Below are 72,089 nucleotides of genomic sequence, written 5' to 3' on the forward strand. Positions count from 1 at the left end.
ACAATACACTTGGGTTTCCTGCCAGCCTGGCTTCTGGGTTCCAAGAATATACCAGGAGAGCACGGCAGGAGTGCATGACATTTTGAAGGCCCAGCTTGGGAAGTCACATAAAAGCAATCTTTTAGACAATCACTACATTTTACTCATTTAAGGAAAAGGGACAGAGTGTCGATACCATGCTGTAAGATGTGCTTATGGAATGAGATATACTGTGTTGGCCTTCACAATTTATACAGTTTATAAAAGCTTCCCTCACAGCTCAGTTGGTAAAGAATCTGCCTGCAATGCAGAGGACCTGGGTTTGATTCCTGGGTTGGGAAGATCCCCTGGAGAAGGAAATGGCAACCCACCCCAGTATTCTTGCCTGGAGAATCCCATGGACAGAGGAGCCTGGCAGGCTATAGTCCATGGGGTCTCAAAGAGTCAGACACGACTTAGTGACTAAACCACCACCACCACCACAAGAGTTGAGGAAGAGTTGAGAAGGATATCAACGGCTAGTTTGAACGGAAAACGTTAAGGACTGCTTAGTCACTTATTCTTTGTAAAATTTGTTCTTCCCTGGATATAGAGAACTCTTGTGAAACAAAAAACAAAGCACTGAACACCAAAGGACTCAGCTTTTAAGATATGGAGCTTCTCAGATGTCCCCTAACTCCCATGCTCCCAATAAGCCAAAATACTACAAGAGAGGTACAGTTATCATTGCCCTGTGACAAGTAAGAAAATGAAGCCCAGTACGGCTGAGTCACTTGCTCAGGGTCCCATAGTAGAATTTGTGTTCTGAATCCCAGGCTAACTGCAAAACCTGCATCTCACCTATCTTGTAAGAAGTCACATGAAAGATCTGATGAAAGATGTCTGATGAAAGATCATCCTGAGGGCTGCCCTGAATAGTTCAACCCATGCGCTGCAGAACAGCATGCTACTTTTTATTTACTCTCCAAGATTTAAAAATCAGGAGAATATCGATGAAAGCAAAATGTAACTTTGAAAAACTCGGAGATCTGGCAATAATTATGCCACCTGCCTGGTCTCTTTGAACATTTGAACACGTAACTTACATTACAAAATACTGCTTTTCATCATACTTCATTATTTCAATTTTGCAGTAAAAAACATTCACCAATTTGCTACTATAAACTATAAAATATATTGATTTGAACAATTTCTCACTGTCTCAGTTCACCTTTTATAGTGAAAATGTTAAAAAGGAAAAAAATGAGCAAAAATGCCCAGAAGGGGTAATTTATTAGGTAATATATAGTTATATATAGTGTTTTTTTAAAAAGCAAAATGACCATCAATAAACAAGCTAAATATATTAATTCCATTTTTGAAAAGAAAATCTTACACAGTAGATGACTGCTGAGCTGTAAGTCCTTTTTTAAAAAAAGTGTTTTATTGGGCAGGATTTTAGGTATGAATTGATAGAAATATGATGGAACAATATTCAACATAATTCATTTTAAGCAAGTGTATGTTATCTTTTTATTAAATATGAACATACTGTTCCACTTAAATTATTTTTATGCTCTTTAAATAATTTTACGTGTTGTTTTTGCTGGTGAATTTATATCAATCCCAGGGAACAAAACTAGTTAATCCTGTTTAATGTGTTGACAAGAAAGTAAAATCCATTTTACAAAGGAAGGAAAGCCAAATGTTTATGTGGGGAAGAGTGTATTATCAAATTAGTATGCTAATTTTGGAGATATGAGTCATTGCATGCTGATATGACTTATGGATATATTTTGAAAGATTTTCTTTAGAAGATAAGGATAGAAGAATATGTGTGTCATATAGAAAATTTGAGATAAAAATCCAAACCTTTTTATTAGGAGTAAAAATTACTGGGAGTTTTTTAAACTATGATTTCATGGAGAGATACGCATCTGTGTGAAACTAGTTCTTCACAAAACCAGAGACGGAAAACGAGCGGGAACACACCCTGCGACCCTGATGTTAGGGCATGTTAGGGCATCTAAGCACAGGTACTTATGTCAGCTACAAAGGGGAAGGTGAAGTGAAGTCACTCAGTCGTGTCCGACTCTTTGTGACCCCATGGACTGTAACCTACCGGGCTCCTCCGTCCGTGGGATTTTCCATGTAAGAATACTGGAGTGGGTTGTCATTTCCTTCTCCAGGGGAACTTCCCGACCCAGGGATTGAACCCGGGTCTCCAACATTGCAGGCGGACGCTTTACCCTCTGAGCCACCAGGGAAGCCCCAACAAAGGGCAAAGCTGGAGCTATATTTAGCATGTTTGCAATAAATCTGGAGATTATTATAATAAATCTTTAATAAATTAATATAATAAATTATTATAATAAATCCATAACAAATAGACTAAAAGAGTTCTTGAGGTTATCACAGTTAGGGACAACAGGACAAATTGGTTTATCCATCTCTGGATAAAGATTAGCTGTATAGAGATTAGCTCTATGAGTAGGCAAAGAAATGTAATTTGAGGGGCTCCAAACAATTCTCCTAGTCAAAATATTTCTTCATCTCCATAGCAACGACATATTCCACCATTAGAATGTTGAGACAAACATGGTGAATAGATTTTATCTTTCCTGACAAGTGAGCAAGTAAGAGCATGACTGAACGATTAGGGATGCTGTTCAGGGATTCAAAAATGAAATGTGTTATTCTCCCCCAGTTTAGAGGCAGCCCATGTTCCACATGACTTCCATGAAAGTAGGGGTGCAGACTGCATTCCCAGGGCTTACCACAATGCCTAGCACCAGCTGAGGTGCTCAAACACTATATGAAGAAAGGCAGGAAGGAAGGGAGAAAGACAAGAAGCAAAAAATTAGGATTACATTCTTGAAAGTCCAGGTGTTAAAATGGAAATAACTTCCTCAGAAAGTGTGACTCATTTTCTCAGTAGCGTAAAGTCAATTCAATCTCTATTTTACCAGCTATTCAGCAGGAAACAGCCCAGATGGAGAAATGAGGCACAATTCTAGGAAGTGATCACTCACACACCAAGGCAAGACCATGCCCTAAGTATGATTCCTGGAAGACTGGGACAGCCTGAGGATGCCAGGCTGCACAGGAAGGATCAGAGCTGGATTTGGCAGGGAGCAGGACCCTGAATGCAGTTATCTTAGTTCTGTGCTGGCTGAACACAGAATGTGACTACCCAAAGAGTGCATCACCTGGGCACTCTCTTAAGAATCTCAGGTTGTCACAAGAAAAAACATAAGGCTGAAATTTATCACGACAAGAAGTCTTGCAGGGCCAAGTTATGAGCACCAACGAGATGATGTTTTTTGCATAATTTCCTCAGCAACCTGAGGGCTGTTACACTCTCCACTGTCTCCTCTTTATCCCTTCCTGTAAAGTGTATCATCTCTCTTCCTGTCATCATCAGGAAGGTAAGTACTGAGTTTAACATTCTCTTGGTATGGGAAATTATATAGTGACACACAGTGAAAAGAAATACACAGGCACGATCTCGGCTCCTCACAAATTTATCTAATGAAGGACATTAAAATGGAGAGGGAAATGGCAACTCACTCCAGTATTCTTGCCTGGAGAATCCCATGGACAGAGGAGCCTGGTAGGCTACAGACCTTGGGGTCGCAAGAGTCCGACACAACTTAGCAACTAAGCCAGACAGGACATTAAAAAAGGAAAGAAAATCGTATAAGCTATTTACAGTATATAAATTGAATAATACGAAATAAAATTAACTAATGTGCCCGAGTTGTTTCAGTCGTGTCCCACCCTGCGCAACCCCATGGAGTGTAGCCTGCCAGGCTTCTCTATTCATGGGATTCTCCAGACAAGAATACTGGAGTGGGTTGCCATGCCCTCCTCCAGGGGAATCTTCCCAACCCAGGCATTGAACCCCATCTCTCTCATGTCTCCTGCATTGACAGGTGGGGTATTTACCACTAGTGCCACCTAGGAAGCCCATAATTAACTCATTTAATTGGCTAATGTAATTGACTAATATTAAACTAAACAGTTTAATAATAGACATTCTAAATAGACTTTCCTGGTGGTTCAGACGGTAAAGTGTCTGCCTACAATGTGGGAAACCCAGGTTCGATCCCTGGGTAGGGAAGATCCTCTGGAGAAAGAAATGGCAACCCACTTCAGTACTACTGCCTGGAAAATCCCCTGGACCAAGGAGCCCAGTAGGCTACAGTCCATGGGGTTGCAGAGTCGGACACGACTGAGCGATTTCACTTCAAACTAAATAGGACTTCATACTTCATAATACTTTTCCCTCTTAATTTTTTCTTCTATTTAACTAAACATATTTAAATATGTAGCCCCTACTTAGAGGGAACTAATTTTTGAAATAGATTTATTACTCTCTTCCTGAGGAAATACACACTAAGAAAATAAGTCTTATCTGAGGACTGATGACAGGAAACGAATCTCAAAATTTAATAATTATGTATGCTTCCATGTACTCACATCTGAAAAAATGAGTATTGTGGTTAACCAGACTTACAAGGTTAGTTCATATATTTCAAGAAAGATAAGACATTTATTGATTTATGCATCATTCAATAAATATTTAAGCATTTTATTATATACTAGACACAGTGCCAAGCACCGTGTACTATGAGTTAAGTCAAACAAGACTTTTGCTCTCTTAGATTTTAAGTAATCCAAGGAAGGAAAATGTTAAAAAAAAAAATTATTACTGTTTAATAATGCTTCAGTTCAGTTCAGTTCAGTTCAGTTCAGTTGCTCAGTTGTGTCCGACTCTTTGCGACCCCATGAATCGCAGCACGCCAGGCCTCCCTGTCCATCACCAACTCCTGGAGTTCACTCAGACTCGCGTCCATCAAGTCAGTGATGCCATCCAGCCATCTCATCCTCGGTCGTCCCCTTCTTCTCCTGCCCCCAATCCCTCCCAGCATCAAAGTCTTTTCCAATGAGTCAACTCTTCACATGAGGTGGCCAAGGTACTGGAGTTTCAGCTTTAGCATCATTCCTTCCAAAGAAATCCCAGGGCTGATCTCCTTCAGAATGGACTGGTTGGATCTCCTTGCAGTCCAAGGGACTCTCAAGAGTCTTCTCCAACACCACAGTTCAAAAGCATCAGTTCTTCGGCGCTCAGCCTTCTTCACAGTCCAACTCTCACATGCATACATGACTACTGGAAAAACCATAGCCTTGACTAGATGGACCTTAGTCAGCAAAGTAATGCCTCTGCTTTTGAATATGCTATCTAGGTTGCTCATAACTTTTCTTCCAAGGAGAAAGCGTCTTTTAATCTCACAGCTGCAATCACCATGTACAGTGATTTTGGAGCCCAAAAAAATAAAGTCTGACACTGTTTCCACTGTTTCCCCATCTATTTCCCATGAAGTGATGGGACCGGATGCCATGATCTTCATTTTCTGAATGTTGAGCTTTAAGCCAACTTTTTCACTCTCCTATTTCACTTTCATCAAGAGGCTTTTGAGTTCCTCTTCACTTTCTGCCATAAGGGTGGTGTCATCTGCATATCTGAGGTTATTGATATTTCTCCCGGCAATCTTGATTCCAGCTTGTGTTTCTTCCAGTCCAGCATTTCTCATGATGTACTCTGCATATAAGTTAAATAAGCAGAGTGACAATATACAGCCTTGACGTACTCCTTTTCCTATTGGAACCAGTCTGTTGTTCCATGTCCAGTTCTAACTGTTACTTCCTGACCTGCATACAGATTTCTCAAGAGGCAGGTTAGGTGGTCTGGTATTCCCATCTCTCTCAGAATTTTTCCACAGGGATTTAAATGTAATGTATTCTATTCCTTTAGTCTCGTTTTATCAGAAGCTCCATGTTCCCTATTGAGATGTTAGACCCCTGAGCAGGATCTGCAGGGGGAGGTCTAAAAACAGATCTTGTAGTATTTAGTTCATCAGTCCCCTCAGAGATCTATAAGTGCCTTGGGGAGTCATCAGAGTATGGAGAAATAGGAAAAAGACATCTCTGGGGAGCTAAGCTGAAGGCTCTGGGCTTTCCCCCATCCCACCCACTGTGGTGAGAAGAGGCTTGCCTCCCCCTCGCTCTGCTTAGTCACTTGAGAAGGGACACAGGCACCCTGGAGCTTGAGGAACCTATGAAAGAATGTCTGACCTACCTTTGAAAAGTTAAAAGCTGTAAGGGCTTGGCTAGATGAGGCTGAGGCAGCGAAGCAGCAAGAAGTCAGGTTGAGTTGGGAGAGACCTGCATTTCCACTGTCCAGGTATCCACTAGCCGTTCCTGTTACCTGAGGACTGAATGTCTTTCCCCACAGACGGAGCTGACCTGTGGTCCCAATAAAAGAGAACTCCTAAACAACCTGAGAGCACCAGGACCCCAACAGGGAGGAACCAGCCTACCAGGAAGCCAGGCACTGAAGGGACAGCGGCGGACAGACAGCTGAAGGAGAGACACTGACTTCTCATGCTAAAGGAGCTGCTCTAGAAAAGTCTGTGGAGGGCGGTGTCTGAGAAACTCCCCACAGCGGCCCTTAAAAGAGAAAGAGCAGCATTGTGTGTGGGCCTCCATAGCCCCAAGGTCAGAGGACAACTGAGGCAGCCACACAAAACTGTTCTTATTCCTAGACTACTCTTCCCATGGTTTGACCACAGAGGAGTGACTGTCTGAGGAGGAAAAGTGACTGAGGGCAGAGAGAAGAGGCCGGTCAAGTCTCCTCCCGGCCAGAGGCTAGCCTAAACAAAGCAGAGCATGGAGTTTCAACGCTGAATGGTGTTTTAGTTTTAATATGTCACTGACTAGACTGATTATCAGACTGGACTGAACTTTTTTGGGTTGCTGTCAAAAAGAACTACTTCATTAATTATTTGTATGTGCTCGGGTGCTTAATCGCGTCCGACTCTTTGCGGCCCCATGGACTGCTGCAGCCCACCAGGCTCCTCTGTCCATTGGATTCTCCAGGCAAGAATACTGGAGTGGGTTACCATTTTCTGCTCCAAGGGATCTTCCTGACCTGACTGAGGGATCGAACCCATGTCTCTTGCGTCTCCCACATTGGCAGGCGGATTCTTTACCACTAGTGTCATCTGGTAACCCAAAAACCTACCCTAGACTTTATTGACGAGCGGGAAGAATGGATCAGTGGAGCTTAAACAGAGCGATGATAGAGTCACTCTCAAACTTGGAGTTTACTACCTCCCACATTGAAGAAATTCAGAGCGCTGTGAAAACAAAAGGGAGGATTATCCTTTGATAGATGGTCGGGAAAAACTTTGCTGAATAAATAAATATTAAGTAAATTTTTATTAGAAAAACAAATAGGAATTCTTCTAACCAAGGCAGCAAAAAATTTTAAACATTTTCTAGTATAGCACTTCCCATGAAATGTGCAAAAATCACAAAAGCCTAAGTGATTAAGTTGACAAAAAAAAACTGCACCCTCTTCCTCTGTTAGCTCAGGGGGGGAAATCTCAAAGTTACCTTGAAGGATTCCTTACAGAGCTTTCTCTCCAAAGTATTGAACTTGAGCTCTTATCTATCAGTTCAGTTTCTTGCATAGATAATCTAATTTCATGTATACACTGTAAAGTAAGGTTTTCTAATAATTTCAAGGGTTATCCAATCAAAACCTTCCCTCTTGCTTTCTGAGGGATTGCTCTTTGCAAGGCTATGTGGGAGATTTGGGGAGATGCAAAGATTAAGTAGGCAATAAAATCAGGAGAAAAGATACTATGTATAGTAATCAATGTTAAACAAGGTAGAAAGTGACAGAAGCTACAGAAGGGGGCTGCTCAGAGTGATATAAATGTTCAAAAGAATAATACATTTGAGGTGAACTTTATTCTATTTTGCAAATAAATGGTCATGATTTTTGAAATGACATAACTTCAGCAAGATTTGCATAAGTGGAGAATATTATTCCAGAAATACAACATAACAAGAAGCACGGATCTAAGAAATTGCAAACTGGGTGGAGTTAACAGCGAGTCTGATTAAAGTAAAGGAATGAAACAGAAAATGTTTCAAAGATGGAAGTAGCTAATTCTAGAGTTTGGAGGTGAGACTAAAACTAGACAACACCAGATTGCTTCTATAATCATTGCTTTATAAGCAATGAGGAGTCACTTAATGTTTTTAGTAAAAGGTTGATGTGATCAAGTCTATGCTTTTGCAAATCAGACTAGCAGAATGTGTAAAATGGATTACAGAAGAGAGAGCTGGCAGGAAGGCTACTGTCACCATCCAGCAGCCTGAACCAGAGGAGGCCAGCAGGCTTCCAGTGAGACAGATGTTATGTAGAATCAGAAAGCTTTGGTTAAGGCAAGGGAACAGGAAGAATCAAAGATGGTGTCACTACCGAAAGTCCAGCAGATGGGGAAAACATGAAGAAAATGGGAACTGGAGAAATGATGAGAAGAAAGATGAGCTCCAATCTGGATATGCTAAGTTTTAGAGAGCATGAAAATATTCAAATGGAGCTACTTTGAAGATACTTAGAAATTTAGACCTAAGGCACAGAAGGCAAGACTGAGAATCTGAAATCATCTGCTGGTTAATTATATTGTTGTTGTTCAATCGCACAGTTGTGTCCAACTCTGTGAGCTCATGGACTGCAGCACACCAGGATTCCCTGTCCTTCACTATCTCCTGGAGTTCACTCAAAGTGATGTCCAGCAAGTCGATGATGCCATCCAACCATCTCATCCTCTGGCATCCCCTTCTCCTCTTGCCCTGAATCTTTCCCGGCATCAGGGTTTTTCCAATGAGTCGGCTCTTCACATTAGGTAGCCAAAGTATTAGAGCTTCTGTTTCAACATCAGTCCTTCCAATGAATATTCAGAACTGATTTCCTTTAGGATTGACTGGTTTGATCTCTTTGCAGTCCAAGGGATTCTCAAGAGTCTTCTCCAACACCACAGTTCAAAAGCATCAATTCTTTGGTGCTCAACCTTCTTTATGGTCCAACTCTCATATCTGTACATGACTACTGGAAAAACCACACCTCTGAGTATACAGACCTTTGTTGACAAAGTGTTGTCTCTGGTTTTTAATAAGATGTCTCTGGTTTTGTCTAGGTTTGTCATAGCTTTTCTTCCAAGGAGCAAGTGTCTTTTGGTTTCGTGGTTGCAGTCACCATCCATAGTTAAGAATGGTTACCATTTACTGAAAGTTTCAGATGTGCTAAACACCATGCAGAGTGCTTTACATGTGTTATCTTACTTAAGCCTCAAAACAAACATGAAAAGTGAACCCACTGAGACCTAAGAAGTGCTATAACTTTCCCAAATCTCTCAAGCAGTAAAAAGAAGAACTGGGGTTATGAGCAAATGTCTAAATCCAAAACACATGATTTAGATGTGAAAGTCATGAGTTAACTAGAGAGTAGCTCTGCTAGGGGCTTCCCTGGTGGCTCAGAAGTAAAAAATCTGCCTGCAGTGCAGGAGACTCAGGTTTCATCCCTGGGTCTGGAAGATCTCCTGGAAAGAAAATGGCATCCCATTCCAGTATTCTTGCCTGGGAAATCCCAGGGACAGAGGAGCCTGGTAGGCTACAGTACATGGGGTCACAAAAGAGTCCAACACAACTTAGCAACTAAACAACAAGCTCTGCTTGTTTATCTAGAAGGCTGTCCGGTACCTGGGGTGGGGAATTCCTACCCACCTTCTGTGGTGGAAGGAGAGAGAGACCACAGCACCTTCTACTCAAAGACTCAAGGCCTCTCCCTCCCCTTCCTGCTTCCAGTCATCTTCTTACTGCAAATGGGATAGTTATGATAATAAAATTGGATTCTGCTGCCCCTAAACTGATCCTGAAAGAAGTATTAATCCCACGTGTTTGAACCCTTTCTAGTTATTTTTTAGATAATTTCCTATCGTTTGTATCTTTGAATATGCCTTTAAGTCTTGAGCAAGAAAAATGCCACTCCTCAACTTATTGTAAGTGTTCATGAAAAACACCCATGAATTGCCCTATGGTGTGTATCCCTGAAATCCACTGCCACCCTCAGTACTTAAAATGAACCGTCCAAACCAAACTGTATTGCATGTGGTAGCAGTTCATTTCAGGAACCCGAGGACAAGCCACAGGAACCCAAGTTCCTCCTGTTCTCTCAAAGGACCTGGATCCACGTTAAATGAGATAAAGTCAGATTTTTTTGAGGCAGCTAACCTTAAACCGAGTTTCCCTGGTGGCTCAGAGGTTAAAGCGTCTGCCTCCAACGTGGGAGATTCGGGTTCAATCCCTGGGTTGGGAAGATCCCCTGGAGAAGGAAATGGCAATCTACTCCAGTACTCTTGCCTGGAGAATCTTAAACCACCAACTGATGTTTAGTAAAATCACTGAAAGACAAAAAAAAAAAAAAAAAAAAAACCCTCATTGGTGCAGACTTATTTAGGAAAAAGCATAAAAACACAACTTTTTAGAACTTCTTCCATTTTGAGATGCAAGAATGGTTAAAGAGCCTGTCTATAATGAAGTGCTGTATTTTGAAATGAGCCTTAACTGGAAACCAGACTTGCCCTGATAATGTAGCCCTGGCCCTCATCCCTGCTGGCATGCAGCCACAGGACAAGCCATGACAGCTCCAGCTCCTGCCCAGACTGGAGCCTGACCCCACAGGCTGAGCAGCAGCTGCCTCCTCCCCATGGGCGGCCTTGTTTCCATACAAAACCCCATAGTTTCTGAGCTCTTATGCTTTGGGAGCTATGTACCTTCTTATTAACATTTAACCTGCACAACTGTCTATTCTCATCTTTCATCCTCAAGCATTTCTGGTTTGTGTAGGGGTTAATGTCCGTCACTCATATCTCTGTACTTTCTGGTTCTAATCAAAAGAGAAGGAATGCAGTGAACTGACAAGCAGACAAGGATCAAAGTATTCACTTTCTCTATGGAGACCTAAGCACCCTATGGGCCTCCCAGGTAACTCAGCTGGTAAAGAATCTGCCTGCAATGCGGGAGACACTGGTTTCTTGGGTCCAGAAGATCCCCTGGAGAAGGGATAGGCCATGAAATTAAAAGACGCTTACTCCTTGGAAGAAAAGTGATGACCAACCTAGATAGTATATTCAAAAGCAGAGACATTACTTTGCCGACTAAGGTCCGCCTAGTCAAGGCTGTGGTTTTTCCAGTGGTCATGTATGGATGTGAGAGTTGGACTGTGAAGAAGGCTGAGTGCCGAAGAATTGATGCTTTTGAACTGTGGTGTTGGAGAAGACTCTTGAGAGTCCCTTGGACTGCAAGGAGATCCAACCAGTCCATTCTGAAGGAGGTCGGCCCTGGGATTTCTTTGGAAGGAATGATGCTAAAGCTGAAACTCCAGTACTTTGGCCACCCCATGAGAAGAGTTGACTCATTGGAAAAGACTCTGATGCTGGGAGGGATTGGGGGCAGGAGGAGAAGGGGACGACCGAGGATGAGATGGCTGGATGGCATCACGGACTCAATGGACGTGAGTCTGAGTGAACTCCGGGAGATAGTGATGGACAGGAGGCCTGGTGTGCTGCAGTTCATGGGGTCGCAAAGAGTCGGACACGACTGAGCAACTGAACTGAACTGAACCCACTCCAGTATTCATGGGCTTCCCTGGTGGCTCAGACGATAAGGAATCCACCTGCAATGCAGGAGACCTTGGTTCTATCCCTGGGGTGGACGATCCCCTGGAGGACATGGCAACCCACTTAAGTATTCTTGCCTGGGGTATCCCCATGGACAGAGGAGCCTGGCAGGCTACAGTCCATGGGATCGCAAACTGTTGGACACGACTGAGCGACTTAGTGCAGGACAGCACGATCACGCTACACTACTCCTACTGGGGGTGGGGGTGGGGTGTGGGGGTAGGGTGGAGGGTTGTAGGTGGGGGTGGTTAAAGTACTGAATTAAAGAAACTAATTTAGGATGAAGCCAAAAGACATGAGGCTACTTGTTACCTCCAGCCAAATCTGAACCTTAGGACCTGGACTGGAGTGTCTTGGCCAGCAGGCAAACTCTTCGTACATTCTTAGGCAGCAGTGGTATGATGGATGGGGGCCCATCTCAAAGAACCCAGTTATCAGCAGAAGAGAGTGCCTGAAAGCACAGGAAAGAAATAGCTTCTAGAAGGCAGGCACCATGCCAGGTCTGTTTACTCTGCAGAGCCCACTGTCTCCTTTCAACAATCTGCCGAGAAGAGAATCTTATATCTTACTTTTAAATATGGCTTTCAAACACAGTTTTCAAACATAGCTACTCACTGGAATCACTTGGTATGGTTTAAAAAAATCATAGTGACCTGGCCACATCCCAGATCAACTGAATCAGAACCTCTAGAGAACAAATCTCTAAAGCTCTCCAGGCAATTCCAACATGCAGCCTAGGCTGAGAACCACTCGCTGGGGTGGCCAGGTCATTATTGGCAAACCCATCCACTCAATGCAGCCAGTCGTAAGCACTTTTGAGTGACTTATTTATGCTGAGAAATTTACATAATCCTCATTGCAACTCTAGGAGGTAAGTATGATAATCATAGCATTTCACAGATGGGACAAGTGGGACTTGGAAAGGCTAAGTGAAAGACCGGGGATGACATTTTAGTATACTGAATCCTGAGCTGGATAGGATTCCCTCAGCAGTAAAGAATCCACCTGCAAGGCAGGAGATCCAGGTTCGAACCCTGGGTCGGGAAGATCCCTGGGAGAAAGAAATGTCAACCCACTCTAGTTTTCTTGCCTGAGGAATCCCAGGGACAGAGGAGCCTGGAGGGCTATAGCCCACAGGGTCTCAACAGTCAGACTTAGTGCCTAAACCACCAGCACTCCTAAACTGGATATTTAAACATCATATACTTTGTTGCGTGCCATGGGAGATTATGCAAAGGAGACTCAACACTGCTTGTGTATATCACAATACAAGCTGAGCAGAGATAAAAAAAAACCAAAGACTGGGTGAGCCTGTTACACTGTAGAACTGAGATAGAGTTCACATCTGAGACACTGAGTCTGAGGATGGAAGGTGATACATCACCACATAACTCAAATATTTTAAAAGGTGAAGACAAAAGAGAATTCTCTCTCCTTAGTTCATATTTTTAAAATGCTGCAAAGATAGAAAACAATATAAATTGGATCTTACAAGTTTGCTGAAAGTGTACAAACGTTAATATGTCAATGTTTTAATTTTGCTAACATAAATTTTAGCACTAAAGAGGATTTGAATGACTCTTCTTAAAGAGAGCAAATAATTATTCTAATTCTTTATGCAATTTAGAATTTTCACATAATCTGAACCAAGGGAAAAATAAATCTCATTACAATAGTGTGTTGGAATACCTGATGAGCAAAAAAAAAAAATTTCTATACATAAATGTGTTATTTGTCTTTTCAAAGTATGAATCATCACTCCTTTATGAGAAGAGGGCTGAAAGGAGGACAAGAGACTCCACCTGTGTGTGCCAGGACAGAGGTGGGCGGAGTTTGTGAAATAATTTTCATCTTCAGAACGGTACCCATTACCTACTCCTTTAGCTGTTGGGAAACTTTTCAAAGTGTTGCAGGCAAAATCAGCTTAAAACAACAGCTGCTTTCATTTCTGGTGAAAGCTTGCTGTTCCGTCACTCAGTTGTCCGACTCTTCATGACCCGGGGGACTGTAGCCTGCCAGGGTCCTCTGTTCAACGAATTTTCCAGACAAGAATACCAGATTGGGTTGCCATTTCCTTCTCCAGGGGATCTTCCCGACCCAGGGACTGAACCCATGTCTGTTACACTGGCAGGCAGATTCTTTACCACTGAGCCACCAGAGAAGCCCTTTCATGAGGGTTAAACTTTAAAATGCCCTCACATTATTTTACAGTAATTGAAAATGATTGGATCTACATTATATATGTCTCAACAGTGCTAGTCTGCAATTTAGCAATATCTCTGGGATAAAGAAAAACAAACTCTATTTATTTGTTGTATAATCATCTCATTCTCACTGGGGTCACCAATCAGTTCACCTGTGACTTAACTCCATCCATCCTCCCTGTGCAACCCCCAGCCACACACACACACACAGACACACACAGACACACACAGACACACACAGACACACAGACACACACACACACACACACACTATTTAGGTCTGGTAAAACTTGAACACATTACAGTTAAATGCTCGAGAACTTAATGTATCATGACCTAGACAGTAGGCACACAATGTTAATTGAACAAATAACTTCCGCCCTTTTTATTGCATCAACTTTTAACTGTGTTTATGTCTATCCTTAAGAAATTTTCTAAAATGATTTTTTGCTGAAAAGGATATAGAAGACATTTATTCATATCATGAAATGAGGTTAGGAACCATAAAATTAAGATCTTAAAACACATTTCTTAATTCTTAAGTTGCCATAAAACTCACATTTTGAAAAATCTGACAATTATTTTGCTTGGGGGTTGCTTTCAAAGATTAGGTGAAGAGAGATTAATAGAACATTCTTTGCCACAGATTTTGTGTATTAGTTTAATCAAAAATGGTTACATATCAGTAATTTCATATGGTTCCACCTGATTAGAATCATTAGATAGCTGCTGCTGCTGCGGCTGCTAAGTCACTTCAGTCGTGTCCGACCCTGTGTGACCCCATAGACGGCAGCCCACCAGGCTCCTCTGTCCCTGGGATTCTCCAGGCAAGAATACTGGAGTGGGTTACTATTTCCTTCTCCAATGCACGCATGCATACTAAGTCACTTCAGTCAAGCCCAACTCTGTGCAACCCTTATGGACAGCAGCCCTCAGGCTCCTCTGTCCACAGGTTTCTCCAGGCAAGAATACTGGAGTGGGTTGCCATTTCCTTCTCATTAGATAGCTGAAAACCTGTAATATTTATACATCAAGTGAAACAATCCAAGCCTTTGTATTCCAAAGAAAAAAGCCTTCGAAGGAGAGGATGACCTTAGCTACTCTGAAATACACTAAAACTACAACACATATTCAGCACCAGGGTTTATTAAGGAAGGAATCTACTGGTGAGGCTCAGGAGTTGGGTTCTGACTGAGCTTCCTCAGTGCACGTGAAAGATGGGTGTTGGAGTAGCAGTTAGATAACTCTGGGGTAACAAGAAGCAAAGATATTGTTTAAAATAACTAACTTCCAAATCCAAAAATGTCATGTTGGTCATTAATTTAAAAATCCCATTCCCCAAAGAGTGTTGTGCTTGTTCACCTAGCTTTTGTACCTTTCACAAAACGTGCTGAAAGGCAGTGAAACTTCAAGAGTTAGGAAGAGGCAGAAAACTGAGTAACCAGCCATTCCACAGGCAATAATTGACTGAAGAGTTATATTGGCTTTAAGTCAGAAGCTGACTTAATTATTTAATATAGAACATAAACATCCACCAGCCATTAAATGACTTTACGAAAACTAGCCATGTTGGGACTTCCCTGGTGTCCAGTGGTAAAGACTTTGAGCAGCCAGTCCACGGGGAAGGGGTTTGATCCCTAGCAGGGGAACTAAGATCCCGCCTGCCATGTGGCACTGCCAAAGGATAAAAAACAGGAAAAAAAAACTAGCCACATTAGCAATGATACATAATATTATCATAATACATGATATGTATCATAATACATGATACATAATACATGATACTTTGAAAACAGGTCTTAAAACTGAAACATAAAAAAAAAAAAGTCTTATTTTCTAGTGGAGGCATCCCACATTTTCTAGAAGATAAAAAAAGAGACCCAAACAGTAGACATAAAGACAGGCCTTCAGAGCAACAATGCACTTCCCTCAGAAAATCACAGTAATCCTCATTCAGAATCCTATAGTGCTTTTTATCCTAAGGTACTGAAATTTAATAAACTCAGACACTATACACAACTCTGAGTCTCTTCTCATTTTTTATTTTTTAAAAAAGACAGATTTAGGATTTTGTAAGAAATTACTGTTACATTTTTTTTAATCTGTCAAGTACTACAGTAATGGAATAAATAAATAAGATTTTTTTTAAGTTCAATGTTTATAGACATATTTATAAAAAAATGACTGAATTAGAAGACATTAAATAATGCTGACACACACCAGGAGGGGACTAGGCAAGGAAAGGCACATCATTCCACCACAAGAGATAAAGACCATAGTCGGAAGTTAATGACCAGCCAAAGCCTTAGGTCTTGTGGTAGTTCTAGCTCTGGAGGGTCATTACGGTGGAACCTTCTTTATGGTACTTAGCTGAAATAAACAGCAGTTGGAAAATTTTACTCGGTGACCTCAATGTATTATTTAAAAGAAAGCAGTCTTGTAATAACTCTGGTGTGTGAGGAGAGAAGGAACAAAAATCCAGAAAGGTTTGCTGATACTGGAAATCCTACTGACATATTAAAGATTAAAAAAAAAAAAAAAAAAAGTAAAATAAGGTTAATCGTCCTGACTGGCTGAACTGGAATTTTTGTAGTTAACAAAGTTAAAATTCCACGTAAACACTCCCTTTCTTTTAAACAGACAGTGTACAGATAAAAGACTGTAGTATTTCACTTCAGATGAAACTGTATGCCAATATTTAGGGAAAAGGATCTTAGATGATTTTCTTATTTTAGATAGCCAAAGTCCTTGAAGACAGCACTAATATCACTGGCTGACTGGCTGTCTACAATAGCAAAGTGAATATAAGTTTTGTCAATAAGAGGTTTCCCAAAGAAACTGTAAGTTCCAGTTAAACAGATACAGTTACATTACCGAAAAGTCTAATAGACATCAGCAGAACTTGCAATGGGTCAACCTCCTACTACCAATTTTCCTCACAAATTTGTGCCAAGACTCTACCCATTTTTTTCTGTCTGGACTCTGAACCTAGATTAGTTTGACTAAAAGATGGAATCACCCAGGTTCCATTTAAATTTTAGTTGTGTTGAGAAACAACTGTCTGCATGAATAAATAAAATGGGTTTTCAGGATAAAATGGTATATCCACACAAAAAAAGTTAAATTAAAAACAATTCAGGGGGAGGTAAGGGACAATATTAATATAAAAAAAATCATAAAAATGGCAACTGTAAAGCAGGCAGCTTCCCACTCATGCCACACGATATGCCTTCATTAAGGTGTACTCTTTCCGGTTGGTATGAGCAGCCCAGATGAAGAGAGCAGAAGCCATGAACTGTAAGGGAGCTGACACGCAAGCCAGGCAGAAGGACCATCCGAATTCACCAGACACGTTCTCAGGCAGCTCCAGTTTCTGGTGGAGTAGTTCAATTCCAGCAACGTAACAACTCACTGAGCCCAGTGTACACAGACCTTGGAGGAAATTTTAGGGGAAAAAAAAAAAAAAAAAAAAAACATAGCTAGATAAGAGCATGATAAAAGGCAGCGACAGGTGATCCCTAAGGCAACAAGGAGGTAAAACTAAATTTGAAGGAGACCCACCTGCAAGGAGATGGAGAATGCCTGTGGCGATGGTGGGATACAAGCTTCGGCAGATACAAGCACAAAGTCCAATCAAAGCCCCAAAGCACATCAAACCTAGACTAACAAAAGGTAAAAGGAACTGGCAACGCCAAAGATCTGATTTCAAAAGAGAGAGAGAGAGAGAAATGAAATGTTACCATTTCAGTTTTCTCACAATGGCAATTTCTTTCATATTCTATCAGAATTTTCTCAAAAAGTGAAAATGGGGTACTTTAATATTAAGGCTTTTTTCCTAAAGCACATTGTTCAAAACAGTGCTAACTTTCTTCTGACAAAAAGCAAAAAGACACTAATAGTTAACTGTTACTAAGGGCTTCCTATGTATCAGGCACTGTTCTATACATGCTTTGTGTATTAAACCTCCCAACATCCCTACGAAGAAGGCACTCTTACCTCCATTTTATAAATGAGCAAACTGAAAGAAGATAACTTATACAAGGTATCACAGTAAGTGGAAGAACCAGACCGGAAGCAAAACCTTCTGGTTCTACGTACATATTTAAGTCCTTATAGGATCTCAAGGCAGGAATAACAAGTAAATGAGTAGTGATTATAAAAGGTCTGTTAAAAGAATATACACAAAGCACAAAGCAGAGGATCTAGTGTATACCAGGAATTCAATAAATGGCAGTTTCAACTATCATAAAGTCCCTCAACAACATGGGAAAAAAGCTGATGACTTTCCAAAGCACCCCGTTACCTTTTCAAACTATGTTAATTATTATCAATGTAGGAACACCAACTCTGAACCAAATTTTACCTTTTAGGGCTAGTTTTACTTTCTGGACTACATCAACGTCTTTTTTCTAACTTCCCTTCAAACTCTGTTAGTAACAAACTTCCTATGCATTGACAATGCAAAATTGAATACTTGCCATTTATTCAACATCCCCTCTCATGAAATGGTCATTCTTCTGGGCAGGTTCTAGTAACTCTAATAGCCTAGAGACTAGGTCCAAATCTGAAAATAGTATTTCCCAGGCAGCCTGATATTCAAGCAACAAAATGCTCTTAATAAGCACTTTCGTTTTTGACATCTACACTTTTGATACCACCACCTAAGACTAACTAGATCAATACTTTTGGGAGGCCTGACACTTAAGTTGACTCATGTAAAGCTTGCAGTCAACTTTTTTCACATATCCCTAGCTGAACACAGAGAAATGAAGCGTTTAACTTAAATACAGACATATATTATTTATTCCTATTAAATTTCCTCTTTAAATAGGCCTATTAATAACATCTTTTGGTGAGTATAGATTCTGTCACCCAATGTATTAGCTGCTCAACTTCATATCTGCAATTGGATAAGTACGTATCTAACTTCTAAAATATTATCAACAGGACAGAGTTTGTTGGGAAAACATTAAAGATGTTGTTTCAGGTTGACACAATGTACAATGTCATCTTGCTCCAAAAACAGAGTTCAACAAAAGACATATAAAGTTATTTTCCTTTTTTCCCAACAAAGTACTCACAGGTCCGAAGCAGATCAATCCCACTATTGTGGTTTCCAGGCTCAACAAATTTCTCCATGAACTGCTCATTTAGTGTGAAACTCATGCATTTTGTGACCATATCAAATGACTCTGGAATAAGAAAAACAACAACTGTTTGTTGGTTTTTTGCTTAATTTTAAACATTTAACATAAATCTGTTTCAATAATTATTCTCTGAAATAAAAGGTGACGTGGAAAAATGTTCTCAGGAGAGCAGCCTCTTTGGCCCTGAGTGACACACAGGATGGACTAATGCCCAAGAGACCAATGGTTCTCAGCAGCAGGTGTGACATGGGTACAGGAAGGCAAAAAAAAAGGAGTAAAACGAACAGAACAGACAGTAAGATGACTACGAAGGAGGAGGGGACAAAGACTAAAATAAATAGAAACTTTGATCTTCTCCCCCAAACCTACTCCATCAGTCTTGTTCCCCATCTCAGGTAAACGATAATTCCACCCTTCTCATTCCTCAGACCAGAAACTTTATAGAGTCATTCTTGCCCATAAGCACGTCATCAGGAAATCCTACAGGCTCTACCTTCGACATTTATCTACGATCAGGCACTGCTCAGTACTAGCACCCTGATCTGAGGCGTAACCATCTTTCACCTGAACTGGTTCAACAGCCTCTTAAGTCTCCTGGCTACCGTCTTGCCCAGCCACCTGTCTGTTTTCAACACATCTGCCTAGGTGACCATATTATCTTTCCTCTGCACAAAGCCCCACAGTGGCTCCATCACACTCAGAGTAAAATCCTAAGTCCTCATCACATCTACAGAATCCTGCCTGATTTGCCCTACTCCCATTCCCAGAATACATCTCTGACAGCTTATCTAACTCTCCCCTAGCCCCCTCCCTTCCAGCCTGGGGAATTCCTTGCTGGTTCTTGAGTATTTCAGGCATGCTCCCACCACAGGGCCCTTAGAGTTGTTCCGTCCATCCTAAATGAGTCTCCCTGTTTCCGCAATTACCCATAGGGTCAACTCCTTCACCTTTATCAAGTTTTTACACAAGTGATGTTTTCCTGCTAAAGCCTATCCTGCCTTTACTATTGAAGAACATAACTTACATGCCCACCAACATCCCCTTCCCTATGTACTTTCAAATCCCCTTTATTTTACTCTATTTTTCATAGCACATCACCTTCTACTATGTAATTATTTATTCTGTTTATACTGTTATACTTATTGTTTATTGCCAGTCAGCCCTTATTAGAATGTTAGCTCCCCAGGAGTAGGGATTTCTGTTTTTTTCCCTAACGTATACCTAGCTCCTAGGCCCTGAACATGAAGGTGTGCAAGAAATAGTTGTTGACTGAATAATAAATGATTGCTAAGATTCAAGTATCAAGTGTTCCTATGCTCTCTTAAATAGAACTGAACATTTTAAATAAAATTCAACCAACTTTCACCTCTTTCCGATCACTTTCTTTTTCGTATAAAATCACACTATCATCCATCCTTCTGATGTACAGTATTTTGAGCCTGTTGTGCTGATTTGAATACAGTGTTCCCCACAAGAGGCCAACAGAACTAGTCATAAATAGAAACAAATTTATAAAGCTATTCCTTGCAAAGAACTCTAAAGATTCCATCTTAACAACTGGAAATTAAAAATTTTCAGTGTTAAGAATGCTTACAAAATAAACCTGAGAGGTAGTTTCTTATTTTTTTTAATTCTCGTAATGCATGTTTTTAACCTAAAAACTCCATCAAGGGTTGTAAAAAGGTCTTAAACAAGCAGATTTAACCATAGAGTTGGCCAAATTATATCCTCAAGATTTAGAGGGCAAATGATAATATCTACTAAAACACAACTACATATATGACTATTAATTCATATGTGTTGACTTGATTTTGGATACTAATACTTTTAACAATTACCAAGTATTTAAAATCTTCCAAAGTACTTTTCTAATTATTTCCTCATGACATGTGTAAGATTAATACAACTATTTCAACGTGTGGCTAAATAAGTACAAAGATTTAAAATGGTTTTCTCCAAGATAAGGACAGTTACTCATCCAACCAATATTAATGAGTACAATGGTAATTAATTAATGGAAACTGAGGAGAGAAGGTGATAGGGAAAAAGAAAAACATAAGATTTATTTCTTTGGGAAGAGAAAGAACCGACAGGCATTATGTACGTAACTGGCCATCATCGTATCACTTTCTCTATTACTGAGTAGCCACTGCAGAAGACACAAGAGATGTGAGCTCAATTCCTGGGTAGCGGAGATGCCCTAGAGTAGGAAATGGGAACCCACTCCAGTATTCTTGCCCAGAAACTACTATGCACAGAGGAGCGTGGCGGGCTACAGTCCACGGGGTCACAAAGAGTCGCCTACTATGGAGTGCGTGTGAGTGCACGCGCACGCGCGCGCGCACACACACACACAAAGGAGACAAAAGTTAAAATAAGAGAAATACCTGTCCTTTCTGGTGGGCTATACCAGTACGTGTTTTGCGGTATAGTGATACACCGTCTCCACAATCCCACTGTGCCATTATATCGGAAAAGTGCATCACTGTAAGTCTTTTCATCTGCCTCATCACTAGCAAAGTCATTCCAGATGCTTTTGTTCAAATCGCTGGAATTTTCTTGAACTGGACTCCGATACTCATACCAGAAGTCTGTGCCAATTGAGGCTGCCATGTAGATGGTAGAAATGAGGCTAAGTACACAAGCAATTACAAACGCTGTAGCAAAACGGTTATCCATTCTGGCATTCAGACTGCTCTGTTTAGAAGTCGAAAAAGAAGAAAAGTTAGACTTCAAAAACAAGTACAGATTTTGAAAGGAATTACGTCAAAATCACCCTTTACCCTATTCCCCATCCCATGGCTCTTTAAAGTAATGTATAATCATTAATGAATTTTTTAAAAAAAGAAGCAAGCATGTTTTAAATTAAGTTCAAAACAAAACTCATTATCATGAAAGTACTTATTGAATGCTCACATACCCAGGATGCTACGGAGACAGAAGTCTTGTTCTCTAGTCTATCACCTGCACACTAAAACAGACAACACTGAAATGGACATACACATTACAGATACAAACAGCAGACATGCCCAGAGTCAGCAATGTACCTTGCATACATTTCTAATGACAGGCTGCAGAGCATTAAGTGTTCTGGGTCTGAGTGTGAAAAAGGCATAGGAAAAGGAAGCAGAGGAAATCGGCTCCTCCCAGTTTCCTCTGAACAGGGAAACCTTTTAAAACAAGGTAAAGAAAGAGTAAGGGGCTATTTAGAAGACAGCTGAAAATGTCTGTTAGCCCAGAGAGAAAGGCTGTTCCAGGCGCACGGAGGAGCAGAGAGTAATAATATGCAGTAATGCTAGATACCAATCTGCCCCTAATCCATTAAAGCTAAGTCAAGCTCCCTTCCGCTGTCAAAGTCTTCACTCCTTCCTACCTACTCGCCCCGTTCCTTATACTTTTGAACCTCCTCATCTGCAAACTAAAAGATCCTCAGCCGGAAGGAAAACTCTGAATTAGGCAAATATTAACACTCCAAAGGCGTGGACTGGGCTGAATGGCAATAGTAAATGGCCGCAGTACAATGACTCAAGGCGGATCAAGCTGAGTCAAATACTGCAAATATATACCATGAACCGCGCCAACCACCTTAAAAAGGAGCTCGAAAACAAGCTCGCAAACTGGGTTTGCTGAGTTTGGAAAATGGCAAGTGACTCAGGAGAGATCAGAGCAATCACAATCGTTAACGATAACTCCAGAAGTTGGGTTTGTATTTTTATTCTTTTTAATTCTTTTTCATTCTGATGCTCTCAAATGACCTTAAAAGGTCCTGAGCACCAGGAGCGGCGGTTCGCCCAGGCCGGCCGCCTGGAGCTGTCACCTCGCGGGTCGCATCCTGGGGATGGGGGTGGTCAAGACAAGCGGGCTCTGGGGCGGGGCAGCCGTGAGCGGTCCCCGGCCAGGGGCCCCAAATACCCGCGAAGGCCCCTCCCCGGAACAAGCAGCCAAGGGAAAAGCCCGGCGATAGCCCCCCGCTCAGGACCCACACAGTCCGGGCCGCGCCCAGGGAGGGGGCCCCCTCTTCAAACTGCTGGAAACCTCGAACGGCTACGCGACCCCAGCCCAGCGACGTCGGCCCCACTCACTCACCGCCCATCCTCCTGCTCCGCCAGCTTCGCCCTCAAGCTCAAACCACAGCACCCTACTCTCCCCGCGCCTCCTCTGACGCACTTCCCTGCAGAGCCCGCCCCCTCCATAACTCCCGCGCCTCCGCCTCCGCCTCCACCCCGGGCCGGGCCCGGCCCCGGAGCCGAGAGGACTTGTGGGAGTTGTAGGAGGGACAGGGGAAAAGCTGCAGGGGGCGGCAGACGGCATTCCCGGCGCCGGGCGCGGCGCATTGTGGGAGATGTAGTTCAGCTTCCGAGGTGCGCAGAAGGGAGGTCTGAGCTGATTGTTTCTTATATTTTACTACGAAGGTCCACCGAGTAAGGCGAGGTATTTCGGGTCACTACGAATCATTAATTGTGACTAATGTGACTCAGATTTTTCCGGTTGTGCTTTCCCTACCACCACGCTACTTGTGAAACAACAATGCGATTATCCTTTTAAAATATTAACCCAATAATTTTAAAACTCTCCTACAGCCTCATTCCCATTGCAGCAGGTAGTCTTTCTGGTTTTATTAAGGCTTAAGCTTGACTAAGAAGGATGTAACCTGACAGAGTCCCTTGGACTGCAAGGAGATCCAACCAGTCCATCCTAAAGGAAATCAACCCTGAATATTCATTGGAAGGACTGATGCTGAGCTGAATCTCCAATACTTTAGCCACCTGATGTGAAGAACTGACTCGTTTGCAAAGACCCTGATTCTGGGAAAGATTGAAGGCGGGAGGAGAAGGGGAAGACAGAGGATGAGATGGTTGGATGGCATCACCGACTCAATGGACATAAGTTTGAGTAAACTCAGGGAGTTGGTGCAATGGCACCCCACTCCAGTACTCTTGCCTGGAAAATCCCATGGACGGAGGAGCCTGGTAGGCTGCCGGCTGTGGAGTCGCACAGAGTCGGACACTACTGAAGTGACGCAGCAGCAGCAGCAGCAGCAGCAGGGAGTTAGTGATGGACAGGGAGGTCTGGCACGCTGCAGTCCATGGGGTCACAAAGAGTCGGGCATGACTGAGCGACTGAACTGAACTGAACTTGAAAGAAGGCATCCAAATAGAATGTAATGACATTCTTCAGGTTTCATATAACTTTTGTCTGCTTTCTCTTAAAGGCAAATTATATTTTCTCTTTATTGTAGTAAAGCTTCCTTTTTAAATAAATTGGTTAAAATATTAATACCAAGCATCTCAGATATGTCAAAAAAGTGAATACTTTTTTTAATGTAGTATGAAAAAGACTGAATTTTGGAGAACATTGCATTAAGCAGATAAGGTCATGAATGACCTCAGAGATTGCAGGTGACTGTATGGCAAGGGGCAACAGAGGATGAGATGGTTGGATGGCATCATCTGCTCAATGGACATGAATTTGAGCAAACTGGGGGAGATAGTGAAAAACAGGGAAGCCTGGTGCTGAAGTCCATTGGGTCTCAAAGAGTTGGACACAACTTAAGCGACTGAACAACAAGAAGTAGGGCACAGAAGCAATGGAAGGATTCTAAGGCTTCAAATACTGCATAGAAATCCACAAACAAGAAACAGCGACATCTCTTTAGTGACCCATGTGGACCCAAGAATGTGCTCTGAGAACAGCAAATGTATTTCTCAACAGATACCTACAGAGACCGGGCTTGCCAGGTGGCTCAATGGTAAAGAATCTGCATGCAAAGCAGGTAATGTAGGTTCAATCCCTGGATTGGGAACATCCCCTAGAGAAGGAAATGGCAACCCACTCCAGTATTCATACCTGGGAAACCCCATGGACAGACGAGCCTGGCAAGCTGCAGCCCATGGGGTCTCAAAAGAGTCAGACTCAACCTATCAACTAAACAACAACAACCTACAGAGACAGCCAACTCAAGAACCAGCGGGACTCTCAAACACTTTCTCATCCCCCAAATCCCTTTGAATTTGGCCACAGCATAGGAAAAATGTGGGAACCCCAATCTGATACTAAATTTCTACCACCCTGATAGACGGAAGGTGTATCATTTATTTATCTATTTTTAGCTATATTTCTTTTGCCAGAATTGGTGAACTGGTATTCACATCCAGTACATAATTAAAATAAGGTAATAGCCAAATATAATATTCAAAATTACCGGATTTTCATGTAGGATATCTGATCAAAGGAGAAGTTTGTTAGAGACATCAACTAGAGAAAATGGTAGAGGTGCCCAGGCAAATTATTAATGCACAATGAAACTCCTCGATGCATTTTTTCACCAGAAATGTTTTCATCCATTGGCTTCATCAGAAATTCCCTAGTGAAGTGGAACTATCTCTCTGTAGAGAAGTTACATGGTAAATAAAACCAGGTCAAAGAGAAGTTTGAAAAAGGAAAAGGAAGACACCACCTCAGTTCACAAACAAGGAAACTGAGCCCAGGGAATAACTGACTTCAAGCTTGAATACTGGGGTGAGCTGACTAGCTTTGTGACATTAGAGAATTTACTTAACCTCTATAAGTCTCAGTGTATTTTTATCTAAATTATGATGTTGACAATAGCACCTATTCCATGTGATCATTGTGAGAATTAAATGAGAAAATACATGTAAAATACCCAGTCTAGAGCCTGGGGCATACTAGACAATTGCTAAACTATTAGTATTTGCAAATATTTGTTCAACACCTATAATCTTTGAATAGGAGCAATATAAATGTGTCTTTAAAGCTCTCACTTCCCCTGGGGGCTGGAAGTAAGCCTTTTATGTTGGTCCCTGCTCACTTCAGAAGATTTAGGAACATCGTTTGTTGTTGTTTGTTGTTTAGCTGCTCAGTCATGTCTGACTCTTTGCGACCCTAGCCCACCAGCTCCTTTGTCCATGGGATTTCCCAGGCAAGACCAATTTTCAACCTCTGGACCAACTTCCAAATGGCTAAGAAGGACTGCCAGGACCAGATTTTAGGCATCCTCACTCAGCTTCACGCAGGCGATTCCCAGCCTGGGCTCATGGCATATGAAAGTCTTCATGATTCAGGAGATGGATGTATCTGGAGAGACCTTCAAAGGAGGATGAGGCTTTCAGCTATCAAATCTGCAGAATGCCTAGAAAACACAACACATTTCAGTCAGCAGTTTAGCATGGACCTGGGAGTGTCTGCATGCTTGAGGTTATGACCTTCCTGCCCACTCAGCCCAGAGGACTTGAACCACTCCATCACACCCAGTACCACCAAGCACACAACCATGTTTCTGGTCTATCTTTACATCTTGGGGTTTCTGTCTTCTAGCTGTGTTTGCTGCTCATGTGGATAAGCAAAATAAATACTTAATAAATTCATGCAGTTAAATTCGTTTTCATTTCATGCTGCACTGTTTGGGAAACAGTAGCTTGCCTGATGTATTTTCACATAAAGATGATTTAGTGCAACCAAGTACAGATTATGAAATTTAGATTTAAAAGCACAGTTGAGCTAGTCCTCCGGCTTAATTTGTTAAGGATGGTTCTAGTTTCAGCAAGAAGATATTGTAATTACACTCTACTTTAAATAAACCAAAAATCTAGTTATGCAGATAGTATAACTTGCTTTTATTATGTGCTTACAAAAACAACTCTTTATGTGAGAATTCCCTCCAATACAAAACTCCCGAATACACTTAAATATTACTTTTAATTGTACTTTTTTAAGGAATTAAAAACTATATTAAGCAAAATATATATTCCTTATATTTTTCTCACATAGTTTTGTCCTGATTGTTTTCATTATGAACTTTGGAGTGCAGAAAGAAGGAAAATAGAAAAATATCAAGTTCTGGGCTCTAATCAATAATGATCCTCAAAAAGATGTATCAGTCTTTGAATTTCTTTGTACCGATTCACTATAGAACAATGCAAAGTTAATCAAGGACAAGGCAAATAAAAAGTGTGTCCAAAATAGCTCTTTCCTTTCAGTAATTCCTGTCAGATGTTACACGGAGGAACAAAACAAACTATAGTTGTTCAGATGTCCGTGTTTCTGAAGGACAGAGAATGGACCACATGTAAACGGGAAGTTTAATTTGTCCTTTATTTTTAAAATCGTCAATGTGAATCTTTGGTAGATAACCTCTTTCTGGGCCCCAGTGGCCTCATTAGTTAAATGGTTGTACTAGATGATCACGAATGTCACTTAAAGCTGTACAATTTTATGAATCATAATTCTGCTAGAGGAAAATGGTTGCTATAGGGCCACAGCATTGAAGTTTCATTGGGAAATGCATGTATCCTATACCTCCAGCTGAAGCAAAATACAAGATGACAGAGTGGCAAATGTAGATGGACAAAGAAAAAGGATGAAAGCTGCATGCATGCTGATTAGAAAAGATACAGCAATTCAGACCTTTGCTGTTTCAACAAAATCAGTAATTATGGAAAATGGAAGCTATTGGAGAAGTGGGTGAAAAATACTTATTCATCACAGATGATTCAAACCTCAAGCTAATTCAGTCCAGTTCTACAAATACTTATTGACCACCAATTGTATGCCAGACAATATGCTGGGTACCAGTGTAAATAAATACAATTTTTGCTGTACACAGCCTAAACCCAAATTAAGTCAACAATTATGAAGAAGCCTGAAGTGTAGGTGCCTAGAATACTAAGGTCACTACTGTTTAGGTAAATATGAGATACCAAGAGAGGAAAAAATCCAACAAATGAAGCTGGGGATAATAGCAAATATGTGCCACTTAATTTGGCATGATATAGTACATTATATTGCACTAAACTCTCCTGTCAGAATAAAAATAAATAAATAACTCAGTATAAACAGAGATTTTAAACTGGACTACTTAAATGGTCACACATGATATTCAAATAAGAAATGGACAAGCAAGTGTCTCTAACAAATGAATATACAATCACTCTATCTGATAAGATTTATGAAAAACAAATAGTTTGCTTCATGATCTTTGCCGTTTATCCTGGGACAAATCAGTACAGCATATATGAAGAGATTTCTTTCTGCTGGACCATCTGCTAGGTAATCTAATGAATCCTAACTAATATGGGGGTCAGAATGGTTGATAGAGAAGAAACAGAAGTAATATATCACAGTGCCAGTTGGGGTGGCTGTATTCACACAAAACCTCCAATCCACCCGTGAAGCAGAGGCTGTAAGTCACAGGTATGGCTGAATGATGATAGTAATCCACTCGGGCAGATGCCTCAGTGACAAAAACGTACTCTCTCTCCATTTTTAACATTTAAGTCAGTTTTGAACATATCTCAGGAATTAGGACACAGAGTAAGGGAGGGTTTAGAAGTCTAAATTAATTCCTAAAAATTTCTGAGATCCAGGCCAGAAGACTTCTAAGAAGTTCAAACTTAGAGGTGATTTTTAAACTTTTTAAAAAATTAGCCAAAATAATAACAAACATAATGTATAAAGATGGTTAAGATGTGTGAATTACAACAGTGGCGCTAAACTTTAGTGTGTTTAAGAATCACTGCTGCTGCTGCTGCTGCTGCTAAGTCGCTCCAGTCGTGTCTGACTCTATGCGACTCCATAGACGGCATCCCACCAGGCTCCCCCGTCCCTGGGATTCTCCAGGCAAGAACACTGGAGTGGGTTGCCATTGCCTTCTCCAGTGCAGGAAAGTGAAGTTGCTTAGTCGTGTACTACTCTTCACAACCCTATGGACTGCAGCCCACCAGGCACCTCCGTCCATGGGATTTTCCAGGCAAGAGTACTGGAGTGGGTTGCCATTGCCTTCTCTGAGCCACTCCTAATGACTCTGATTCAATAGCTCTGGGACCAGGTTCAGAAAGCTACAGTTTAGTAGGTATCCCAGGGGTCTCTGACGTGGGTAATGTGGTCTAGCACCCACAAATTCAAAACAATGACTTTAAGGGGCCAAAAAAAAAGACTACAGTTGGGTAACTACTATAAACTTGAGGCTAGTGAAACAATATCAGATGGTCTCTGCGTTTAAGTTGCTCATGATCAGCTCAGGACATCAGACACCAAAACAACTTACCATGTGAAAGGAGGTAATAAATAGTTTACAAGTAGCATTGTGAAAGGTCTTAGAACATACAAAGGTATAGGCAATAATCTCTGTTATCAGAAAGGATGAGGGAGGGAGTATTTCTTTTCTGGAAAAATAATTCTTAAGAGGTGACATGTGTGCTGTAATTCAGCTACTGATATTTATAGCTTGCTCTGTTTTGTTTTATTATTATTATTTTTCTGGCCAACACCTGTTCATACTGCCTTTTCATATGCTTATGGTGTCCAGTGTTGTTTTTGAGTTTTAGTCTATTTGGTTTCTTCATGTTTATTTCAAAGGGTGTACAAGGTTAAAAATGATCGTCATTCAGAACTTATTTAGAACTATGACCTCCCCTACTCTATCTAGTCAGCTTTTATCATGGGTTCTGTCTTATAACAGCTTTATACTCTTCGAGTTATTAAAAGACCAGTACTGTGTTGTTTGGGCTTCCCTGGTGGCTCAGCAGTAAAGAATTTGCCTGTACTGCCAGAGCTGCAGGAGATTCAGTTAGATCTCTCTGGGTCTGGAAGATCCCCTGGATAAGGGCATGGCAACCCAATCTAGTATTTTTGTCTGGAGAATCCCATGGGCAGAGGAATCTGACAGAGCAGTCCTTAGGGTCACAGTTGGACATGACTGAAGCAACTTAGCATGCACGCTCACAGTATGCAGTTTGTTGCCTTTTTTGGCTCAAAACAATTTTCTGACTCAGGTTCCAAGATACTGTTGATCTGTGATGGGTATTCTCATCCTGCAGCATTCTACCACTAATTACCATCATCCAAAGTGACTATACGATAAAGCAAATCATTTTGCCTACAGGTGCTTCAAAGTTTACTGAGGAAGTCAGACTTATTTGAGATAATTGACATCAGCAGGCCAACAAATCTGGAATGCTGAAAGAAAATGTAAGGCCTGAAGAATAAATGTACAGCCAGATGTGATCCTCTGGTGTATGAACCTAAACTCTTTTCCATTGTTATAATTGTATATGGAATTCCTGAGATAGATCTAAAATTTGTTTAATATTTTAGGCATACAATGAACATTATCTCTGTAAATAGCAGAACTTCTGGCTGAAGAATGTGAAATTCTAATAGTACAATTACCATACATTTACGAGTAAACTTTAAAATATATATATATATATAATTGCTTCTTTAATGCAAACACACACACACACACACATAGTGTTTAAATACTTGAATATTTTACATTTACCTCATCAATCCTTCTCAAGTAAACATTGCCCTCCTTCAAACTGACAGGCTGAGTTATTCTATTAAATATTTAAGGCTTGCCCAGTGGGAAAGATTTCTATCCCAGAAATGTCAGAAAGTTAATTAGCTATATCTCCTCTGCAGCCTATACTTAGGGAAGGATATGGCCTCCTATACTCCCTCAGGGACAACACAGAGCAGCCTAGGAACAAAAGAAGACAGACGGAGGCCCATAAAGCAACTCCCTAGTGACTTTCTGGAGCTGCCCCAGATCAGGGGAGCCCTCCCCCTTCCCCGACCCAGACTACAGGCCTGAGACTGAATAGAACATGGGAATCGAACATGGCAGGAGGGCACCCAGCAGGCAGGATCGTTCTTTACAATGTGCTAGTTAATTATGGAGGAAACAAAAATTCAGTGGAAAGGACTTTGACCATTCAGCAATTATATTTTCTTCTATACAATAGTAATATCAACCCAAAACTGTAATTTTGAGGGTGACATGAGATGAAGGGACAGTGAGAAGAACACAAGAACATGAGGGAGCCTTGAGCTACTTCAGCCAGTAAAGAATTGAAATAGGAGTCAGTTTCAGAATTTGTTGTGTTTTACTATAGTCTTCTTAAATAAAAGGGAACAGGTGAGAGAAAAATATGATAGAATCCTTCTGCTACTAGACTGTCCCTCAAGTGTTTTGAATGAACCTCAAATCTTTCTTTTGTAGTGCTTTCCTTTTATACTGGCCACTGCATCGTAGTGTCAACTAATATATGGTTGTCTGTTGCCAAGTCAGTCATTCCAAAAGGGAAGTTCACCGATGTATGGAGGCACTTATTGAAAAGTCAGAGTTCAGAAGCTAAAAAATCAGTCCTATCAAAATGAAGTGTAAAAAAGAGTAGATTAGAGGGAATCTAGAGACTGGTGGAGGATAGTTATTTGAGGATTCATAAGGAGAATTCCTTCAAGGATATTATTCAAGGATATTAATGCTAACAAAAGGAAACCGCATTGGTTGAATTACAGTAACAGAAAACAATGGAAAAATAGCAGTTTGTGGCTTTTAAACCTGTGTTTGTAAGCTGCGTAAATAACAACAGTGCCTGCAATTAAACCCCAGTGAATTCATTCTTGCTAAATTATACTGGATCAAAGTAACATTTCCAAAACACCTACTAGGTGCAAGGTACTATGCTAATTGCAGTCAAAAACATTTTAAATAATAAAAACACAAGATGTGGTCCCAGCATTTTGGGTACTGTTTAAAACTTACTGAACAAGACAGGATCTGTTATGCATGAACTGAAAGAGGCAAATAAATGAGAAGAAACTAATTGGAATCATAATGTTTGCCATAGATGCAGACTGGTATGATTTGGGCAAATTTCAGTTTACTCTCCGTGCAATGGAAGACTATTGAAAAGTCTTCATATTCCACCAATGATATGATTGAAAACAGTACCTTGAGCAACACCACCATAAAATTCTAAAACAGGATCTCGTATGTGAAACAGGAGGCTAGATCAAAAGAATTCTCAATGTTAGAAAAGCAAATATGTCTTTAAATTTAAATAAGTAGGAGAAAAAAAAGTTAATTCATCTCCTAACTTCTGAATTTAAAGAAATAAATTGAATACCTTGAAGAAAAAAGCCAAAAACACCTCAGTCTTCTGTGTGTGTATGTGTGTGTGTTAGTCGCTCAGTCGTGCCTGGCTCTTTGCCGACCCCATAGGCTGTAGCCCGCCAGGCTCCTCTGCCATTGGAATTCTCCAGGCAAGAGAATTCTTAGAGTGGTTGCCACGCCCTCCTCCAGGAGATCTTCTTAACCCAGGTATTGAACCTGGGTCTTCTGCACTGCAGGCAGATTCTTCACCATCTGAGCCACTTCCTGGGCAAATGCAAATAAAGAAAACCATAACCACAACCACCCAGCACCTATTAGGGTGGTGTTCCTTGTGGGCCCTTTCTGAGGATTGGTAGAAACTGTGTTTTTTAATCTCTGTTTTTATGCTTGTCCCAAGATCTTTTAAGGAAGGGGGTGGGGCAGGGGGAAGAGGCAGACACTGTATAAAATAAGCTGCCTTGAGAATTTTCTAAAATACATACAAAAACTTCCTAGGTTAGGAAACTTACCAGATTTGGCAGCTGATGGACCCAGTGATGGACCCAGAAGCAACCTCGGTTTATTTGGAATATTTCTTTGTTACAAGTCACAATCCTGATATTGAAGAGACCCACTCCCATGTTCCTTATACATCAGTCTTCCTTCCGGTCTTCTACACAGCTGTGTTCCTGATTGGAGTGTCCGGGAACCTCATTCTCATGAGCGCACTGCATTTCAAACGGGGCAGCCGAAGACTGATCGACATCTTTATCATCAACCTGGCTGCCTCCGACTTCATCTTCGTCATCACTTTGCCTCTCTGGGTGGATAAAGAAGCATCTCTGGGACTGTGGAGGACCGGCTCTTTCCTATGCAAAGGAAGCTCCTACATGATCTCAGTCAACATGCACTGCAATGTCTTCTTGCTCACCTGCATGAGTGTGGACCGCTACCTGGCCATCGTGTGTCCAGCCGTATCCAGGAAAGTCAGGAGGAGAGACTGTGCCTATGTGGTCTGTGCCAGTGTCTGGTTTGTCTCCTGCCTCCTGGGGTTGCCTACCCTTCTGTCCAGGGAGCTTACCCTGATTGATGGTAAACCATACTGTGCAGAGGAGAGGGCCACTCCCATCAAACTGACTTGGGCCCTGGTAGCCTTAATTTTTACATTTTTTGCCCCTTTGGTGAGCATTGTGTCCTGCTACTGTTGCATCACAAGGAAGCTGTGTGTCCATTACCAGCAGTCGGGAAAGCACAACAAAAAGCTGAGGAAATCCATAAAGATCATCTTTATCGTTGTGGCAGCCTTTGTCCTCTCCTGGCTGCCCTTCAATACTTTCAAGCTCCTGGCTATTGTCTCTGGGTTGCAGCAAGAACTCTACCTGTCCTCAGCTTTTCTCCAGCGGGGGATGGAGGTGAGCGGGCCCCTGGCATTTGCCAACAGCTGCGTCAACCCTTTCATTTACTATATCTTTGATGGCTACATCCGCCGGGCCATCGTGCGCTGCTTGTGCCCTTGCCTGAAGAACTATGACTTTGGGAGCAGCACCGAGACATCAGACCTCACGAAGGCTCTCTCCAACTTCATTCACGCAGAGGATTTTGCCAGAAAGAGGAAGAGGTCTGTGTCACTCTGAAAAGGACAGTGACACTTCAAGCTCTGTTGATGGGGTTGAAGGGTTCATTTGTGCCCACGACAAAGAAAGAAGAAAAGTATTTCTAATAGTATTCACATTGCTTATGAATACAAGGAAGTGTTAATTTTTAAAGAGACATCTAGAAAGCCTCGGTGTTCGTGGATATAATTAGGTTATATGCTGTTTTTTGTTTGTTTGAGCTGAATAGACTTATTTGACCCTTGCCAGTCAAGTTCACAGGGAAAAATGCAACTCTTCTAAGTCTTGAACTCTGAGATAAGGCTCCTGCTTGGACCAGTTCTTCTCTTCATGGGTGTTAATGCACATTCCAGCCTTTTCCTCTCTCAGAAAACTTGATCCACACCACCCTTCATACTGGGCTCCAGAGTGGACTGCATGTAAAGGATTCCATCCAGTTGTAACTGGTGAGAAATTTGGTGACAATGCAGATAGTAAAAAACTGTAATATACCAGTGCCCGGTAATTACATGTTCCTGAGTAATGAAGTCAGGTTCTGGCCTTAATCTTTGATTGCACTTATTTGGGTGATTCCATACCACCTTCCAACATTGTCTTTCACCCTATGCCATTCACAGTGACTTTGGGCTGGTGAAACCTCATGGGGAAAAAATCATTTTGTATTGTGTTTATGATTTAGGACTCACTTTACCATTTGGTCTTCAAGAATATTTTGACATAGAATAAGCTTTGACTTTCGTTTTCCTTATAAGATATATTGGTTAAAATGTACCTCATTATAATGGTGTAATAACTACTTTTCAATGAGGTTTTACTGTGTTCTTATTTTCCTTTTAGCCTTTATACATTAGGATATGACTTTGTTTTAATTATATGTTTTTAATTACCTAGTTGTCTAGTTATCAAATAAAACTATTACTACTACTATAATTGGAGGTCATCTAATGCTTAGCTACACCCTCATGCAGATTATCATTTTGTATTTTAATTAAAATGTTAATGCTGCTCATTCCCTAAAGCATCATTTGCTTGGTGTATGTAATTTCACAATTTGATCCAATAATACAGGAAGACGGAATGCTCAGTATTCAGGTAAAGGGAAAAATCTGTAACAAAAATGTTACTGATATTTTATATGTAGTTTTTTGAAACTCAGAAACCTTTGAGAACTCCTTCAACTGATAAATATTTACTGAGCCAATTCATACCTATATTCCTTTAAAAAATTTGAAGTGAAAATGTGATTAGCAGCAACCACAAAAGACGCAGCACAAAGCCTACTATTGTAAATACCTTTTGATTCAAGATAAAGTAGCTTTTTTACCTCCACTGTTGACACAAATGAATTACTATTTTAGTTTTAAATGTTAGGTTTGAAAATCAGAGAAAGCTTCAAATCTTTTCAGAGACTGCATAATTCAGGATCATCCTATGTACCTTAATATTAAGAGAAATCTCAAATATTGGGCATCTTCTTATAGTCTGTTTAGAAGTTTTGGGTTTTATAAATTGGTTAATTTATTAATTTCTCTTAAACTTTTTGGGGCTTCCCTGGTGGCTCAGAGGTTAAAGCATCTGCCTGGAATGCTGGAAACCTGGGTTTGATCCCTGGGTCGGGAAGATCCCCTGGAGAAGGAAATGGTAACCCACTCTAGTACTCTTGCCTGGAGAATCCCATGGAGGGAGGAGCCTGGTAGGCTACAGTCCATGGGGTCGCAGAGTCAGACACGACTAAGCAACTTCACTTCACTTAAACTTTTATTAAATAAAAATATAATTTCATTATAAAAGTGCTCAACTATGTTGTATTAATTGCTATTAACAAATCAGTTAACACTGATACCCTAACAGTGTTTTAGCAATTATCATAAATATAGAAATAAAAAGACTGTAAATCATAAGAAATAAATTTTCTTGGAAAACTTCAAAAGTGAATTCAACATAATTAAATAGATTACCAAGAGTTAAGTAAAAACAAAATACAAGATATTTACTTTTCAGAAACAAATCAACAAAAGCACTGTAACTAATCAATGCCTTTGAGAAATGCTACCTTTAGAAAACAGCCCAATCAGCTGCAGTATTTGTTAGGAAATGAAAAAACCTGGGTTACTTGGTTTAACTTCACCTTTAATGTTGGGACATTGAACAAATCATTTTAATCTTTCATATCTAAATGTCATTGGTAATATCCATGTCCATAGCATCCTTAAGTTTAAGACTAATAAATACAAGTAAAAAGTTTCCTTAAATATTAAAAAGTTATGTAAAATGATTGCTTCTTTCATTAATTATTGAATGTTACATAAAAATTTCCAAACTAGATTATCAAATGACTCTTAATCATTTTCATTTAACAAATATTAAAGGCTATCTTACTTCTGTATCACCCTTTTATTTTTCCATTTTAACACTGAAGAAAATATACTGTTGTACTTTTTTAAATATTTTAAGTGCATATGCTAACTGTGTGCCTTATAAAAAGGCCTTAGCATATTTTATATTCATAAGGTACCAGTTATGGAAGGAATATAGGCATAATTCTACAGATAGCATAACTCTGATAGAGAAAATTACAAATGTAATTAGTTGGTATGTCACTATGAAAACTTACCACAGAAAAGCTCTCCATTAAAGCCTGGATAAGAAGTTGTCTGATCACTTATAATTAATTTAAAAATTAAGGCACACACAGTCACAAACACACATTTAGTCCATTTGGGCCATATAGAAAGATGAAAACTAACCTGACATTCCTGGGAGTCCCACAGTTCGTCCTCTCTAACAAGTCAAAATGACCCCAGAGTGAGAACAACTCCAAGTAAGAACAGTCTTAAAGGAAGCTATGTGCGTGACTGAAAGGGGACATAAGTTACTAGGGGTCACAAGTCAATTTTTAAATAGATGCAGAAATACACAGTATGATGGGAAGCTGAGTAAAAGAAATCTTCCTCTGATTCATCTTGACTCCTCAAATCATTCTCTATCCCCCCCAAGAGATATCAGAAGTTGAGAAATGACTTATCAAATGTGCATGCCACAGAGAAAAGTGAGCCTCAGTTTTCCTGCACAGCTCATTCACAAAGTCAAGCAATAGTAAAAGAATTACAAATTTGTTTTCCAAAGAGCCCATAATGGAGCCTGCTATTAAGATGATGCCTCCACCGTGAGAGAGAGCAGTACCATCCAGAGGAAAAGCAGAAAGATAATTCTAACTACTGGAATATTTGTAGATAAATGGTACTGGATTCAGTTGCTTTCCACAGAGCTTGTAGGTTGGATTATCCCATGCAAATGCCTGTTCTTATTTTCTGTTCTTTTCTTTGAGTCAACATTCTTTGCTTTTATCGATTCTGTGAGTAAGCAGTTATGACTAGACTTTACATGTCACTAGACAGAGGAAAACTACTCCAGCTTTGACTTTTAATTGCAGGTGAGTGCCTCTTGTCTCTTATGTTTGTCAGTTTCTTAACAGAGCTACATTACCAAAATGTATCTGATAAGTGCAAATTTCATCCTCAGATTGATAAAACTTCAATATTAAACCAAACCTACTTTAAATAACCAATGTGTCAAACTATTAGCAAAGTGAAAGTTCTTATGACAAGTTGAAATACCATAGTATATAAACTCACCTGAAATGTTCATTTATTAATCTAAAAGAGGAAGGAGATATTCTGTTACTTGACAAGCATTAACCTAAACAGTTCTTGGTTTATGCATATGAGTACCAAATTTCTAAGATCCGATGGCACTTTAAAATACAGTGGAACCTTTTCTGAGTTGGGCACATATTATTAAGTTGAATTGTTGTTTTAGGCAAGTGGCCCATTTGAAGGTTTTATATGATAACAATGTTCATATTATTTTTGTAATGCTCTGCAGACCGAGTAAAGATGTCGCAGGCGGATTCTTTACCAGCTGAGCCACAAGCGAAGCCCAAGAATACTGGAGTGGGTAGCCTACCCATTTTCCAGTGGATCTTCCCGACCGGGGTCTCCTTCATTGCAGGAGGATTCTTTACCAACTGAGCTATGGCAAAGCCCTAAGATATCATCAATCTGACATTATTCAGAGATTTTTTTTCTTTTCTAATTAAGAGGATTTAATAATTAGCTAGTTTACTATCACTCCCATATTAACAAGGGTTAGGCTTCCTCTATGAGCACTTCATATTTGTCAATATTGACGGAAAATTTAGCATTTTTATCTGCTAGCCTCTATCAACAGAGTCGGACATGACTGATGTCACTTAGCATGCATGCATGCATTGGAGAAGGAAATGGCAACCCACTCCAGTATTCTTGCCTGGAGAATCCCAGGGACAGGAGAGCCTGGTGGGCTGCCATCTATGGGGTCGCACAGAGTCAGACACGACTGAGGTGACTTAGCAATGGCAGCCTCTATCAATTATGATTAGAAAGATTTTATTTCCTTATTACTATTAGTTTAAATGAAATATAAAAGGTACTTTTTGCTAGAATACTTTAAGTCTATATTTGCAGAAGCTATAGACATTCTTGTGATGTTCTTAGATCAAATAAAATTTTTTCATCAATAATTGTGAGAGTAAAGACTATTTAAAAATTTTTTTAAAGTTTCTGTAGCAGAGTCTTTAGCAGACAATTCTGCTTTTTTTCCCATATAGACAGTGTTTAAGAACTGTATGTTGTAAAATGCTCACAAATTCTTAAATCTGAAAATTCCAGTATAGCATATAAAATGCTCCATACAAATTCTGTAAAGTTTAACCTCTTCAGAGATACTGTACGATGTGTAGAAAATAAAGCAAAATTGAGATCTCAATTCTAAGTGTTTAGCCTGACCTGCTAATTAAGTCCTTACTCATCCCATCATAGGTCAGTGGTTTAATTTTATACTTTTATGCCTAGACCAGTGGAGTTTCTTGGAAAACAGTCAACATCTCAAACATCAAACTGTGAGTGCAAAAGGTCTATTGTACACAATGCATTATGACAGCCAGAAATTTGTTAATCTAACTGATGGATTCCTTATTATAATTTATGGGTTCTGAAGCAGGCATACTGCAGTCATCCACTCACAAAACCTCTCTTTCTCTCCCCTCCCCTCAACCTCACATCTCCGTCTCTCTCTCTCTCTTTCTCTGTCTCACACACACACACACACAAACACACAAACACATGATGTACAAATACAGCTGATACATACCCACTGACTTCTGTTGCTAATATTCAGTCTAAAGTACTTGATAGAATGCAAGAAAGGGAAAAATAAGGCAAAGAAAAAATATAGTAAATACAAAATACAAAAGAAAATGTCATATATAAAAATAAACATATCAACTAATACAATAACATAATATTATATTGTAATAACACAATTGGTATTATAATAATACAATAAAAACATAAATGGATTAAAATTTCCTATTAAAATTGAACCAGTAGCTCCTTCTCACAGTCATCTAATATATATGTGGCATTACTAGACTCTGTAAAATGTAAAGAGATACAGGTAAAATTTATTTCCTCATGGAGTTTACAAGCCTCTAGTTATCTTTTAAATCAAAGAATGGAGTATTGCCATCCAACAAGAACTTGATATATGCAGAGAAAATGACAAGTCAAATCACTTTATTTAATCTTTTCCAATGTTTGGAGAAAAACCTGTATTTGTCCATACACAAGTTTCTTCATGTAACTGCCATTTTGATATGGTTATTTCCTAAATATCATCTATATTTCCTTAAAGAAATGTGCATTCCCATCACTGGCATCCCCCAATGAAGATACTGTTATTGATCTTAAAGATTTTTAGGTGTAAAAGATTATTTTAAACATAAGAACACCTCTGGTTTAAATTTATTTTCAAACAAATTTTAAAAGTTATGTAAAGTAGATAAGTCTACTCTAACCTTGCCCAAAGACCGTGATTTAATGAGATGCCCTCTCTCTTACCCTCTGTTTAGACCAAAAACAAAACTGACAACTCAGGTGGAGAAGTGGTAAATGAGAAACGAAACTTCCCCCGTGGTTTCATGTTTAAAGCAGAAAAAAAAAAAAAAAAAAACAGATTCAGAGGAGCTGAAGGTAGATGAAAATGGCAACTCTATTTCTAGTGAAAAAGATGTTCATGCAATGAAGATCTGACTTGCATGCATTAATAAAAAAAATAGTTTAAAAGTAGTAAAGAATTGAAAAATGAAATCAATGCAGAACTGCATAACTTACACAGACTTTAGGATTTTAAATTACAGTGGTTTCACTTATATAATTCAAAGTACTGCCAGTAAACTTATGAAAATATTTAGCATGATAATCAAAGATGACCAAATAAAAAATATAATTTTACCTATTAAGTTAACAAATATTTAAACATTAAATACTGAGGCTTACCAGAATTAAAGGTGTGAAGTGTGGGCAAGACTTCTTGGGCTATTGATTGAGTATAACTTAATTAAGCTTTCTGCAGTATATTTAGAAAATCTATGAAAAGAAATTCCACTTCTAGGATTTTACCACGCAATGTAATTATGGCAACATGCAAAGATATACATTCATGCATTTTTATTGCAGCACTGTTTGCAAAAGAGACTGGTACATATTAAGAGCTTGATAAATAATAGTTGAGAAATAACTCCATCTTAGATTACAGGTGAAGAAAACAGAATTCAAAGAAATCAAGTTTCACATAATTCTTAGTGAACTGAATAAAAAATGAAACCTGATTTTAGTCAAACTGAAGCCTATGCAATTTCGAAGCTCATGCTTTTTCCACGATGCCATATTTTTTCCCTCTGATTCCCTTACTCTTTAACGGACTCTGTTAACAACCTTCACTTGTTCATTATTTTTTCCAATGCAAATCTCTCAAATCACCAAACCCTTTGTCTGTTCTTGACTAACATTTCCTGAGGGAGAAGGAAGTTCATTTTACTGAAAGTATTTTTTTTTTTTCAAAAGTAAAACATTTTCTTGTAACATGTTTCCCATGATCTCTTAACTATGACCTTTCAGAAACAGCGTCTTCCATCCAACAGTCACTAAAAATTCTTATCTAGAAAAACAGATGCATGCTGCACGTAAGAAATGGACAATTATCTATTTTACTCCCCCTCCCACCCAACCCCACACTAAAGGATAGTAGCATTATGACAGAGGCTTTCACAGGAAAACACTTTTTTTAAGCGTGAATATGTACTAAGTAAGAATCATAGTTTCAATTTTTTAATCCCTCAAATGTTTCTAGTCCCAGATTTCTGAGAATATACACATAGCAAGAAGAAAAAGTAAACCTAACGCCAAAGTTCACGCTGTAGACAGTGTGGGCAATGCAGCCTAAACTGGTCCAGAAATTGAAGTTTCACCATCTTTCTTATTAAGCGCTATTCATTATGCCAAGAAGCTGCCCTGATCCATGTGCAGAAGACATTCAGTAGCCAGTGCTCCTGTCTTTCAGGAACTTTGTTTACACTTTTCAGAAGGCACATTTGTATAAATGGCTTCCTGATTTCAGTAGGGACTCTCCAATGTAGTTTTGAGAAACAGAAGTTTCTCAGATTAGGAGCATTATTGTTGTTGTTCAGTCACTAAGTCATGTCTGACTCTTTGCAACCACATGAACTGTAGCACACCAGTCTTCTTGGTCCTTCACTATCCCCCAGAGTTTGTTCAAAAGTTTGTTCAAACTCATGTCCATTGAATAGGTGATGTCATCCAACCATCTCATCTTCTGTCACCCCCTTCTCCTTCTGCCCTCAATCTTCCCCAGCATCAGGGTCTTTTCCAATGAGTCAGCTCTTCACATCAGGAGGCCAAAGTATTAGAGCTTTAGCTTCAGCATCAATCCTTTCAATGAATATTCAGGGCTGGTTTCCTTTAGGATTGACTGGTTTGATCTCCTTGCTGTCCAAGGGACTCTCAAGAGTTTTCTCCAGCACCACAATTCGAAAGCATCAATTCTTCAGTGCTCAGCCCTCTTATAAACATTGTAAACTTATAAACATAATAAACTACCCCAAACATAAGGTAAAAACTTGATTTAAATTTACATTAAATAAGAAATATTTACCATGCAGCATTTTTAGCAAGGAGAATTAAGAACGTTACAAAGTAAAATGATAATAAGGTTAATAATTACTGGCCCACATTTAAGGAAAAAGAAAATTTAATTTTTAAGCATAAGAGAGCATGGTACTCAAGTATTAAACCTGCTATTTATTTTGAACAACAAAGAATAATTACTTCAGCTTGTTTTATTTAGGGAATATATTAAAATATTAATAATGGTTTTTTATATAGTAGAACCAAGGACAGATTCACTTTTAATTTTAATTTATTTTTCTTTTCATTTTATGAACGTTCTACATTTCCTATAATGAATATGTATTTTCTTTTTTAAACTTTAAAATAAAAGATGGTGAAATAAAATGTTACATGCGGCATAAAATACACATTAATATTTCAGTACAACTTTGCATCTTCCTCTAAAGTCAAAAATAGGGATTTTTTTAAATGTCATGTTCAATTTTAAATTCTATATCAATAACTTTGGAAAGATTTAACTTTGGACAAAGTCTTACCAAATTAAAGCTCAGCCAAGTCATATTTGTTCTCATATCAAATGCAGCAAGTAATTATTTGGGTCAAAGATTCCAATTTCCTTTTCTAAATTGACTTGCCCATTAAGTTAAATGTCAGCCTAGTTTGAGTATGTAAGTGCAGTTTTTACATTATTTTTTTAAGTATTTTAACTTTTCGATTAAGTGTAAATTAGAACTGGTTCAACAGACTATAGTTGACTATAGGTCTTGCCAATTAATTTCAAATGCTCTCTTTCAGAACATTTGCAAATAATATGATATTTCTGGAAAAAGTGAAAATATTTCCAAGTGAAAACTTTCTGAAATACAAGTAATGAACTTTTTATTTGAGGAGTCATATGAGAATGAATAGTGACTTTTAGCATTTTTCTACTTCACTCGGATTTAGCTACAAAGTATTGTAGCATCATTGACGTCTGAATATTGTTTACTAAGCTTTCAAGGAAGGAGAACTACTGGCCTAACATCAATTTTCCATTGTAATAGTACAGCTCTATTACCAAGAAAAATGCACAGGGAAGATGGCTCGTAATAAATACCTACAACTCCCAACGATCTATAAAGTGCTTCACAGGTATTAACACACTTAATTTAATCCAGTCCACCTTCCTCCCTTCCCTTCTTTTCTCATAGCAGTCAGACCCTCCGTCTCAGTCCAAAGGTCTCTCCCCACCTTCTCTAGCTCCATCTCCAATAAATCTCTTGCCTATTCTTGTCTTGAGGTCTGCTTCTCTGCAAACTAGAGCTAACATAGGAAGAAAACTTTTTTTTTCTGAGAGAATAAAATTTTCTGAAGGTTCAAGAATTCTTTGGGGAAGTGCTTTCCTTTCCGACATGTCAAAATAGAGCGTGCTATACAATGGAATAATAAGCATTTTATGCATTTTCATACTTCATATATAAAATCATATATAAATAATAGAGAATTATAATGTGCCTCTGAGAAGTATCTTGATTATCTGGCTTAAGGAAAGTCCTCAATGACACCTTAAGTAATAGGTAATAATTCTTAGTGCTATAGTGATAAGTAATATTGTAGCTATTATTGGAGTTTTCATGCACCTTTCTCCCACTTCCCTGGAAAATTCAAAAGAAGAGTGCCTTAACATAATGGCATAACTACAAAAGTGTAGTGTAATACAGTTGCAAACTTAAGGGCTTTAATATCAGAAAATTTGCATTAGAAACCATAAAATCAGAAAATTTGAGTTAGAAACCATAACAACAGACCACTAGTAACATCAGTATGAACTTGGACAAGCTATTGACATTCTCTGCCTCAAGTTTTTACCTGTTGAATGAGGATAACACTGTTTTCCATGGAGTTGTTGAGATAGGTCACACAAATAATGTCTATTTTGTTTTTATATTATTTATTGATCCTATATGCATGAACATAAAAATATATATTTTAACAAATTTTAATTTTTAGTAATTTAATTGTGAGGACTTAAAATGTATCAAGTTGTTGGAGTGCAAATAAACATCACGTAACATTGTATATTAGTCATAATATATACATACCTAAACAGGCAGACCCAAAAAACCAGCATCCTCATTCACAGCTAATAATTTATTTTAGCTCTTGGGCAACAAATTCTATCAACTATGTTTGAGAACTATTTTTATTCAAAGCATTATTATACATTTATTATTTAGTTCTTGCTAGTATTATTTAGTTCTTGCTAGTGCTATAACCAGAGAAGGCAATGGCACCCCACTCCAGTACTCTTGCCTGGAAAATCCCATGGACGGAGGAGCCTGGTAGGCTGCAGTCCATGGGGTTGCTAAGAGTCGGACACGACTGAGTGACTTCACTTTCATTTTTCACTTTCATGCATTGGAGAAGGAAATGGCACCCCACTCCAGGGTTCTTGCCTGGAGAATCCCAGGGACGGAGGAGCCTGGTGGGCTGCCGTGTCTGGGGTCGCACAGAGTTGGACACGACTGAAGCGACTTAGCAGCAGCTGCAGCAGTGCTATAACAGAAAATATCTTTAAAGCAAGAAGAGGATTAGACATAGATGTCTTTCCTTAGAAGTCTCTGTAAGTAAGGTTTTTCAGCTGGGTTAATTAACACAGTTGTGCATATATATCTATAACTCTATCGGAAATTATATATAAAGAGGGAAAGAGGAACTTAAGGATTTACAAAGCCACGGTTTTGCTCCGAAGATAGAAGAAAGTGCTAGCTACAGGCAAGAAGTTCTCTCTTTGAAAGTCAAAGCCTTTCTTGGTTTTGACATTTTTGATGAGTTAAAGTGCAGAAAAACCTACAAATATAGATCTGCAAATGTTTAAAATGTTTCATCAGACAAAGTTCAAAATATCACAAACATTTTATTTATGTCTCTATGTAGAGAAAATAAGAAATATAGTATTCTTCCCGCTTGCCTATAATTGTGGTGCTTACAACATTGCCCTCTGGGAAAAACAACTCTGTTTTGGGGCAGGGAGTGTGGTTGGCAGAGGGACAAGTAAGGGAGTGGGAGATAGGAGACACCATCATCATTGTTGCTGATTTTCCATTTATTTTAGGAAAAAGTTCCTACTCTGTGGTTTTTTGTATCTAAGATGACTAGCCAGCTGAGAATGTAAGGTGTTGGGAAGGCTTCTCAGGGAGTTAGAACAGATGGGTGAAGCCTAGGAGAAAAATTCACCTTCTCCAACTGCACTTCAGCTCCAGCCTGTAAGGACACTGACCCAGTGGGAGAGGGGAATGACCTCAGAGTCATTGCCCCCTCCATATCCTCCACCGTTGGATAAGCCTGCCATGATTGGCTTACTTCAGCCACTGAACCATCTTCACATGAATGCATGACTTCCATCTTCAATTTTTCTTTAATCTTTTTTGTTTTTGTGCCTCTCCACTTTCCATGAGAGTAAAAACAGCACTAATTTTTTAACTGAATTAAAGATGCTTTAAATTCTATGATGGCTTTACAATTTGCAAAAGTTTCACACACATGACTTCATATAATCCCATAATAATGTTGTTTGTTTGTTTTTTTTTCTCCTACCCTATGTTGCCAGTCTCCTTTCCCTCTCCCCACTGGTAACCACTGGTTCTTTCTCTGGGTGAGTCTGCTTCTTTTGTTTTATTCACTAGTTTGTTATATTTTTTAGATGCACATATGTGATACATTGTATTTTTCTTTCTCTGTCTGACATATTTCACTTAGTGTAATGCCCTTCACTTCCATCCATTTTGCTGCAAATGGCAAAATTTCATTCTTTTCTATGGCTGAATAATATTCTATCACATGTATGTGTATATTCAATTTTATGTATGTGTATATATATATATATACATACAATTGAATCTTCTTTAATCCATTTATCTGTTGATGAACATTGCTTCCATAGCTTGGCAATTGTAAACAATCCTGTTAAGAACATTGGGTTGCATAATCTTTTCAAATTAGTGTTTCTGTGTTTTTCAGATGTGTACCCAGGAGTGGAATTGCTGGGTCATATAGTAGTTCTATTTTTCGTTTTTTGAGAAACCTCCATTACGGTTTCCATAGTGGCTACAGCAATTCACATTCCCCCCAACAGCGTACAAGTGTTTCCTTTTCTCCACATCCTGACAACGTTTGTCATCTGTCTTCTTTTTGTTGATAGCCACTCTGACAGATGTGCAGTGACAGCTCACTGTGATTTCGACTTGCACTTCCCTGATGATCAGCAATCTTTTCAAGTGCCTGTTGGCCACCTGCATTTCCTCTTTGGAAAATTATACATCCACTTCTTCTGCCCATTTCTCCCACTTTGGGAAAAGTGTGAATGCAGTCCCCCTCTACCAGAAGTTATGCAGACGAGTTTCCCATGTTTGGAGAAATCAGTCAGCACACCCAGAGTGCAATGGGTAAGTCTCACCTGGGGCAAACCACTTTCGTGATCATGGTAACTCCCCTGCCAGGTAAGTATCCCATTTTTCAATTTTTTTAAAAAAATTTCTTTTTGTATGAACTATTTATATGCATTTAATATTAACCTCTTATTGGTCATATCATTTGCAAAAATTTTCTCCCATATCCCCTTCTATTAAGTAGATTGTCTTTCTGTTTTGTTAATGGTCTCCTTTGCTGTGCAAAAACTTTGAATCTTAATTAGGTCCTATTTATTTATTTTTGCTTTTATTTCCTTTTCTTTAGGAGAAGGACCCAAAAAACATATTGTTGTGATTTATGTCAAAGACACAAATCTGCCTATGTTTTCCTAAAGGAGTCTTAACATGTTTAAAAAAACACATGAGTTTTTAATATGATAAATGATTGTTTTTCCCCCTTGCTTTACTATAAAACACAGTGAGACACATAAGAAAATCCTCATGGCCTTTAGAAATAATGCATTTGAAATTTTCAATGTAAAAATCTAGTTAAATTAAGATCCAAATTGTTAGATTTATTGTGCCAAATTTCAAATGGAAATGTGGTTCTCTGCATTTTAAAATGTATAACAACTATTTATAATATTCTCTTTAATATAGACATATCACTATGTGCATGACAGAGTTAAAGGCTTATTTATGCAATTTTTATAGAATACAACACAAACATTTCTGTCAAAGGACTTGTAAAATCATCTACCTCAACCCACTCATTTTTCAAGTGAAGAAACTAAGTGTAGAGTCTTATTCAGAAGCAAAAGCCCTTTGTGTTTTTTTAAAAAAATCATTAAGCTGATACACATGGGTACTATTATAAACATTGTTAAGATAGTGATACATTTCTGTTGCTGGTGATAAGTAGCCACCCCTGAGTACTCTAAGTGCTCACCTCTCATGGCCTTTGGTCATCTTTCCTAGGAGCTCCCGGGCCCTTCAACATCAACCAACTAAAGGGTTAACCCTTTGTAAGCAGGAGGCCCTTGGGAGACAGGTTCCTCCTGAAGTGGTGCCCATGAAGATTCAGACTGTTAAACAGTTGTGAACATCACCCCTGCCTGCAGTCAATGACAGAAACTTAAAATTCCCAGCTGCATCGGACACCTGTCAATTGAGCCAGCATCCATTCCGATGCTTTACCCCTACCCTCAGGCAGTCATTTGCTCCTTCCCACCCAGCTCATGTGTTTTGATAAAAGCTGAACCCACTCTCAGGCCCACAGAAAAGCCTTAATAGACTTCAGCGCCTCAGTTCCTTCCACGCCTCGGCCACAGCCACCACAGGGTGAGCATGTGACCAGTCAACTAGGCAGTTCAGAGTGCCGGGTCAGCATTGCTCTCTCCCCAGCTGGGCTGCATGGAAACTTGCAACCACCTTATTAACAGCAAGGGGGCCAGTCAGAATAAAATTAACGTGGTTAACAGTTAAGAGAGAAGACATAAAAACAAAGCAACACAAACCAGAATTTTAAAACGGAGTTTTTACTGTCATGGCTGAGCTGCTAGATTGATGAACCTAGGTCCTCCCTACAGCTGGACTTGCCAGTCACCTGAACTTCACCCCGTTTGTTGTTTCCTCTTGTTGTTTAAGCCCGTTTGAGTTGAGTTTTATTTCAAACCTCAAAAGACCTCAAAGGTCCTCCAGCAGTTTTGCGAGAATTCTTCAGTACAGCACTTTAGTTAAATATATCACAAAGTTATGAAACAAAACAGAATTTCCCAAAATGTCTTCCAAAGAACATGAACTGTAAGAGAAGTTAATAGTTATTATGGTCCTGGAGAGGAACGGCTCAATAAAGTCAACTAAAATAGACCTGGATCATCTCACAAAGAAGATTTGTGGTGTACTCAAAATATAACTTTTATTTTTTATTCTTACCTAATCTTTTTTGAATGTATTCATCACAGTAATTGCCCCTTACCTGAAGACCTTGGGAGATTTATTGACTTTTCTACTTATTTTGGGGGGAAGACTTTTAAATCTCAAATCACAACATTAATTCAGAAAACAAAATAACTTTGTTCTTTTCTTCACCTAATAACCAGTTCTTTGGGGAAAGTTGGGGTGGGGTAAGTTGCCAGAATTAATAGATTAAAATATGAGATGCCTAGTAATATTTGAAATTCAGACAAATGGCATATATTTTTTTAATATAAACATGTCCCAAATATTGCATGGGATATACTTATGTTTATAATAAAAATGTTCATTGTATACCTGAAATTCAAATTTAACTGAAGATCTTGATTTTTTTTCTAGGAATGGTAAGTAAAAGCAAGGAGAAAAGGTAAGGGGAGATACAGTTCTTACTTTGCTGAATGACTATGTTCTTTGGGTGTGGGGGATGGTGAAGGTGACTCATATGGGCCAACATTCAGGTTCTTTAAATGTTTCTTCATAGGGGAACCTCTCCAGCATCAATACTCAAGACTTGAGTGATACTCCTCATTCCCTCAGGATGTCTATGTCCCCTAGTCCATCAGCTGGGAGATATAGATTTGTCCACACCAGATATAGATTTGTCCCTATACATCTTTGGCCCTACACAGACTGGCCTCCAAAGTGGCAAAGCACTTGGAACAGTGCCTGACATAGAATATGTCCTCAGTAAACATCAGCTGTTATTAATAGTAGGAGTATCAGCATTAGTAACAGTATAAGCAGTAGTACTGGGGTTGCCTAGGTGACAATTAAAAAATGGCAAACTGAGTTTTGATTACACTAAGACATGTCATTTTGCAAATCCATGTGTTTCTGATTTTACTGGTCTAAAAAAAGCAAATGTGTGCTCGCTTCGGCAGCATATATACTAAAATTGGAACGATACAGAGAAGATTAGCATGGCCCCTGCTCAAGGATGACACGCAAATTCATGAAGCATTCCATATTTTAAAATCCACACACCTATGGACACCTTATCTTCGACAAAGGAGGCAAGAATATACAATGGAGAAAAGACAATATCTTTAACAAGTGGTGCTGGGAAAACTGGTCAACCACTTGTAAAAGAATGAAACTAGATCACTTTCTAACACCACACACAAAAATAAACTCAAAATGGATTAAAGATCTAAACGTAAGACCAGAAACTATAAAACTCCTAGAGGAGAACATAGGCAAAACACTCTCCGACATAAATCACAGCAGGATCCTCTATGATCCACCTCCCAGAATACTGGAAATAAAAGCAAAAATAAACAAATGGGATCTAATTAAAATTAAAAGCTTCTGCACAACAAAGGAAACTATAAGCAAGGTGAAAAGACAGCCTTCAGAATGGGAGAAAACAATAGCAAATGAAGCAACTGACAAACAACTAATCTCAAAAATATACAAGCAACTTACGCAGCTCAACTCCAGAAAAATAAATGACCCAATCAAAAAATGGGCCAAAGAACTAAATAGACATTTCTCCAAAGAAGACATACAGATGGCTAACAAACACATGAAAAGATGCTCAACATCACTCATTATCAGAGAAATGCAAATCAAAACCACAATGAGGTACCATTTCACACCAGTCAGAATGGCTGCAATCCAAAAGTCTACAAGCAATAAATGCTGGAGAGGATGTGGAGAAAAGGGAACCCTCTTACACTGTTGGTGGGAATGCAAACTAGTACAGCCACTATGGAGAACAGTGTGGCGACTCCTTAAAAAATTGCAAATAGAACTGCCTTATGACCCAGCAATCCCACTGCTGGGCATACACACTGAGGAAACCGGAATTGAAAGAGACACATGTACCCCAATGTTCATCGCAGCACTGTTTATAGTAGCCAGGACATGGAAACAACCTAGATGTCCATCAGCAGATGAATGTATAAGAAAGCTGTGGTACATATACACAATAGAGTATTACTCAGCCATTAAAAAGAATACATTTGAATCAGTTCTAATGAGATGGATGAAACTCAAGCCGATTATACAGAGTGAAGTAAGCCAGAAAGAAAAACACCAATACAGTATACTGACACATATATACGGAATTTAGAATGATGGTAATGATGACCCTGTATGAGAGACAGCAAAAGAGACACAGATGTATAGAATGGACATTTGGACTCTGAGGGAGAGGGAGAGGGTGGGATGATTTGAAAGAATGGCATTGAAACATGTATACTATCATGTAAGAAACGAAGTGCCAGTCCATGTTCGATACAGGATACAGGATGCTTGGGGCTGGTGCATGGGGATGATCCAGAGAGATGATATGGGGTGGGAGGTGGGAGGAGGATTCAGGATTGGGAGCTCGTATACACCCATGGTGGATTCATGTCAATGTATGGCAAAACCAATACAGTATTGAAAAGTAAAATAAAGTAAAAATAAAAATTTTTTTAAAAAGGCAAATGTTTCCATACATTTGAATATGGCAAGAATACACAAAAGAACTGTACAAAAAAGATCTTCATGACCTGGATAATCACGATGGTGTGATCACTCATCTAGAGCCAGACATCCTAGAATGTGAAGTCAAGTGGGCCTTAGAAAGCATCACTACGAACAAAGCTAGTGGAGGTGAAGGAATTCCAGTGGAGCTATTTCAAATCCTGAAAGATGATGCTGTGAAAGTGCTACACTCAATATGCCAACATATTGGAAAACTCAGCAGTGGTCACAGGACTGGAAAAGGTCAGTTTTCATTCCAATCCCAAAGAAAGGCAATACCAAAGAATGTTCAATATACCGCACAATTGCACTCATCTCACATGCTAGTAAAGTAATGCTCAAAATTCTCCAAGCCAGGCTTCAGCAATACGTGAACTGTGAACTTCCAGATGTTCAAACTGGTTTTAGAAAAGACAGAGGAACCAGAGATCAAATGGCCAACATCTGCTGGATCATCGAAAAAGCAAGAGAGTTCCAGAAAAACATCTATTTCTGCTTTATTGACTATGCCAAAGCCTTTGACTGTGTGGATCACAATAAACTGTGGAAAATTCTGAAAGAGATGGAAATACCAGACCACCTGACCTGCCTCTTGAGAAATCTGTATGCAGGTCAGGAAGCAACAGTTAGAACTGGACATGGAACAACAGACTGGTTCCAAATAGGAAAAGGAGTACGTCAAGGCTGTGTATTGTCACCCTGCTTATTTAACTTCTATGCAGAGTACATCATGAGAAACGCTGGACTGGAAGAAACACAAGCTGGAATCAAGATTGCAGGAGAAATATCAATCACCTCAGATATGCAGATGACACCACCCTTATGGCAGAAAGTAAAGAGGAACTAAAAAGCCTTTTGATGAAAGTGATAGTGGAGAGTGAAAACGTTGGCTTAAAGCTCAACATTCAGAAAACGAAGATCATGGCATCTGGTCCTATCACTCCATGGGAAATAGATGGGGAAACAGTGGAAACAGTGTCAGACTTTATTTTTTGGGCCTCCAAAATCACTGCACATGGTGACTGCAGCCATGCAATTAAAAGACGCTTACTCCATGGAAGAAAAGTTATGACCAACCTAGATAGCATATTCAAAAGCAGAGACATTACTTTGCCGACTAAGGTCCGACTAGTCAAGGCTATGATTTTTCCTGTGGTCATGTATGGATGAGAGAGTTGGACTGTGAAGAAAGCTGAGTGCCGAAGAATTGATGCTTTTGAACTGTGGTGTTGGAGAAGACTCTTTAGAGTCCCTTGGACTACAAGGAGATCCAACCAGTCCATTCTGAAGGAGATCAGCCCTGGGATTTCTTTGGAAGAAATGGTTCTAAAGCTGAAACTCCAGTAGTTTGGCCACCTCATGCGAAAAATTGACTCATTGGAAAAGACTTTGATGCTGGAAGGGACTGGGGACAGGAGGAAAAGGGGACAACAGAGGATGAGATGGCTGGATGGCATCACTGACTTGATGAATATGAATCTGCGTTAACTCCAGGAGTTGGTGATGGACAGAGAGGCCTGGTGTGCTGCGATTCATAGGGTCGCAAAGAGTCGGACACAACTGAGGGACTGAACTGAACTGAAGTGAATCAAAATGCCTGTAGAGTCCTTGAATAATACTAAAATTTTGTATCCTCTTGTACTGAGTTGACCAAAAATTTCATCTTGGTCTTTCCATTACATCTTACAAAATACTAAAATCAAACTTTTTGGCCATCCCAATATTTTAGCCATGTAAAACCTTTTCTGAAATGTAGACATTTTCACATAGTTAGAAAATACATAATTAGGAATTATTTTGTATCTTTTATTTTTAAAGAAAGTGAGGTAAAGTGTTAGTCACTCAGTCATGTCCAACTCTTCGTAACCCCAAGGACTGTTGCCCACCAGGCTCTTCTGACCATGAGTTTTTCCAGGCAAGAATATGGAGTGGGTAACCATTCCTTTCTCCAGGAGAATCTTTCTCTACCCAGGGATCAAACCCAGGTCTCCCACATTGCAGGCAGATACTTTACCATCTGAGTCACCAGGAAAGCCCCATTCTCCTTTAAAGAAAGGAGAGTGCTTAATCCAAAAGAAACAAATATTATTAGCAACTTTGGATAAGAATATAATCATTACAAAACACAACAGTGTCTATCTTCTAACCAAATTTCCCAAAAAGTGCATTTTTGTTTTGTGATTTTTCAACTTTTGCAGCTCTGTCTGAAGCCACAATCTTATGAGTTGGAGTACAAGACAAGCACCCCGCTGTCATTATTTTTAAAGCAATGTCTCACTTTTACATGCAACTCAGAAAGGGCAGAAAGAAAAACAGCAAGCCCCACCAGCATATGCCTCAAGATCACTAATTTTAAACACACAGTTGTATCCTAACCTGCCATAAGCAGCACACAAAGGAAAGGTGGGCTCTAGGTGAGCTGCTGAAAAGTCCCATCAGAACGATTGGGTCTGAGTAGTTCAGCAATCTTGAGAAGTAATTCCATTCAATTTCAACAGACTATATTGTCATGGTATGAGTTGTGTCCCCCTCAAAAAAGATGTGTTGAAGTCTCAACCCCCAGTACCTTAGAATGTGACTTTATTTGAAGACAAGGTCTTTATAATCAAATAGGGAAACTAGGGTGGGCTTTATTCCAGTATGACTGATGTCAGTATAAAAGGGGGAAATTTGGACACAGACCCAGAGGGCTTCCCCAGTGGCACCGCAGGAAAGAACCTACTTGCAATGCAGAAGATTCAGGAGATGCAGGTTTGAGCTCTGGTTCAGGAAGATCCCCTGGAGGAGGGCATGGCAACCCACTCCAATATTCTTGCCTAAAGAATCCCATGGACAGAGGAACCTGGCGGGCTACAGTCCATGAGGACACAAAGAGTCGGACACAACTGAAGTGACTGAGCATGCAGATGGAAGACGATGTGAAGTGACACACAGAAAAAATGGTCATCTGCAAGCCAAGGAATGCTGGAAGCTAGGAGACAGACCCCCGAACAGACACTTTCCTAGGCCCCTTGGAAGGACCATGGCCTTGCTGACACCTTGCCTTCAAACTTCAGGTCTCCAGATCTATGAAACCATAAATTTGTTTCTGTAAGCCACCCAGTACTTTGTCATGCTAGACCTAGGAAACCAATACAGTGTATGAAAACATGTCCTTCCAGACATCCAAATTACTAATCTATCCTTTTTTCTGCCAACTTTTGATAGCTCGTCAAATCTCAGGTTCTGCCCTTTGAAGTTAGTAGATGTATACACAAAAGAATGCTATAAAATGATGATACAATGGAGATAAAATTAAAGAATGCCCTTTCAGTATTTCCAATTTTTATTCAAATGGTTAAGAAAGCATCTCTTTTACTGAAGGGAGTCACAAGCATATTCTGCCTCTGAGATTGCTAGATTAAAGACGCAGGATACAGGATGCTTGGGGCTGGTGCACGGGGATGACCCAGAGAGATGATATGGGGAGGGAGGTGGGAGGGGGGTTCATGTTTGGGAACGCATGTACACCCGTGGTGGGTTCATGTCAATGTATGGCAAAACCAATACAGTATTGTAAAGTAAAATAAAGTAAAAATTAAAATTAAAAAAAATAATAAATAAATAAAAATACTCTTCACTCTTTATTTATTTGGGGGCAAATAAATGGGGTATTACTAGGTAGGGTATTACTTTCCCAAGCAGGGATCGAACCTGTGCCCCATGCAGTGGAAGCATAGAGTCGTAACCACTGGGCCACCAGGGAAGTCCCCAGACTGCCACATTTAAAAGTAAAATATTAGTGTTAGAGACCAGGTATATTACATTAAGAATAAATTTTAATTATAATGAATAACCCTGGGATCCAAGGATTGATAGCAATTCTTGAACATTCATTGGCTCCACTCAGAGGATTATTTCCAGTAACTAACAGGTCAGAGTTTAAGCCCAGCTCAGCCTTGCACACACGGCCTCTGAGTTCCCCTGGAGCCCTCATTTACTGGGCGTGACTAAAGCAAAGCAGGGGAGGAAGTGAACAGCTTTCTTAAGCTCCCTGCCTCATACATAACCCTGACTATTTGCTGAAAACATCCACACTATTGGAAAAAATGGCAAGAGGTTTTGTTGGCTGGATTGTGGCAGGATTCCTGGAAAAGCACAGTCCTCAAAGCATAAATTCTCACAGGAGTTAGGTTAGGTTAGGTTCCCTGTTTTGTATTTTTCTCTTCTCCCTATTTGTTCTGCAAAACTCCCCATGGAGGCCTTTGTCCCTCAGACCTCTAATCTGAATAGCATCACCTGTTAAGCCCAAAGTCTCTGGACAGAGAAATTAGACCAGGGAAAACAGGGCTTCAGGTTTCTAAGACTGGGATAACCACACGCTGTGGTGGGGCTTTGCACGAGCCCCTTCCGCATCGGCTACAGAAACCTCAGATTCTTACGTGTGAAATGAGGAAGCTGTACTACATGGCTTCAAACAACTCTTACAACTTAAAAACCCTTTGACTTTGATTCTTTTGCTTTGTTTGTTTGTGTTCATCTTTATAGACATATAGTTGATTTGGCTTCCTTGGTGGCTCAGACTGTGGAGTCAGCCTGCAATGCAGGAGACCTGAGTTCAATCTTTGGGTTGGTAAGATCCTCTGGAGAAAGGAATGGCTACCCAGTCCAGGATTTTTCCTGGAGAATCCCATGGACAGAGGAGCCTGGTGGGCTATAGTCCATGAGGTTGGGAAGAGTTGGACATGACTGAGCGACTAAGTGCACACACACACATAGTTGACTTACAATGTTGTGTTAGTTCCTGCTGTACAGCTAAGTGAATCAGTTATACGTATACATATATGAATCTTTTAAGATTCTTTTCCTACATAGGTCATTACAGAGTACTGAGTAGAGTTCCCTGTGCTGTACAACAGACAACATATGATGTCACTTATATGCATATCTAAAAATGGAATCCAAAAAGTGGAATCTAAAAAAAGATACAAATGAACTTATCTACAAAACAGAAATAGAGTCACCGATGTAAAAAACAAACTTATGGTTACCAGAGGGCAAAAGGGGGAAGGAATAAATTGGGAAATTGGGATTGACATAAACACACTACTATATATAAAATAGATAACTAGTAAAGTACAGAAATGGTATGGACATAACAGAAGCAGAAGATATTAAGAGGTGGCAAGAATACACAGAAGAATTGTGCAAAAAAAAGATCTTCACGACCAGGATAATCACAATGGTGTGATCACTCATCTAGAGCCAGACATCCTAGAATGTGAAGTCAAGTGGGCCTTAGAAAACATCACTATGAACAAAGCTAGGGGAGGTGATGGAATTCCAGTGGAGCTATTTCAAATCCTGAAAGATGATGCTGTGAAAGTGCTACACTCAATATGCCAACATATTGGAAAACTCAGCAGTGGTCACGGGACTGGGAAAGGTCAGTTTTCATTCCAATCCCAAAGAAAGGCAATGCCAAAGAATGCTCAAACTACCGCACAATTGCACTCATCTCACATGCTAGTAAAGTAATGCTCAAAATTCTCCAAGCCAGGCTTCAGCAATACGTGAACTGTGAACTTCCAGATGTTCAAGCTGGTTTTAGAAAAGGCAGAGGAACCAGAGATCAAATGGCCAACATCTGCTGGATCATCGAAAAAGCAAGAGAGTTCCAGAAAAACATCTATTTCTGCTTTATTGACTATGCCAAAGCCTTTGACTGTATGGATCACAATAAACTGTGGAAAATTCTGAAAGAGATGGAAATACCAGACCACCTGACCTGCCTCTTGAGAAATCTGTATGCAGGTCAGGATGCAACAGTTAGAACTGGACATGGAACAACAGACTGGTTCCAAATAGGAAAAAGAGTGTATCAAGGCTGTATATTGTCACCCTGCTTATTTAACTTCTATGCAGAGTACATCATGAGAAACGCTGGACTGGAAGAAACACAAGCTGGAATCAAGATTGCAGGAGAAATATCAATCACCTCAGATATGCAGATGACACCACCCTTATGGCAGAAAGTGAAGAGGAACTCAAAAGCCTCTTGATGAAAGTGAAAGTGGAGAGTGAAAAAGTTGGCCTAAAGCTCAACATTCAGAAAACGAAGATCATGGCATCCGGTCCCATCACTCCATGGGAAATAAATGGGGAAACAGTGGAAACAGTGTCAGACTTTATTTTGGGGGGCTCCAAAATTACTGAAGATGGTGACTGCAGCCATGCAATTAAAAGACGCTTACTCCTTGGAAGAAAAGTTATGACCAACCTAGATAGCATATTCAAAAGCAGAGACATTACTTTGCCGACTAAGGTCCGTCTAGTCAAGGCTATGGTTTTTCCTGTGGTCATGTATGGATGTGAGAGTTGGACTGTGAAGAAGGCTGAGAGCCGAAGAACTGATGCTTTTGAACTGTGGTGTTGGAGAAGACTCTTGAGAGTCCCTTGGACTGCAAGGAGATCCAACCAGTCCATTCTGAGGGAGATCAGCCCTGGGATTTCTTTGGAGGGAATGATGCAAAAGCTGAAACTCCAGTACTTTGGCCACCTCATGCGAAGAGTTGACTCATTGGAAAAGACTCTGATGCTGGGAGGGATTGGGGGCAGGAGGAGAAGGGGACGAGCGAGGATGAGATGGCTGGATGGCATTACTGACTCGATGGACGTGAGTCTGAGTTGGTGATGGACAGGAGGCCTGGCGTTCTGCGATTCATGGGGTCGCAAAGAGTCGGACACGACTGAGTGACTGAAATGAACTGAACTGAAGGTCAGACAAATATCCTATGACTTTGATTCTAAACTCACAAGGGAGCAGGGTGTGGGTGCTACCATGATGCAATGACCTGACACCTCAGGCTAATTTTAAGAAGAAAAAAAAGAACCCCGACCGAAAAGACGGTGATGTTACCAAAGGAAAGTTAGAGGGGTTTGTGGTAGATTCCCAAGGAAAGTGCTACAGTATTAAATGATGCTACCTGGAAATAGAGAAGTAAGACTTCCAGGTGCAGCAAACCACCCATTCCCAGGGAGTGGGTCCCACTGGGCCAGCAGGATCATCACACGTTGGGTGATCCACTAGTGAACTCTCTCTCTCTCTCTGTCTCTCCCTGTCTTTCCCCGATTGCTCTTACTTACTAAACTCTCACCTCACACTGAGAATGACTCATATTCTTTCATGATCTTAGGTAATATATCAGGATTCCAGGAGGGAAAAGATGGTAACCTCAAATTAAGATAGTTTAAGAGGGGTTTAATAAAGAAAGATCACAAGGTGTAGGGCAGTAGCCTGGGATTGTAACAACAGAGCTTATCCATTCAGTTCAGTTCAATCGCTCAGTCATGTCCAACTCTTTGCAATCCCATGGACGACAGCACACCAGGCTTCCCTGTCCATCACCAACTCCTGGAACTTGCTCAAATTCATGTTCATCGAGTCGGTGATGCAACGTAAGTTTTTTGGTGTGGGATAGGTATAAGTATGAGACGGGGATGACAGAGGATAAGATGGCTGGATAGCATCACCAACTCGATAGACATGAGTTTGGGTAGACTCTGGGAGTTGGTGATGGACAGGGAGGCCTGGCGTGCTGCGATTCATGGGGTCGCAAAGAGTCAGACATGATTGAGTGACTGAACTGAACTGAACTGAGGTATAAGTATCTAATACGATTCCTTAACCCCAGAAATTGTTCCTCCACCAGAGATGAAAGAGTTGGTAAAAAATAAAAATAAAAAGTTCTAAAAGTTTGCTACTTGTTATTCTTTGTAATTGAATACGTGAAAGACTAGTTTTTCTTTGGATACACTCTGTGATTATATTAATACTTAACCTGTGACCAAACATTTAGACTTAAAACTGGGGGGTGAGGACTTCGCTGGTCGGCCGGTGGTTAAGAATTTGCCTGCCAATGCAGGGGAAACAGGTTCAATCCCTGCTCTGGGAAGATCCCACAAGCCACAGGGCAACTAAGCCCGTATGACACCACTACTGAGCCCACGCACCCTGGAAGCCACGCTCTGCAACGAGAAGCCAGCGCAATGGGAAGTCCATGCTCCGCCACTACAGAGTAACCCCGCTCACTGCAACTAGAGAAAGTCCACGTGTGGCGGTGAAGACCCAGTACAGCCAAAAATTAACAAAAGCAAAAACACAAAACTGGGGGAATTCACTCTAGAGCTCTCTCACAAATGGCCAGCATTGTTTCAGGAGGCCACCAGGGTCAAACTTCTACAGTCTTACCACAGGGCTCCTTTAATCTGAGAATCTTTCACGGTGTCCTGCTTTATCTGCTATGCTTATTTTAAAACCCCGGTGGGATCAATTCTCTTAGTTGTATTTCTACCCAAAAGAATAGCAAAATTATTCGATATCTAACCTGAGATAGCAAAGCGCTTCCATTCTTCACTCCCATATACACTCAACTGATATGCCTAATCGACCGTTTCTCATTCCTGGAAATTGTAAAATATGGTACTGAGTGTCTCTGTCAACAAATTCTGCTTCTGTTTCCTCCCTTAGGAAACAGAATTTTCAAAGTGATACGAATATGTACTATAAAAGCCTTGTTAGGACCTATTGCAATAAACCATTACCATATAATAATAGCTCACTCCCTGTAATCACCCTTCTTCCAGCTTACTTATATATCATGCTTCTCTTTCTCATCGGCTTCCCTTAATCTTGTAACATCCCTGGTGTTAAGGACTAGTCACAACTAATTAACATTTATCCCTCAGGTAGTGCATGCTGTAAACACTGTGGTAATCAGAGTGTTTTCTTACGGGAATGTTGTTTATAAACTAAGGCAGAATTCTTCCACTTCTGACTGAAAAGGGCCAACTGAGGCACGGAGAGCATCGGCTAGGGGGATATAGCACTCTTCAGTGTCTTGCGCTTTGTTGTTGCTCAGTCCTACTCTTTGCAACCCCATGGACTGCACCACGCTAGGCTCCTCTGTTCAAGACCAATCAAATCAAATCCTGGAATACCAAAGCTGCGGGTGGGGGTGGGGGTGGGGGTGGGGTGGCCGGGAACCTTTCTTGATGTTTAAAAGAGGTAATGTTTAAGATAATAGACAATGAAAACAAAGAACTTTTCATGTACACTTGGTAACATAAACTAAGATTAGCTCCAAAGGAACATAGATAACTACGTGCTGGTTGACTTCATGGCTCATTCATTTGTTCAGCAAATATTAAGTACTCCCAAGCCAAATATTTGCCAGGCACTGTTATCGGCATTGTTTACAGGCTCTTCCTAAACTTCAGAAGTTGTCTGGAGGGCAGTCACCAGGTCATTGCACACATTAACCCTGAATCAGTCTGAATCAGATGGGTGGATCATAGATTTGCCATAACTTAATAACATTTTTAGCTTCCCTGCTGGCTCAGACGGTAAAAACGTCTGCCTGCAATGAGGGAGACCTGGGTTCGATCCCTGGGTGGGGAAGATCCCCTGGAGAAGGAAATGGCAACCCACTCCAGTACTCTTCCCTGGAAAATTCTGTGGACAGAGGAGCCTTGTAGGCTACAGTCCATGGGGTCGCAAGGAGTTGGACACAACTAAGCGACTTCACTTCACTTCAGTAACTTTTTTATTGCGGATGTTGATTTCTTCAATTACATAAGCATAAGGCACCTAATACAAACCCTTTGATCTAAGTTATTACAAAGAATGTATAAACAGACAAACATAAACACTCAAACTGAAGTCCCACTTGTTTACATGACTAAAATTCCTTTTTTTTTTTTTAAAGACAAGTGCTTTGGAAAAATATATAGTTGGCTTTGTCTATGCTCTGTGCTGGGCTAAACCAGTTTCTCTAATATCAAAGCTTCCTTTGCCACCAACTTGATCCACTGTCCTGTTGCCCAAAGTTCTTGTCCCCACAACTTCACTTTACCCAGTCTGATGACAAGACACTGAACTCCTGCAAACAAGAAGGAATGCTTGTGGGATACTATGCTAAGTGACTACATAATTTCAAAATGCTATTGGTTTGTTTTCTTTCTAGAGTATACATAAACAGTAATGAAATTTCAAAGGCACTAAAATCCTTCTCCCTTTCACCACATAAATTAGTACCTCCTTTTCATACAAGTGATCATGTACAAAGCTGTTCAAAAAAGTAGCTTAGATATGAGTTTCATTTAGAATTTCTCAGCTGCATATTCTGTCTTTCACCTATTATTGACAATTATTTTAATATATACACCATTCCCAGTACTTAAAACAAAAAAGTATGATTTTTTAAAAAACATAGTTAGAAAAACAACAGAGGAAAACCAGTGGGTGAAGAAAAAGTCATTGAAACAAAATTTATCTCAAGAAGAAAAGGAAACCAACAGTGCAGCATAAGCAAAAAGGTCTTTCTAGAATTACACTTGTTGATGAGGAAATGACTGAAAATCAGGAGAATAAACATGCCTGCCCTCTTCTGCTATTCCAAATACCTCCTCTCTATACATAATTATGCAGAATCTCACCTTAAAGAGGAAGATCACAGGCTACTATATCACTGCTTTTTTGTTCAAACTAAAAATCATATCTTTGTGTTTTTTTTTTTTAAAGTTAAGTGAAATCCAAAAAGACAGATACAAGGCAAAGAGAGACAGCAAAGAAGCCAGATGCCTGCCTGTATGTCTGAAAGAAGGGTTTCTGAAAGGTTTTATTTTATTTTATTTTCTTGAAACCTTTTCAGCTCTAGCTAAAGCTGAAGCTAGCCTGAGCATCGCGTGCCATTCTTGAAGGGTCCTTGGGGCTGACTCATTTGTTTTATCATTTCTTGTGAAAACGAGAGGTGGCAACTATCACTGGAGAGCAAAGGGTGACTTGGTGACTGATCTCTTTACCAAGCTGAGGGAAGCAATCACACGCGAGGTTCAGAAGCTCCCCACTCCCTGAGAAACCCAGCAGCTCGGTAGAAAGGGAGTAAATTCTATACAAGCAGACAGGTGGTAACTGAGAATACAAACATGAAGAAAAGAAGAATAAATATCTTTTTCAGAAATATATACCGCAGTAACAATCAGAATTATTCTACTTCTCATTTATACCCTATGCTCTTAACTGTAAATAGTGCTATTTAAAATAGAATTGATCGTTGCTCAGTGTTTTAAAAATTCTCTCCCTTTCTAAATGCATCACTTCACTTTTAACTGTCCAAAGAACCCTTCATAGTTTACTTCCTCTAAAATAGGTGCACTTTTAATAGAACGGTCAGGGCAAAAGCCACAAACCCACCCATAGGACTGAAGAGTGAGCAATGGGAACAATGAGCAGGGGAAGATAAAAAGCAGTAATTGCCCTGAAAGAAGTCGTGGGAAAGTCAAGGATTCTTCTTTCCAGAGTCAATAGGGCTTGACTTCTGATTGAGTTGAACTTCGGAAGTAGACAGTAATGTCTTCTCTCATGGATTTGGGAAGGAAATTCTTGCTGTTGTTTAGATGCTAAGTCATGTCTGAATCTTTCCAGCCATAGGGACTGTAGCCCACCAAGCTCCTCTTTTCATGGGATTTCCCAGGCAAGAACGCTGGAGGGAGTTGCCATTTCCTTCTCCAGGCAATCTTCCTGACCCAGGGATTGAACCGACATCTCCTGCATTGGCAGGTGGGTTCTTTACCACTGAGCCACCAGGGAAGGGGAAGCCCTGGAAAAGAAGTAGAAATGACCAAAACATTTGTGGAATACTTCTTGGGATAGGAGTGGGGACAGACAGACACTTTACAGACATATATTTTTAATGTTTAAAATATCCTGGGGAAGTAAATATTATCTCAAGTTTAAAGATGATAAAGTTCAGATGCATAGTTAATGGAAAAGGCGAGAAAAACAGACAGACTGACTCTCATTGTCAATCTGGAGACTAAATGTTTCAAAAGCACATCTGCCTTCTTTGTGACTAATAACCAACATATTTTTATTAATTCAATTACTGAAGCATGTCCTCCTATAGTAACTGAATTCATCTTCATTAAAGCACCGATAGGATGTTCTTATTATTAGGCTTGTTACTCAGGTGAGAAAAACGAGTCTCAGGGTGTTCTCAAGATCACTCATCCTGGAAATTATAGAGCCAAGATCAGAGCATAAATCCTGTGCCCTCAGTTCTTCTGCTTTTTCAATCTTTCCCTTTGCTTTTCATCTCTGCTCCCTCCTCTCTTTATGATTCATGAGAGGGCTGTGATGTTCTTAAACTCTCACATCTACTTGCAGCCAGAACTGAAGCTTCAGCCCATCAACTTTACAGCTCGTTTCCCTGTTGAAAGACAAAGGTCCTAAAGAGAGACAGCACTTTAATCCTTCATCCATCATTTGCACTTTAGTATGACAAAGGGACTGAGACCAGTTTGTCTTTAATAGACTTATTTCTTAGGGTATTTTCAGGTTCACAGCAAAATTGAATGGAAGGTCCAGAGATTTCCCATGTACCCCTTACCCTACCCATGCACAGCCTTCCCCCGGCCCCCACCCATGTTATGTTTTCAACATCCCCTACCAGAGTAGAATGTTCGTTACAATTGATGAACGTACATTAACACATTGTTATCACCCCAAACCACAGTTCAGAGTTCACTCTTGGTGTTACATATTTTGTAGGTCTGGACAAATGTATCATGACATATATCCACCATTATAGTAGCATGCAGTGTAGTTTCACTGCCCTAAAAATCCTCTGTTCTCTGCCTGTTCCCCTCCCTTCACCCTAGTCTTTGGCAACCACTGATCTTTATACTGTGAAATTAGTTTTTGATGGGAGGGGAGAATGAAAATTAAAACAAATGAACAATCAAACACAGAAGACAAGAGCATTTAGACTCAAGGTACATGGGTTGATGTGAGTGGGGAAACTGAAGACCTAGACAGAAACTCAAGCAACTTTATAAGTAAGTTAGACATACCTTTCTCTGCCCCACCCATCGTCACATCTTGCTGAAGACTCAGCTCAGTGGATCTGAAACAGTTTTAACAGTGAAAACCTATGTTGAAATAAAAGTGTATATTTTTATGCATAATATAATAAGAATGTAATTGATATAAATATGTTAGCATGAACGTTCAGCTATTTTAATGAAAGCTATAATCTTATGTGCACCCCAGCATCGACCTCAGCTGACAGCCTCCAGTCCATTTTTAAAATTTCGATTTAGTTTGATGGTATTGAGATTAAAATCCAATTCATAGTAACAAATATTTGCAAATGGTTCTTTAAAGGAATTCACACTGCAGTCTAGGACTATTTCCATTAAACTGAATCAGAAGTTTGGAACAGCGCTAACAACTTGTTTGCATTCTTCAGTATAAACATGAAAGTCTAAGACACACCTAAAAATGTACAGTCAGTATTAACAGCATCTATGTCAAAATACTACCAAAATATGACCAAGTTTTGTGTTCAATTGCTTTTATCCAATTGATTTGTATTGTACTAGTCCTTAAGGAAAGAATTCACCAAAAAGCATTCCTGAGTTTTGCCAGGAACATGATCACTTAAGTATTATTATGGTGTAGTCTTAGCTGTGCATAGTCAGAGGCTTAAATTTTAACTGACTAGTGCAAAGTTATAAACCTTTCTAAGCCAAGGGTACATCTGTAAGAACTCTATATGAACAGAGCCAGGGAAAACTCTGGGAAAGAAGACTATTTAAAAGAGCTAGCCTTGCCAAGTATTAAAGAATATGATAAACCTCTAGTAATTAAACTGTGTGGTGGAGCAGATAATCAATGAAAGAGGCCACAAGGTATAGAAATAGACCCCCCCCCCATAAAAAAGAAATAGACCCAAATACATAATAGAAGACATGAATATGATCAAGTTGAACCCTTCAGTGTGGAAAAAAATGAATTTGACACATGCGGGGAAAGTCACATGGGAGCAGGGTGGAAAGCTGGATTTCCCTCATTCCTTATGTCAAAATTCATTTCAGGTGCGGGGATGCACTGGAACCAGCACACAGCCAGCTGACAAGAGGCAGCTGTGCACATCTAACTCTGTGTTTAAAGTAAAGTTATGTAGATAGCTTGTAATTGATCATGGTGGGGCGTTCACACTTCAGAAACTGGCAAATATTACAAATCAGGGTTTTTCTTCTTGTTTCTTGAGATTCAATTTTCCAGTCACCAGTTTTAGAAGGTTAAAAAAAAAGTAAGATGTGAACCAGAAATTAATGTGAGTATTTTTCCCTTAATAATCTTAGAAATGGTAGAGGAAACTTCTTACAAAAATCCAAAATACAGTTTACTACAAAAAGTAAAAACCTTCTACTCTGAAAAACTTCTGTAAGTAATACCAAAGTTAAAATGTCAAAATGGGTGAAAATGTGTATACAGATAAAAGAGGGCTAATTTTCTTAATATACAAAGAGTGCTAACAGGGAAAAGAGTTATTCAATGTAAAGATGATTGAAAGACATCAACTGACAGTTAACATAAATATAAAGCTGTCCAATAAATACATGAAAAAACTGCTCAACCTCACACCTAACTAAAAAATCCAAACTGAAAAAAAATTTTAAACCTATACAATGGCCAAAATTTAGTGTGGGTTGTGATTATGAGGGTAGATATGGGGAAGTTTATTCATTCACTGTGAGACAGGATTAAATTAAATTTGATATCATTAAGTGAAATTTAAAATTTATATTTGTTTTAATTTAGTAATTCTACTTCTAGGAATTGGTTTTAAAGACTTTCATAGACTCACAAAAGTAAGACAGGGATGATTGTTATGACTGTTTGGATGAAAGTTATGTATCACAGCCTGAGAAATTACCCCAAAAGTTAAAAGCTTAACGTCATACCAAACATTATTATTTCATGCAGTGTCTGTGTGTCAGGAGCTGGAGAGCAGCTTAGCTGGGTGGGTATCTCACGAGGTTGTAGTCATGGTGTGGGTGGAGGCTGCAGTCATCTGCAGATCTGACTGGGGCTGGAAGATCCAGTTCCAATGTGACTCACACTCATGGCTGACAAGTTGTAGGAGACCTTAGTCTGTCACCCCAAAGACCTCTCTGTAGGACTGTTGCAGTGTCCCCAGCACAGGACAGCTGGCTTCCATCAGAGTGAGCGATCTGGGAAAGAGCAAGCAGAAGCCACAGTGCTTCACAGGATTTAGTCCTGGAAGTCACACCTGACCACTTCCACAAGATCCTAGTTACTCAGGTCAACCCAATTCAGTTAGGGAACTGTATAGAAGAGGGCACAAAGACCAGGAAGAAAGGCTCATTGGAGGCCATCTTGTGAGGCTAGTTTACACCATTTGGGCTAACAAGAAAAAAAAAGAATCTCAATATTCATTAATAAAATACTGGTTAAAATTTTTTTAACTTAATAAAATGTTATAGAACCATTGAAAAGAAAGAAACACCCTATCTCTGCTGTGATGGAAAAATGCCCAAAATATGTATGTAAAGCACGTATCTATACTTTTATAATAAGAATCCCTTGATATTCTTGTAAAAATAGGCATATATGTACAATTACATGCATAGGAGCATGAAATATCTGCAATAGTTTACAAGGAGAGCTATCAGTGGACAGTGAAACTGGGGGTGATAGTGGTTAGGCATATATAACTTTTTATTGTATGCTCTGAACTTATAATAGAAATGTTTGAAAAAAATGTTACTGTGTACATATATAAGTTTTAAAGCTAGTTAACAATATGCTCCACAGATATTATAGGACAGACAGCCAAAGGGGGACATTATTTTACCCAAGCTTAGGCAGACTTCCTTCAGATTCTAGCTCCTGCCTGGAAGAGCTGAGTGGATAAGCAGGGAAAACACAAGATGGTTTACTGAGCTGAGGACTGAGTACTGCCAGTCTTCCAAGTCTTCTAGTCTCCAGCCTCTGCAGGAATTGTCCCCAAAGTAGAAATGTGTTCTGTAGTGGATAGCTTCCTATCTGAGGCCACAGGGGCCTTTGGAGTGTCTGGCAGCTGAGATGTGCAGGAATGGTAGGGTTTGCAGTAGGCAGCAAGGACCCAGGGTCACACCACCCCGGAATGCCTCTTAACACCTTGATGTTAGCAAACCTTGGCTCCAGTGGATTTCCAAAGTGTCTGCTATCCACTGGGGCATGTGAACACCTGTTCTGGAAGATTTTCAGCTGCTGGAAGTTGAGCGATCACTCCTGCCGGATTATCTTGAATGGGTTGGAGCCCAGGAAAGCCCACGCTCAGTTTATTATAAGGCCAAGTTTGGGGTTTGAAGCCTGGAAGATGTCTTCCACTGGGTTGAGAAAGAAGATAGCTGAGAATTGTCTACAGCAACAAAATGGAGTCACAGGGTTTTAAGGGAGCCTCCTAAAAGCTTATATCAAATGCCAATAATACAATGACAATAATTATTAAAGGTGCATCTGACATTTGTGTGTGTGGGAGGAGGGTGGTGTTAGTCGCTCAGTTATGTCTGACTCTTTGCAACCCCATGGACTGTAGCCTGCCAGTCCCCTCTGTCCATGAAATTCTCCAGACGGGACTACTGGCATGGATTGCTATTCCCTTCTCCAGATCAGACATTCATTAAGTGCTTATTGTTCACTTACTAGTCATATCCATTTTCCAAGTTAAAAAGCTGAGAACTGGAGAGGCTAAGCAAACCTCCCAAAGATATTATGCACCTTTTTTTAAAATTTCGGTTTGACAAATGAGGTGTATAACATACTTGGGAAAGTTAGCCTCTCCAGTTCTCAACTTTTTAACTTGGAAAATGGATATGATTAGTAAGCGAATAATACTGATTAGTAAGTCAGCCAACAGCTGACTCATTGGAAAAGCCCCTGATGCTGGGAAAGATTGAGGGCAGAAGGAGAAGAGGGCATCAGAGGATGAGATGGCTGGATGGCATCACCGATGCAATGGACATGAATTTGGGAAAACTTCAGGAGCCGGTAAGGGATAGGGAGGCCTGACGTGCTGCAGTCTGCGGGGTCACAAAGAGTTGGATACAACTGTGTGACTGATGCAACAAAGCAAACTTCCCAAGGATATTATGCACCTTTTTTTTTTTTTTTGAATTTTGGTTTGGCAAATAACTCAGAAATGTACTTAAAAAAAAGAAAAACATGGAATCAAACATTTTAAGAATTCATGAAGCACTTCTGCCCAAGGAAACAGAAGAATGCTGCTTAGTTGACCCATGACTGGAAACCATCAGTGGAATTCACAGAAGGGGAGATTTCTGCTCGGTATAAAGCATAAGCTTATTCAGAATTAAGCTATTCAATCTATTTTCCTGAGAGGTAGAGGTATTTTCCTTTACATCACTGGGAATGTTTAAGCAGAATCACAGTTACTACCTGTTAGGTATAATACAGAGAAATGTGAGCAGCTTACCATTGGGTTCTATTTCAAATCTAAGTTCCAATGTTTCTATGAGAATAAAGGCTTCATTTCGTTATGCTTTGGGTTGAATTGAATTGAAGCTTCTAATTGCACAAGGCTGGATAGAGGATATTTCTTGAGAGTGTAGGGTTTTAAAGATGATAGCAAACACTTAAGTACTTATTATCTGCATGGCATTGTTTAAAGTGCTTTACATAGATTAACATAGGTAATCCTTCATAACACCCTAGTGAGGTACATATTTATGTACACAGGATTTACCTGAAGATTCTAACCTCAAATTCTGGGTACCAAGTCCATGCTCTTCAGCACTCTACAATGTTTATGCTCCGCGTAGTGAGATAGTTGCAATTACAAGACCCTTCAGGTAGAGAAGGTTTAGCTAAGACACTGCAGATAAATGAACAAACAGACACAGGAAGTGGTTTGTTGCATAATAGGGAGTTTCTATCCATGTTTCTATAGTTACACCACCAAACCACAGACTGATACCAAGAAAAAAAATCAGTGCAAGAAAACCCTCGATATCATTAACATTCCTTGATTCTGAACTCAGAACAAATCAGCTTAATCTAAAATTTTTAGTTTAGCATGGGAAAAGGAAGATAAGGAGAAAACAATGAAAATAGCATTAGTAGAACAAAAGTTTCCTACCTTTTGTTTCTTTATTTTTTCCATAACAATAGGACTTCTTTTCATAGAGCTACAACCGTAAGACATTTACTGTCCCTTATTGAATGCAAATCACGGTGAGGTGCTGGTGGTACCAGCAATGAGAGGAAAGGTCTTGACTGACATCTCTGAGCTTCCAATAACTCAGTAGTTCAGTTAAACCTCAAAACCATACCTCTGGAGGCCTGAGGTTGGAAGAACTAGAACACTTGGCTCTGGGGTGTTGAGCAAATACTCCATTCACCCTTCATTTTTTCTCACATATGCAATAGAAATAATAGTACCTCTTTCAGAGGATCCTTTCAAATATTGAATAAGTTAACTTGTGCAATTTTAGAACTCTGCCTGGCACATAGGCACATAGAAAACCGTCAATTAGCGTTAGCTATTAATATTAGCTGGTGTGAGGGGAAATGGAACGTTTAAGTGTAAATCTAAATTTGCAAAGAGATGTTATGTTACTGAGTGGCATGTGAGAATCAGATGAGAGTTATAGATACTAAATACACCTGGGTTCAAAGTGGGGTGAGATGGTTACCAGTGGGAGTGGTAAGGGCCACTGGGGCAGACTCTCAAGGCGAGGAGAGGAGAGCCAAGAAACGGATTCTTTTGCCCACCTTTGATGTGGCATACTTTCAAATTCTGTCACGAGTAAAATTTTCTCAGCTAATCTAAGGTGGTCTATGATATAACACTTGACCACAAACTAAAAAAAAAAAAAAATAGAAGAGAATCAAAAAGTTAAACAATAGGTGGGAAACAATGATACACAAAAGAATTAAAATGCACTAAGAAATAACATGTTATTTCCTTCCCAAATAAAACATATGTACGTATAAAAATATGTGCTTAATATTGATATTTTTTTCACTCTTCCAGCTAAATTCTTCCATCAGATTACTCGAATTTCTTAGCTTTAAAAATAATTATTATTTTTGATGTTGACCTGACAAAGTGAAAAGCAATTGACTGAGGCATCTGTCTGTATAATCTAAACACATGCACATCTACATTTTTTACTGGGAGAGGAGTAAGGGTAACTTGCAAATAACTAAACTCTTCTTCCTGACTCATCTCATTTACTCTTATTCTGACTTTTAAAATGATAACTAATCATTTACTTTGCTTTCTTTTTATGAAATATCTGACTTGTTTTAATGTCTTGAGTACACCTTACCAGATGTACTAAATACGTACTGTCTGGATGCACTTGACAGTTTACAGAACTCTTTCCCATGTACTCTATCAGTTACCTCTCACAGTAATTTTGAGAGGAACACATTACTCATTCTGTTTTACAGATGTGGTAACAAGAGTAGAGTCTGTGTGACTTTCCCTGGATCCCACAGCTTCTGACTGGTCTCAGATCTGGGCTCAGGTGGTATGGGAATGTTAGCAAAAGTATCAGAAATGATTGTTATGCCTTGAAGAGTCCTCATCAGTTGACTGATTAAAAAAAGAAAAGGGGAGAACAGTACAGAGTTATATTTGAATCTCTGTCTATAAATTTTTTGTGTTGTTATTTATTTGTCTCACTTTATTTCTTTTTTTTTTTTTTTTTTGCTTTCCCTATTGAAAGTTATTTTTCCTCACAAGCTTCTGAAGCCTGCCAGAATTAGCAACTAATTCCTGCAATTCCTGACTATGGTCTGGTCTCTATTCTTCAGGTGAGTAAGAAGGGGAATCAAGCAGAGACACACTGGACTGCTGGGCCTTTGGAAATCTTCCCAGGAATTGTCCTATTGTTTATCCTCATAGCTTTATCCTCATATCCTTTATAACTTTCCTTGTGGCTCACCTGGTAAAGAATCTGCCTGCAATGTGGGAGACCTGGGTTTGATCCCTGGGTTGGGAAGATCCCTTGGAGAAGGGAAAGGCTACCCACTCCAGTATTCTGGCCTGGAGAATTCCATGAACTGTATAGTCTATGGAATTGCAAAGAGTCAGACACAACTGAGCGACTTTCACTTCACTTTTTATCCTCATTAGGGATGAAAGTAAATTGTTAAAGCTACAGACCTGTGTGTTGGCGTCATTGGCCCCAGAAAATGGGGCCAATGCAAAGGCTGGCAAAGCTGCTTCCTACTATAAAACTCTTTAGCATAAGTGGTGGCTCATGACAATAGACTTGCAACAATGTAAGGAGTTTTTACAAAGGACTGGACACCAGGGTTGTTGGAGGAGAGATTAGCAGAAAGCCCAAGATAACTTAGGAGCCTATTCATAAGAAATTGTTGGCCACCAGAGAGAACGTTCACCCAATCCTGGAAATAGAAACTCATGGCCTGATGAACTATGGACTTCTGAGACTCATGAGTGGAAGGAGTAAGAAAAGTGGATGAAGAGAAACTTCATGGTTTAGGAGAAAATGGGACGGGAAAAGTAACCCCTTAAAAAGGCAAGTGGATGGTAAAAGCAAGGAAGGAGAAGATTTCAGTGGTGTGATAGTTAATTTTATGTATCAACTTGGCAGGGCCATGGTGCCCAGTCATGTAGTCAAATATTATTCTAGATGTTTCCATAAGCGTGTTTTTCAAATGAGACTAACACTTAAATGAGTGGAGCTTGAGTAAAGCAGATTGCTCTCCATAATGTGGGTAGGCCACTTCCAATCAGCTGAAAGCCTAAAAAGAACAAAAGCCTGACCTTCCTGAGCAAGAGGAAATTCTGCCAGCAGATGGCCTTTGTTGTTCTTTATTTATTTAGTTGCACCAGGTCTCAGTTAAGGCATGTGGGATCTAGTTCCCTGACCAGGGATAGAACCTGGGCCTCCTGCACTGGGAGCATGGAGTCTTAGCCACAGGACCACCTGGGAAGTCTTGGCTTTCATTTGACTTGAACTATAGCACTGTCTCTTCCCTGGGTCTGCAGGCTGATGGCATTAAAACTTAAATTGCTTAGATTTGTCAGCCTCCATAATGGCATTACGGAGCCAATTCATTAAGTTTCTTGAGTTAAGAGCTAGAGAGATATGTATCTCCTATAGGTTCAGTTTCTCTGGAGAGCCCTCATACAGGTGGGTTATAGTCCTCAGCCTACAAGGAGGGGATTTAAAGCTGGTGAACAAAAACCAGGGATTGTGCACCAAGCCAGGTGTGACTCTAACTGGCAAGTATTTGTATACTGATCTCACCTTTGGCTTCTTAATTTTCCAACAATAGTTTTTCCTTGCCAACTTTTCTTACTTTTAATTGAATACATCCTATTATACTTCATGTGTTATTATAAGTCCCCTTAATTCCTTTTTAGGATGTTAGAAGTATAAATAAGTAAATAGATCCTCATCATTTGAAGCTATGATTTGAGGCTAGATTTAGATTGCTACCTATAAGAAAGAAAGGAGTACATCAAGACTGTATATTGTCACCCTGCTTATTTAACTTATATGCAGAGTATATCATGAGAAATGCTGGGCTTGATAAAGCACAAGTTGGAATCAAGATTGCCAGGAGAAATATCAATAACCTCAGATATGCAGAGGACACCACCCTTATGGCAGAAAGTGAAGAAGAACTAAAGAGCCTCTTGATGAAAGTGAAAGAGGACAGTGAAAAAGTTGGCTTAAAGCTCAACATTCAGAAAACTAAGATTATGGCATCTGGTCCCATCACTTCATGGCAAATAGATTGCAAAACAATGGAAACAGTGACAGACTTTATTTTGGGGGGCTCCCCAATCACTGCAGATGGTGATTTCAGCCATGAAATTAAAAGACACTTACTCCTTGGAAGGAGTGTTATGACCAACCTAGACAGCATATTAAGAAGCAGAGACATTACTTTGCCAACAAAGGTCCATCT

At 39.7% G+C, this 72,089-nt stretch overlaps 2 protein-coding genes across 5 annotated transcripts; one reads left to right on the top strand and one right to left on the bottom strand.

The window, feature by feature from the left end:
• On the bottom strand, positions 15,786-23,092 carry CLDND1 (claudin domain containing 1). Of its 4 annotated transcripts, none has more exons than XM_018057441.1 (6): positions 22,993-23,092; positions 21,827-21,877; positions 21,294-21,603; positions 18,841-18,951; positions 17,321-17,458; positions 15,786-17,191 (listed from the first exon to the last, which is right to left on the bottom strand). In XM_018057441.1, exons 3-6 carry the CDS (start codon positions 21,583-21,585, stop codon positions 16,971-16,973), a joined length of 762 nt encoding a protein of 253 aa, XP_017912930.1. In that variant the 5' UTR covers positions 21,586-21,603; positions 21,827-21,877; positions 22,993-23,092; the 3' UTR covers positions 15,786-16,970. The 4 variants fall into 4 exon arrangements, with proteins under 4 accessions (XP_017912930.1, XP_017912864.1, XP_017912754.1 ...); XM_018057375.1 differs by having other exon boundaries at positions 21,827-21,892; positions 22,993-23,067; XM_018057265.1 differs by having other exon boundaries at positions 21,827-21,870; positions 22,993-23,064.
• On the top strand, positions 32,260-34,981 carry GPR15 (G protein-coupled receptor 15). Its single transcript, XM_005674826.3, has one exon. The coding sequence runs from the start codon at positions 32,350-32,352 to the stop codon at positions 33,436-33,438; it is 1,089 nt and encodes a 362-aa protein (XP_005674883.1). The 5' UTR covers positions 32,260-32,349; the 3' UTR covers positions 33,439-34,981.

Source organism: Capra hircus, chromosome 1 (assembly GCF_001704415.2).
Source record: "Capra hircus breed San Clemente chromosome 1, ASM170441v1, whole genome shotgun sequence".
Lineage (NCBI taxonomy): Eukaryota > Metazoa > Chordata > Mammalia > Artiodactyla > Bovidae > Capra > Capra hircus.

Coding starts and splice junctions, on each gene's coding strand:
- CLDND1 (XM_018057265.1), bottom strand. Junction 17,459..18,840: donor GATTGATCTGCTTCGGACCT/GTGAGTACTTTG, acceptor TTTTGAAATCAG/ATCTTTGGCGTTGCCAGTTC. Junction 17,192..17,320: donor CATTCTCCATCTCCTTGCAG/GTGGGTCTCCTT, acceptor ATTTCCTCCAAG/GTCTGTGTACACTGGGCTCA.
- GPR15 (XM_005674826.3), top strand. CDS start 32,350: ATGGACCCAGTGATGGACCCAGAAGCAACCTCGGTTTATTTGGAATAT.